Here is a 55,345-nt window from a genome sequence, read left to right as displayed (position 1 = left end):
GGTCTCGTATACCTTTCACCCAGTTACTCCCAATGTTTATATCTCACATAAATGTAGTATAACATCAAAATCAGGTAATGGATGTTGGCATAATGTGTGTGTGTAATTCTACGTAATTTTATCATGCGTAGATTTATGTAACCACCACTGCGGTCCGGGTACAGAACAGTTCTATCACCACAAAGATCTCTCTTGTGCTACTATTTTGTAATCACACCCACCTCCTTCCTCCCAATTATTCCTAACCCCTGGCACTACTAATCAGTTTTCAGTCTCTGTAATGAGAATGTTGTATAAATAGTCACAGAGTATGTGAGCTTTTGAGACTGGCGTTTTTCATTGAGCACAGCGCCTTTGAGATCCATCTAGGTTGCTACATGTTTCAATAGTCGGTTCCTTTTTGTTGTTGAGAAGTATTCCATGATGTGGATGTACCACAAATTGTTTATTCACCTACTGAGGAACATTTCGATTGTTTCCAGGTTTTGCTATCGTAATAATGTGCTATAAACCTAAATGTACAGTTTTCTGTGTGGATGTAACTTTTTAATTTCCCTGGAATAAATGCCCAGCAATGCAATTTCTGGGTCATATGGTATGTTTAAGCTAAAGTTGAATGTTAAGCTTTTAAATACACTGCCACACTGGGGCGCCTGGGTGGCCCAGTCAGTTAAGCGGCTGACTTCGGCCTAGGTCACGATCTCGCGATTCATTGAGTTCTAGCCCTGTGTCGGGCCCTGTACCGACAGCTGGGATCCTGGAGCCTGCTTCGGATTCTGTGTCTCCCTCCCTCTCAGCCCCTCCCCTGCTCATGCTCTGTCTCTCTTTGTCTCTCAAAAATAAATAAATGTTAAATAAACTGCTATGCTGTTTTCCAAAACAGATTGCCACGTCTACATTCCCACCAACAATGGGTGAATGATCCAGTTTCTGGGCATCCTTGCCAGCATTTGGTATTGTCACTGTTTTTTGTTTTGTTTTGTTTTGTTTTGTTTTTACTTTAGACACTTTCATAGGCGTGTTGTGATAGCTCACTGTGTTTTAATTTGCATTTCCCTAATGGTTCATGATGTTGAACACCTTATAACTTACTATCTGTATATCCTCTTCAGTGAAATGTATGTTCATTGTTTGATTTCTTGTTCAATTTTAGAGTTTTTAAAAAAATGTAGACATGAGTCCTTTCTCAGATGCATGGTTTGCAAATACTGTGTCTAAGACCGTTGCTTATCTTTCCATCCTCGTAACTGAGTCGCACAGCCAAAGTTTTAAATTTTGATGTAGCTCAAGTTAACGTTTTTTAACGACCATACCTTTAGTGTCGCATTTAGAACTCTTCCACTAACATGAATCTTGAAGTTTTTTTTTTTCCTGTTAAAAATATTGTATAGTTTTACGCTTTAGATTTATTCTGGTGTTCCATTTTGAGTTAATGTTCTGGTGTTCCATTTTGAGTTAATGTTTCTAATGTATGAGGTTTAGGTTGATTTTTTTTTTTTTTGCCTGTGGGTGTCTGATTCCTCTAGCACCATTTCTTAAAAAGAGAATCCTTGGGGCGCCTGGGTGGCTCAGTCGGTTAAGCGTCCGACGTCAGCTCAGGTCACGATCTTGCGGTCCGCGAGTTCGAGCCCCGCGTCGGGCTCTGGGCTGATGGCTCAGAGCCTGGAGCCAGCTTCCGATTCTGTGTCTCCCTCTCTCTCGGCCCCTCCCCCGTTCATGCTGTGTCTCTCTCTGTCTCAAAAATAAATAAACGTTAAAAAAAATTTTTTTTAAATAAAAAAAGAGAATCCTTGCTTGTTGAATTGCTTGTGCGTTTTGTTTTTGTTTTTGTTTTTTTTTTTTCACAAATCAGTTGAATATCTTGTTTTGGGTCGATTTCTAGGTTCCCTCTTCCGTTTGATTGGCGTATGTGTGCCTTCCTCTGCCAACGCCACCTGTCTTTGTTACTAAAGCTGTCTAGTAAGCTTTTATATCAGGGAGAGTGATTTCTCCCACGTTTGGATTGTGTGGCAAGATTATTTTGTTGCGGGGTGGGGGTGGGGGTTACCAAATTACTTTATTTCAAGGAGTGGTACAAATGAAAGAAGTAGATGTTTTGGTACAACTTGGAGAAAAGGTAAACGTAACCCCAACACGCACGCACTGCCCCGCTGACCTGGGAGGTCACCCTTGAGGCAATGGGAAGACAGCGTAAGGCGTAGCTCTCCTTATCACTGTTTCCCAAGGTGTGCTTGTCATAGACACTTGGCCCTGCCAGATTCCAGAGCCCCCCGTCTCGCCCAGGTTGATTATGTGGTCGCCGACTTCGGTGAATTTCACCTGCTCGTTCACGTAATGCGTCTCCGTGAAGTCCCTCGGACAGGGTCGTTTTTATGAGTGGCCAGTTCGTGCAGTTCCAGGGGTGAGTGATTCACGCTCTTCTCCAAATGTAATGCACACTCTATTCGCAGTCATATCAGGGTCTGGTTCCTTGATACCCTGAAGGAAGATTCGGGCACCTGGTTGGTTTTGCAGCTTCATCAGTTTCTCGGCGTGTTCCCTCTCCTCGTGCGATTGGCGAAGAAAACGTTTGGCAGAGTTCTTCAAGGCCACGCCTTTGCGGTCAAAGTAGTAAGGCGTGTTAGGTAGACGGGGCGGGGGGGGGGGGGTGGCGTAGAGCTCCAGGTTGCTGTGGTGGTTGAGGGTGGCCTCTGAGTCCTGGTGGTAGTTCTGGCACACCCGTGAGGGGGAGGCGGTCGTCAGGGCGGTGGCTGAGGACGGCCAAGGACAGGGTGCGTGGCTGCGTGGTGCTGGAGTGGCTTCGGGGGCTGTGGGGAGGTTCACGGGCACCGTGAGGAGATGGCAGAGGGCTGGCTCTGAGCGGAGAGCTGGGGTGGGGGACGAGCGCCGGGTTCTGCCAACATACTATTGAAACAGGAAACTGCAGGGGCTCCTGGGTGGCTCAGTCGGTTAAGCGTCCGACTTTGGCTCAGGTCATGATCTCACAGTCTGTGAGTTCGAGCCCCGCGTCGGGCTCTGTGCTGACAACTCAGAGCCTGGAGCCCGTTTCAGATTCTGTGCCTCCCTCTCTCTCTGCCCCTCCCCTGTTCATGCTCTGTCTCTCTCTGTCTCAAAAATAAATAAACGTTTAAAAAAAAAAAAAAAGAAACACAAAACTGCAGTGACTCACAGTGGAGACTCAGTATTTTGAGGCAAGATTATTTGAATTATTCTAGGGCCCATAACTTTCTATATACATTTAAAAATAACCTGTAGCTACAAAAAACTCTTGCTGGGATTTTGATAGGGATTCCATTAAACCTGTGTGTGTATTTGGAGGAATTTACATCTTCACTCTGTTGAGTTTTCCAGCCCCTGGACATGGTATGGACACGTATGTCCATTTCTTTAGATCTTTGATTTCTTTCATCAGCATTTTGTAATTGTTAGCATACAGGTCTTCTATATCAACTTATCCTTGAACAAGACACTTTGAACTGCATAGGTCTGCTTATGTGCAGTTTTTTTTTTTTTAGTAGACCCACAATATTACATTAGTTTCAGGTGTACACCATAGCGATTTGACGAGTTTATACATTATGCTGTGTTCAACTCAAGTGAAGTTACCATATTTCCTGATATGTTGCCGTCACGGTACCGTTGACTATATTCCGTACGTTGTGCCTTTTATTCCCATGACTTATTCATTCCATAACTAGAAGTCTGTATCTCCTACTCTCCTTTACCCATTTTGCCCAACCCCAAACCTCCTCCTCTCTGGCAACCATCAGTTTGTTCTCTGTATTTATAGGTCTGATGTTGCTTTCTGTCTATTCATTTTTTTTTTTTTTTAGGTTTCACTTATGAGTGAAATAATATGGTATTTGTCTTTCTCTGTCTCACTTATTTCACTTAGCATAATAGCCTCTAGGTCCATCCACGTTGTCTCAAATGGCACAATCTCATCCTTTTTTATGGTGGCATCATATTCCATCATACAGATGGCCACATCTTCCTTATCCATTTGTCTATTGAAGGACACTTAGATTGCTTCCGTATCTTGGCTATTGTAAATAACGCTTCAGTAAACATAGGGGTACATATATCCTTTCAAATTAGTGTTTTCGTCTCCTTTCGGTAAATACCCAATAGTGGAATTATTGGGTCGTATCATATTTCTGTTTTTAATTTTTTGAGGGTCCTCCACACTGTTATCCATATTGAGTCTGTCAATCTACATTCTCACCAACAGTTCCTTTTCCTTTAAATCCTTGCCAAAACTGGTTGTTTCTTGTCTTTTTGAGTTTTGGCCATTCTAAGACAGGTAAAGTGATATCTCATTTTTTTTTTTTTAAGTAGATTCTAAGTAGACTCCCAACATGACCTGACTTGAACTCATGACCCTGAGATCAAGACCTGAGCTAAGATCAAGAGTTGGATGCTTAACTGACTGAGCCACCCAGGCGCCCCTCATTGTGGTTTTTGATTTGCATTTCTCTGATGATTAGTGATGTTGAGCATCTCTCCACGTGTATGTTGGCCCTCTGTACGTCTTCCTTGAAAAAATGTCTATTCCAGTCCTCTGCCCAGTTTTTAATCAGATTTTTTTCATGTTGAGTATAAGTTCTTTATATATCATAGATATTAGCACCTTGTCAGATACATCATTTGCAATATCCTCTCCCGTTCAGTAGGTTGTCAGTAGTTTTTGTTTTCTTGATGGTTTCCTTTGATGTGCAAAAGCTTTTTATTTTGAAGTAGTCTCAGTAATTACATTTTGCTTTTGTTTTCCTTGCCTCAGGAGACGCATCTAGAAAAATGTTGCTGTGGCCAGTGTCAGAGAAATTACTGACTGTTCTCTTGTAGCATTCTTATGGTTTCAGGTCTCACATTTAAGTCTTTTTTACAAGCTTATTTATTTTTGACAGAGAAGGGAGGAAGGGGCAGAGAGAGAGGGCGAGAGAGAGAATCCCAAGTAGGCTCTGCCCTGGCAGAGCCTGACGTGGGGCCTGAACTCATGAACCAGGAAATCATGACCTGAGCCAAAATCTAGAGTCGGATACTTAACCAACTGAGCCATTTAGGTGCCTGTAGGTGTTTAATCCATTTTGAGTTTATTTTTGTGCAGGGTGTTGAAAGGTGGTCTAGTTTCGTTTACGTGTAGCTGTCCAGTTTTCCCAGCACAGTTTATTGCAGATACTGTCTTTTCTCCATTGTATATTCTTGCCTCTTCTGTTGTAGTTTTTAAAAAACTTTATTTATTTATTTTGAGAGAAAGAGAATGAGTGGGGGAGGGGTAAAGAGAGAGGAAGACAGAGGATCTGAAGTGGTGCTTGAACTCATGAACCATGAGATCAGGACCTGAGCCCAAGTCAGACGCTTAACCGACTGAGCCACCAGGCGCCCCTCCTCTGTCATCGACTAATTGACCATATAATTGTGGGTTTATTTTGAAGCTCTTTATTCTTTTCCATTGATCTGTGTCTGTTTTTTTTTTTGCCAGGACCATACTGTTTTGATTACTACAGCTTTGTAGTATATCTTGAAATCTGAGAGTGTAATACCTCCAGCCTTGTTCTTCTGTCTCCAGATTGCTTTGACTCTTTGGGATCTTTTGTGGTTCCATACAAATTTTGGTATTATTTGTTCTAGGTAGGTGAAAAATGCTATTGGTGTTTTCATAGAGATTGCATCGAATCTGCAGACTGGTTTGGGTAATATGGACATTTTAACAATTGCCAATATTCTTCCAATCCATGGTGGACTATCTTTCCATTTGTTTGCATCATCTTCAGTTTCTTTCCTCAGTGTTTTATAGTTTTCTGAGTTACAGGTCTTTCGCCTCTTTGGTTAAGTTTATTTCTAAGTATTTTCTTCTTTTTAGTGCAATTGTAAATGGTGGTGTTTTCTTAATGTCTCTTTCTGCTACTTTGTTATACGTGGATTTTTTTTATAGTACTTTAAATATATTTTCTTTTTTATGACTTGCTTATTTAAAAAAATTTTTTTTTAACGTTTATTCGTTTTTTTGATAGAGACAGAGAGTGAGTGGGGGTGGGACAGAGAGAGAGGGAGACACAGAATCTGAAGCAGGCTCCATCCAGGCTCTGACCTGACAGCACAGAGCCTGACCCTGGGCTCAAACTCACAGACTGTGAGATCATGACCTGAGCTGAAGTCGAACGCTTAACCGACTGAGCCACCCAGGCGCCCCTTTTATGATTTGCTTATTAATATTTTCTTTCCTTTAGCTTATTTTGTTGTAAGAATACAATATGTAAGATAACATACACAATATGTGTTATCCCACTGCTTATGTTGTTGGTAAGGCTTCCAGTCAACAGGTTATTGGTAGTTAAGTTTTGGGGGACTTAAAAGTTATACAAGGATTTTGATTACTACAGCATTGTAGTATATCTTGAAATCTGGGATTGTGATACCTCCAGCCTTGTTGTTCTTTCTCAAGATTGTTTTGGCTATTTAGGGTTGGCGCCCCTAAGCCCCGTGTTGTCAAGGACCAACTGTACATGTTTTGGTAGGTGTAAATCTATGTATTTCATTTTATTTAGAGTAATTTTAAATATTGCATTTTTAATATCTGGCTTTGCATATTCATTCTTAGCAAACAGGAATGCAGTTTATTTTTGCACATTAATTTTGTATCTTCTGACCTTGATGAAATCACTCCTGGTTCTAGGAGTTTATTTTTCTTTTTGTAGATTGCTTGACGTGTTCCATGATAAAATCTGCGATTTCATATTATTTGCGGAGTTATAATTTTGTTTCTTCATTTCCAGTCTGTATGCCTATGTATATATACATACATACATCTATATCTATATATCTATATATCTAGATCTAGATCTAGATCTCCTACTGTAATTGCTAGAACTCTCAGTACTGTGTTAAATCACAGTGGTGAGAAAAAATCCTTATCTTGGGGCACCTGGGTAGCTCAGTGGGTTAAGCATCCGACTCTTGGTTTTCGCTCGGGTCATCATCTCACAGTTGATGGGTTTGAGCCTCCCATTGGGCTCAGGGCTAACAGCACAGAGCCTGCTTGGGATTCTCTGTCTCCCTTTCTCTCTGCCCCTCCGTCACTCGCATGCACTCTTGTGCGTGTGCTCACTCTCTCTCAAAAATAGACAGATACTGTATATTTTCACTCTTATGTGGATCCTGAGAAACTTAACAGAAGACCATGGGGGAGGGGAAGGAGGAAAAAAAAGTTAGAGAGGGAGGGAGGCAAACCATAAGAGACTCTTCAATACTGAGAAAAAAACTGAGGGTTGATGGGGGGTGGGGGAGAGGGGAAAGTGGGTGATGGGCATTGAGGAGGGCACCTGTTGGGATGAGCGCTGGGTGCTGTATGGAAACCAATTTGACAATAAATTTCCTATTAAAAATATATAAATAAATAAAAATTAAAATAAATAAACTTTAAAAAATTAAAAAAAAATCCTTATCTTAAACCAAGAAACAGATTGTTAACTGTAGAGAACACACTGATGGCTACCAGAGGGAGGAAGGGGGGGTGGGTGAAATAGGTGATGAGGATTAAAGAGTACGCTTATCATGATGAGCACTGACTAATATGTAGAATTATTGAATCACTGTATTGTACACCTGAAACTAATAAAGCACTATGTTAACTATACTGAAATTAAAATGAAAAGGCTTTAATTAAAAAAAAATCTTTGTCTTATTCCTGATCTTAGTGGGGAAGTATTCAGTCTTTCTACAATAAGTACAATGTGAGATGTAAGCTTTTTCTAGATGTTCTTTATTGAGTTGAGGGTAATACTCCTCTTTCCTGAGCCAAGATTTTTTTTTTTTAAATCCTGAATGTGTACTGGATTTTGTCATACTTTCTGTCAGTTGATAGGATCATAACATTTTCCTTTTTTATCTTGTTGATAATGTGGATTATAGTGATTGACTATCAAATGCTGAACCAGCCTTGTATACCCAGGAAAATCCCACTTGGTCATGAGATATATCTATATATCTATATCTATATATCTATATATATAAAACATATATGTTATATACGTATATATACGTATATAAACATATATGTTATATATGTATATATATGTATATATACATATATATGTATATACATATATATATACATATATATATATATATACACATATGATAGATTTAGTTGACTATTGTTGAGGATTTTTGCATGTAATTTCATTAATGATATTGGCCTTTTCTTTTTTTGTACTTTGGTTTTGGTTTATGGTAATAATGGCCTCCTAAAATGAGTTGGGAAATGCTTCCTCATTTGTATGTTCTGGAACAGTTTATGTTCCGGCATGAATTCATTCTTTGTATGTTTGGTAGAATTCGCCAGTGAAGCAGTGTGGTTCTGGAGAATTCTTTTTGGGGAACTTTTTGATTACAAATTCAGTTTCTTTCGTGGTGGTAAGGCTATTCAGCTTGCTCATCTTGTTTGAGTTTTGCTGGTTTGTTGTTTTCAAGGAATTTGTCTATTTCTTTAACTTGTTGAATTTATGGGCATAAAGTTGTTTGTAGTATTGTGTTCCCTTATTATTTTTGACGGTCGCGGGATCGGTAGTAGCAGACTCTATTTTATTCCTGATAGTGGTGATTTGTTTCTTCTCTTTTTCTCTTCTCAGTGTTGCTACAGGTTTATCAACTTTACTGATTTTTCCAAAGAACCACCTTTTTGTTTAATTAATTTTCTTTATTGTTTTGCTGTTAATTTCATTGATCCCTGCTCTGATATTTAGTATTTCCTTCCTTCTGCTCGCTTTGTTTTCTTCTTCCTTGTGTTTTCTTCAGATAGGAAAGTAGATTGTTTACTTGAAATCTTTCATTGGAGTGTGATCATTACTGCTATAAATTTCTCTCTTGGCACTGCCTTGGCTGCATCCCCCCAAGTTGATGTGTTACATGTTTTTTTTATTCAGTTTGTTGTACTTTTGCATTTCCCTTGAGACTCCCTCTTTGACACACGGCTTACTTAAAAGGGAGCTGTTTGGTTCTCATGTGTTTAGATATTTTCCTGTTGGCTTTCTCTTACTGATGTCTAGCTTGATTCCATTATTGTCAGAGAATATGCTGTATAATTTAAAGTTTTAAAATTTGTTTTATGGCCGAGAATATGGCCTATATTTGTAGATATTCCACGGTTCTTGAAAAAACTGGGTATTCTGCTGTTGGGTGGAGTGTTCTTTGCATGTCAGTTAACTCCTGTCGGTTGAGTGTGGTGTTCATGTGATCTGTGTTGCTGATTTTTTGTCTAGCACTCCTGTCACTTGCTTGGAGGTGGGTGTTGAAGTCCTCAACTATAATTTTGGATTTGCCAACTAATCTTTTCAGCTTGATCAGTTTTAGCTTCATGTGTTTTGAGGCTCTGCCTTTTGGTGTACACATTTAGGATCTTTATGATTTCCTGGTGGATTAATCCTTTTAGCATTGAATGTCCTTCTTTACTGCCAGGTTTTCCTTTGCTCTGATGTTTCCTTTCTTTTCTTTTCTTTTTTTTAAGTAAACTCTTCTCCCAACGTGGGACTCGAACTCATGACCCTGGGATCAAGAGTCCCATGCTTTAGCAACTGAGCCACCCGGGCACCCTATATAGAATTTTTACGTGTATCTTATTGTGTCATTGTTGTAGCTGTTGCTCCGGGTTTCACAATATGCATATGTGACTTATTACAGTCTACTGGCATTGGGGTTTTAATACTTCAAATGAAGTATGAAGCCTTACCTTGATTTTGGTTCCTTCTCCTTCCCCACTTTCAAATGTCATTGCCTTGATAGTCAGATGATATTAGTTCTTTTGTTTTAAATATCAAACATGATTTGTGAAACTCATGAGGAGAGGGATAAGCCTAATGAATATGTATGTATGCTGTTTCCATTGCTTCATCTTTCTTTTTTTTTTTTTTTTTAACGTTTATTTTATTTTTGAGACAGAGAGAGACAGAGCATGAACAGGGGAGGGGCAGAGAGAGAGGGAGACACAGAATCTGAAACAGGCTCCAGGCTCTGAGCTGTCAGCACAGAGCCTGACGCGGGGCTCGAACTCACAGACCGCGAGATCATGACCTGAGCTGAAGTCGGCCGCTTAACCGACTGAGCCACCCAGGCGCCCCTCCATTGCTTCATCTTTCTATCCGTTGCTTCCCATCCAATTCTTTTATCGTTTGCTTCTCTTTTAAAAACTTCCTTTATGGTCTTCAAGCTGTACTACAAAGGCGTAATCATCAAGACGGTATGGTGCTGGTACAAGAACAGACACTCAGATCAAGGGAACAGAATAGAGAACCCAGAAATGGACCCACAAACGTATGGCCAACTCATCTTTGACAAAGCAGGAAAGAATATCCAATGGAATAAACACAGTCTCTTCAGCAAGTGGTGCTGGGAAAACTGGATAGCGACACGCAGAAGAAGGAACATGGACCACTTTCTTACACCAGACACAAAAATAAACTCAAAATGGATGAAAGACCTAAACATAAGACAGGAAGCCATCAGAATCCTCGAGGAGAAAGCAGGCAAAAACCTCTCTGACCTTGCCCACAGCAACTTCTTGCTCAACACGTCTCTGGAGACAAGGGAAAGAAAAGCAAAAATGAACTATTTGGGACCTCATAAAAATAAAGAGCTTCTGCACAGCGAGGAAACAATCAGCAAAACTAAAAGGCACCTGACAGAATGGGAGAAGATATTTGCAAACGACATATCAGATAAAAGGGTTTATGTCCAAAACCTATAAAGAACTTATCAAACTCAACACCCAAAAAACAAATAATCCAGTGAGGAAATGGGCAAAAGACATGAATAGACACTTCTCCAAAGAAGACATCCAGATGGCCAACCGACACATGAAAAAATGCTCAACAGTCTCATCATCAGGGAAATACAAATCAAAACCACAATGAGATACCACCTCACACCGGTCAGAATGGCTAACATTAACAACTCAGGCAACAACAGGTGTTGATGAGGATGTGGAGAAAGAGGATCTCTTTTGCATTGCTGGTGGGAATGCAAGCTGGTGCGGCCACTCTGGAAAACAGTATGGAGGTTCCTCAAAAAATTAAAAATAGAAATACCCTACAACCCAGCAATTGCACTACTAGGCATTTATCCAAGGGATACAGTTATGCTGTTTCGAAGGGGCACAGGCACCCCCATGTTTATAGCAGCACTATCGACAATAGCCAAAGTATGGAAAGAGCCCAAATGTCCATCGATGGATGAATGCATAAAGAAGTGGTATATATATTCAATGGAGTATTACTCGGCAATCAAAAAGAATGAAATCTTGCCGTTTGCATCTACGTGGATGGAACTGGAGGGTATTATGCTAAGCGAGATTAGTCAGAGAAAGACAAACATCATATGACTTCACTCATATGAGGACTTTAAGAGACAAAGCAGATGAACATAAGGGAAGGGAAACAAAAATAATATAAAAACAGGGAGGGGGACAAAACAGAAGAGACTCATAAATATGGAGAATAAACAGAGCATTACTGGAGGGGTGGTGGGAGGGGGGATGGGCTAAATGGGGAAGGGGCACTAAGGAATCTACTCCTGAAATCATTGTTGCACTAGATGCTAACTAACTTGGATATAAATGAAAAAAATAAATGAAAATTAAAAAAAATCAAGTTCACCTACAGAGTATGTATAAATAAGTAAATACATACATACATACATACTTGCTGTAGCCATTTTTTAAAGATAGGTCTCCTGATACTAAAGTCTTTCCATTTTCCTTTGTCTGACAATGATGTTACTACTTCTTTCCTGAAGGATAATTTCACTATATAGAATATAGACATAGATACAGAATTTGTGGTTGACATTTCTTTTCCAGGACTTGAAAAAATGTTGCGCCATTTCCTTCTGGCCTCCGCGTTTCAGAGGAGAAGTCTACTGTCATTCAGATTGCCCCCGTTCTGTAGATAATGTGCCAAAAAACCCTGGCAGCCATCAAGATTTTTTGTTCGTCTTTAGCTCTCAGAAGTTTAGTTGTGATGTATTTTGGCGTGAGTTCCTTTGGCTTTGTACTGTTTGGGGTTCATTCAACATCTTGAATCTGTAACTTTTCTTCTTTTGCCAAAATTGGGAGAATTTCAGCTATTGTATCTTTGGCCCCACTTTCTTTTTCCTCTGCATCTGGGATTCTGATGACATGAATGTTGCATCTATTTTATTGTCCTAGAGGTCTCTGAGTCTCTCTTCATTAGTCTGTATTTTCTCTCTTATCAAGTAAATTCTGTTCAGTGTTTGGTGAGTTCTACTGCATTCTCTTTGAATTTGCTGAGTCTGTCCTCTGTCATCTCCACTGTGCTGTTGAACCCATCTGGAGATGTGTTTTTTTTGTTTTTAGTTTATTGTGTTTTTCTTTAGCTTTATAATTTCCATTTTCTTCATTTTTTTATAACCTTTACTTTTTTGCTGAGGTTTTCTAATTAGAAAATTTAAAATTAAAAAATATTTTTTTTAATGTTTGTTTATTTTTTGAGAGAGAGAGAGAGAGAGAGAGAGAGAGACAGAGCATGAACAGGGAAGGGGCAGAGAGAGAGGGAGACACAGAATCTGAAGCGGGCTCCAGGCTCCGAGCTGTCAGCACAGAGCCCAATGCGGGGCTCGGACTCACTAATCGCCAGATCATGACCTGAGCCAAAGTCGGACCCTTAACCGACTGAGCCACCCAGGCGCCCCTTGATTGTTTTTTCTTATTCAAGTTGTGATTTTCCTGGTTCTTTGTGTAATGATTGGTTTTCATTTGTTTTCTGGACCTTTTATCCAGTATGTTAGTAGACTCTGGGTCCTGTTCAGTAGGCAGTCAGCTGTTAGGCCTAGCCCACATGTTCTGGTTAATTTTTCTGGGCTGTGATTCCAATGCCAATTTAACATTCAGATCCTTTGTAATATTATTTTGGTAATTAAAGTTCCAAGTCAGTTGGTGTTATAATATAGAGATTATCTGGGTGGGCCTGACTCAATCAGGTATGTCCTTTAAAAGCAGAGAGTTTTCTCTAGTTGCTAGCAAAAGGAGAAGTCATATTCAAAGTACATGACAGATTCAATGAAGTATTCGTAGCTTTGAAGATTTGTGGGGGTGCGGGTGCATGTGGAAGGACCAAAGAGTGTTCTCTAGGTAGGAGCTGGGAGCCATTTCTGGCTGAGACCCAGCAAGAAATCAGGGATTTCTGGGGCACCTGGGTGGCTTAGTTGGTTAAGCATCTGACTCTTGATTTTGGCTCAGATCATGATCTCTTGATTTGTGAGACTGAGCCCTGTGTCAGACTCCATGCTGACAGCATGGAGCCTGCTTGGGGCTCGCTCGTGCTCTCTCTCTCTCTCTCTCTCTCTCTCCACCACCCCCCCCCCCCGCCCCTCCCCTGCTCGTGCTCTGTCTCTCTCAAAATAAATAAATAAATTTGAAAAAGAAATCAAGGATTTAAGTCCTACAGCCAAATGAAATTTAATTCTGTCAACAACCTTAATGCGTCTGAAAGTGGATTATGCCCTAGAGCCTTCAGGTAGGAGCCTAGTTGGCTGACACCTTGACTTTGGCCTTGTGAGACTTGAGATTGCTTGTACTTACTTCTGTTTACTGAACTGTGATATAATAAAGGGATATTGTTTTAAGCCACTAGGTTTATGGCCGTTTGTTTTGTGACAATAGAAAACTAACACTCCATCATTAGTATTTCATTTGTGATAAACATTGCTTTTTCATGAAGTTCTTTTTGAACTATTGGTACCTCTGGGAGGGTAAACATTCCATTTTGAGAACATTAATTTGAGTTTATAAAAGCTTTATCGTTTTAGCTTTTATTTTTTAGTGTATGATATATCTTTTTAAAAAAAATTTTTTAACGTTTTTTTATTTTTGAGAGAGACAGAGACAGAATGTGAGTGGGTTAGGAGCAGAGAGAGAGGGAGACACAGAATCCGAAGCAGGCTTCAGGCTCCGAGCTGTCAGGACAGAGCCCGACGCGGGGCTCGAACTCACCAGTTGTGAGATCATGACCTGAGCTTAAGTCGGATGCTCAACCGACTGAGCTACCCAGGCGCCCCGTGATACATCTTTTTTAAAAAAAGATTTTAGGGGGCGCCTGGGTGGCGCAGTCGGTTAAGCGTCCGACTTCAGCCAGGTCACGATCTCGCGGTCCGTGAGTTCGAGCCCCGCGTCAGGCTCTGGGCCGATGGCTCGGAGCCTGGAGCCTGTTTCCGATTCTGTGTCTCCCTCTCTCTGTGCCCCTCCCCCGTTCATGCTCTGTCTCTCTCTGTCCCAAAAATAAATAAAAAACATTGAAAAAAAAAAAAGATTTTATTTTTAATCTCTACACCCAGCATGAGGCTTGAGCGCACAACCCTGAGATCAAGAATCACATGCTCTGCTGACTAATCCAGCCAGGTGCCCCTATGATATATCTTGAAAAGATTTTGTGTATGAAGTGAGGTTAATATTTCAGGTTAATTTTTTGTTCTTTACAAATAGGGATTTTGGGGGCACCTGGCTGGCTCAGATAGTTAAGCGTCCAACTTTGGCCCAGGTCATGATCTCACGGTTTGTGAGTTCAAGCCCCACGTCGGGCTCTGTGCTGACAGCTCAGAGCCTGGAGCCTGCTTCTGATTCTGTGTCTCCCTCTCTCTCTGCCCCTCCCCTGCTTGCATTCTCTCTCTCTCTCTCTCAAAAATAAACGTTAAAATTTAAAAAAAAATGTATTTTTTTTTCCAGTACTATTGATTGAGAAGACTCTCTTTTCCCCCTTCTTATTATCTTGTTACCTTTGTCAGAAATCAGTTGACTCTGTACATATGAGTTTGTTATTGAGCTGTCAATTCTGTTTGCATATATTTGAATGTATACAAATGCGTGTGTATTACATATCTCATTGTTTTTCTTAAATTTTTTAATTCAGTGCCTTCATATTAAGATTCATTTTTATTTCTATGCTCTTATCTGGTCTGATGCTTCCAACTGTTGCCTGATGTGCAAATATACTATATTTTTTCCCTAACATCTCTCCGAGGTATTGACATCTAGATGGCTCAAAACACCTTACTTCCAGATACTGCCACAACCCCTCTGGAATAATGGGATAATTTATTTGGGATATATATTCAGGAGCAGAATGTCTGGGTCTTAGGATATACATATTCCTGATCTAATTGCTGCCAGATTTTTCTTCATATTGGCTCCACCAATCTACACTCCCACCAGCAGTGCGTGTAGATTTCTATACTGCATATTGATGCCAATTCTTGGCATTATTCTCCTTTATAATTTTTGATAGTTTAATAGAGAAAGTGCTATCTTATTGTTTTAATTGGTGTTTTCCTTATTCCTGTGAATTAGAACATATCTCTTTGTGCTTTTCAGACTGTTGGGTTTCCTCTTTTCTAAATTGCCTGCTTATAATCATTGCCCACTTTTGTACTAGAATTATAAAACTGAAGGCTTTTCCGAATGTTCTAGATATTAATCCATTATCAGCTTTAGACATTGCAAATAATGTTTTCCATTCCGTCACATGTCAACTGACTTTGTGATTCTCTTATGCTTTGTTGAATTGAAGTCCTCAATTTGAATTTATTAATTTCATCAGTTTTTGTTTTATAGTCTCTGGGTTTTTTTTAAGGTTTGTTTGAGACATAGTTCCTTGCCCCCGGGTCATAAAACTATTCTTTTACATTTTTATACTAACTTTATAGCTTTGTCTTTCGCATCTAAACTTCTAATCTTTAAGTTGACAATTTGATAACAGGATTGATGAACGTATAGGGAAAGTATACTCACATATACTATTGGTAGGAATAGAGTTCTGGAGGTCATTTAGGCCTTTTCAGAAGCCTCAAAAATGCGTATTTTTGACATAGAAATTAAGGAGATAATTATAAATGTAAAAAAAAACCGGTCTCAAAGGATATATTTTGCAGTTATTGTGATAGCGAACTATTGAAAACAATCAAAATATCCAACAATGAGAATTTTGGTACCAATTAAACAATTGACTGTTGAGCTATTAACATCATGTAGTTTGCCAGAATAGCCAAAACGGTAGGGAGTTGCTGTTTAACAGGTATGAAGTTTTAGTTATGCATGATGAATAAGTCCTAGAGTTCTGCTCTATATTGTTATGCCTATAATTAAAATAAATAAATAAAAGGAACAAAGTTGGAGAACTTGTGCTTCCTTTTTTAAAAATTTACTACAAGGCTATAGTAATCAAGACAATGTAGTACTGGCATAAGGATAGACAGACTGTATTAGTTTCCTATTACTGCTGTAACAAATTGCCACAATTTCAGTGGCTCTAAAAAAAATTTATTATCTTATGCTTTTGGAGGTCACGAATTCAAAATCAGTCTCACGAGGCTAAAGTCAAAGTGTTTTTTGGGGCTGGTTGTGTCTGTAAGCTCAGGCCAATTTATTTCCTTGGCGTTTTCAGCTTCTAGAGCCTGCCTACATTACTGGCTCATAGCTCCTTCCTTGTGTTAATTTCGGTCTCTTGTTTCCATAGTCATTGCCTCCTACTGACTATGATCCTATTGTCTGTCTCTTACAGGGATCCTTGTAATTACATTATGCCCACTAGATTCCTATGAAATCTTTCCATCTCAAGATCTTAATTACATCTACAAAGTCCCTTTGGCTCTATAAGGCAACATATTCATAGTTTCTGGGGATTAGGATGTGGGCATATTTTGGGGGCCACTATTCAGCCTCCCGTACAGAACAGTGGATTAGAACTGAGAGTCCATAAATTCTCAAATTTATGGTTATTGATTTTGACAGGGGTATCAAGACAATTCAGTGGGTCAAAGAACGGTCTTTTTAACAAATGGTGCTAGGGCAATTGGATATGCACATGCAAAAGAATGAATCCCTGCCTTGTGTTATATAAAAAAAAACAACTCAAAAATGGATCATAGAACTAAATGTAAGAATGAAAATTACAAAACTCTTAGAAGAAAACTTCGGCATAAATTTTCATGAAACTGTATTAGGCAATAGTTTCTCAGGACACCTGAAGCATACGTGCACAAAAACAAAGGAAACAATTGACAAATTGAATCTCATCAAAATTTTTGCATCAGAAGGCACTAGCAGAGAATGAAGGTACAACCTACAGGGCCACCTGGGTGACTCAGTGGCTGAGCATCTGATGCTTGATTTCAGCCCAGGTCACAATCCCAGGGTAGCGGGATCAAGCCCGTGTTGGGGTCCATGCTGAGTGTGGAGCTTGCTTGAAGTTCTGTCTCCCTCCCTCCCTCCCTCCCTCTCCCTCTCCCTGTCCCTCTCTCTCTCTCTCTCTCTCTCTCTCCCTCTCTCTCTCTCTCTCCCCTCGCCCCTCCACTTCATGTTCTCTGTCTCAAAAACTACAACACACAGGAGAAAAATTTTGTAAATTATATTTGATAAGGGACTTTTTATTTTATTTATTTTTTTAAATGTTTGTTTATTCTTGAGAGAGAGAAAGAACATGAGCAGGGGAGGGGTAGAGAGAGAGGGAAACACAGAATCTGAAGCAGGTTCTAGGCTCCGAACTGTCAGCACAGAGCCTGATGCACGGCTCAAATTTACGAACCACGAGATTATGACCTGAGCTGAAGTCGGATACTTAACTGACTGAGCCACCCAGGCACCCTGATAAGGGACTTTTTAAGCAGCATATATAAATAATTTTTACAATTCAGCAATAAAAATACAACCCAATTTAAAATTGGCAAAATATCTGATCAGATATTTCTGCAAAGAAGATATTACAAGTGACCAGAAAACACGTGAAAAGATGTTCACATTAGTCATTAGGGAAATGCAAATCAAAACTGCAATTAAAAATAATTTTTTTCAAAACCACAATTAGAGACTACTTAAAACCCACTAGGATGGCTATAATCAACAAAATGGAAAATAAATTCAGGGAAGATGTGGAGAAATTGGAATCCTCATACATCGCTCTTGATGATGTAATATGGTGCAGCTGCTGTGGAAAATAATTTGTTGATTTCTGAAGAAGTTAGAGTTCTACTTGTAGGTATGTACTGGAGAGAAATTAAAACTTATGCCCACACAAAAGCATGTACGTAAATGTTAATGGCAGTGTTATTCATAATAGCAAAAAAGTGGAAACAACTCAAGTACCCATCAACATGTGAATGGATAAGCCAACTATGGTATAGCCCTGTGAGAGAATATTATTCAACCATAAATGGGAGTTAGGGACTGATCCATGCAACGACTTGGATGAATCTTGAAAACTTTGTGCCAACTGACAGAAGCCTGTCACAAAAGGCCACGTTTTGTATGATTCCATTTATATGAAATGTCCGGAATAGGTAAATCCATAGAGACAGAAAGTAGATTAGTTGGTTACTGAGGGCTTTGGAACGGGGTTGAGGGGAAACGGGATGGGTACAGAGTTTCTTTTGGTGGTGATTAAAATGTTTTAAAATTAATTTTACATGGTTCCACAACTCTGTGAATGTAATAAAAACCATTAAATTGTATACTTTCTGTAGTCATATACTTGGATTCCTTTCTCTGTTTTTCTCTGTTCTTTGCATATCTGTAACCAGTTTCTGATTTTTGTTTTCCATTAGATTTATGTATAACGTCTTATACATATATCAGTCAATATTAAGTTGATGGTTGTTTATGTCTGATTTTACTCTCATCCTTTCCCCACATTTTAGGTATATGGTGTCATACTTTATACTTTTTGTGTGTGTGAATCCCCTGACTGATTTTTATAGGTACTTATTTTAACTGCTTTTGTGCTTCCTACTTTTCTTGCTCCTATTTGCGATCTTTCCTTTCCACTCAAAGAATCCCCTTTAGCATTTCTTGTAGGGCTGCTTTAGTGGTGATGAATTCCTTGAATTTTTGTTTGCATGGGAAACTTATTATCTTTCCTATTCTGAATGATAGCCTTGCTGGATAGACTATTCTTGGTTGCAAGTTTTTTTTTTTTCTTTCAGCATTTTGTATGTATCATGCCACTCCCATCAGACCTACAGAGTTTCTGCTGAAAAATCAGCTGATAGCCTTATGGGGTTTCCCTTGTATGCACCTGTTTTCTCTTGTTACTTTTAAATTTCTCTTATCACTACCTTTTACTGTTTCAATTACTATGTCTTGGTGTGGACCTCCTTGAGTTGATTTTGTTGGGCCCTTTCCGTGCTTCCCAGATCTGGATTTTTCTTTCATTCCCCACATTCGGGAAGTTTTCAGCTATTATTTCTTCAGGTTATTGAAATTATTTCTTCAAATTCTTCAAATTATTTTTCCGCCACCTTTTCTCTCTCTTCTCCTCGATCCCTATAATGCATATTTTATTATGTTCGATGTTTTTCATTTATTCGATGTCTTTTCATTTATTATCTTTTTTTCTATTATTCAGCTTAATTGCTTTCCATGCCTCTGTCCTCCAGTTTGCCGATCCATTCTTTTGCTTCCTCTAGTCTACTGTTTTTTCTCTCTAGTGTATTTTTCATTTCAGTTTTTGAGTTCTTCATCTCTGATTGTTTTTTTTTTTTTTAATCTTTTCTGGCTCTTTTTTGAAGGTCTCACTGAAGTCTTCTACTCTTTTCTCAACTCCAGTGCGTGTCTTTAACAGCATTAGTTTAAATTCCCTACCAGGCATATGCCTTATCTCCATTTTGTTTAACTATCTTGCTGTGATTTTTGTCCCGTTCTTTCATTTGGGACCTGTTTGTTGTGCTGTCTCTTTAAGGGTGGGGACTCAGTTTCCTCTCACCCTCTTGGCTCTCCCAGAGCTAAGCCAGCTGATTTTCAAAGTTCCAGGTGTTAAGCTCTGCTGATTATAAGAACTCATGAAATTACGCCCCGCTGGTATGCAAAGCCAAATGTTACAGGGATTCATCTTCCTCGTGTGGGTTCCCCGTGCCTAGGTTGCCTTGTGTGCGGGTCTGTTTCTTTCTCCTGCGGGTCTGTCCCTCCCTCCTGTGGAGAGTCCCATGGATCCGTTTAGCCTCTGACTGCGTCTCCACCCTTGCTACCCTCTTCGATGTGGCCTCTTCTCCACATTTAGCTGCGAAGGGTCTGTTCTGCCAGTCTTCAGGTTTTGTGGGTTATTTACACTGATGTGGGTGTTATCTAAGTGTATTCTTGGGACAAGGGTGAGCTTAGGATCCTCCTACTCAACCGTCTTCTCTGGAAGTCGATTACCCCAAAGTTTTCAAACTGTATTTTGCTTGGGCTAGGTTGTAGGTTTTTATTTTTCCTTTTTCCTTATTTATAATTTAATTTTTTTTTTGTAATGGGCATGTATTTTTTTAAGAATAAAACTCCTGAAGCTTATGTCCTCAGTTACAGCGGTGCTCAGGAAGTAGAAGAGTCCATAAAATCTCAGCTTTTCCCCTCTCACCTCTGCTCTGGAGCCATTGTGAGGGGAGATAAACTTTGCATCATTGATATGACAGAATGAACCAGCTTCTTTCCTACAGCGCATTGGAAGAATTGAGGGGATAAGAGGCACGCTGTGGTGTTCCTGTTCGTTTTGAGGTAAACCCTCAGAACAGCAGGCATATCCACAATCAAATGTAAGCACCCAAAACACCTAAAGCTGGATGGAAATTAATTTTAAAACGCCTGTTATTTTCCGATGAAATTCCCCACACCTTTGTTAATTTGCATTAGTACAAGTGACATATTATTTGGCATTTGTTTGTAAGTTGTTTCATTTTGTATATTTGGTGTCTCTGAGCAGCTTGCGAGTTTTTCAAGGGCATGGGACCTTGGCTTTTATTCCTGTTCTTCTCTCCTAGAGCCCAGTAATGGTGCTTTGCACCCAGCAAGGACACAGCCCATGGAAAATGAAATGGTTATGTTGGCAGAAACCGGGAGACTTTAATCAACTATCCCTACTATCTATTTGTAGCCAGAAAGGGTTTTTGTTTTTTATTCTAAACTTTTGGGGGGGGGGTTGCAGAGGAAGAGGGAGAGAAAGAATCTTAAGCAGGCTCCACACCCAGCATGGAACCTGACTCAGGGCTCGATCTCACAACTGTGAGATCATGACCTTGGCTGAAATCAAGAGTTGGATGCTTAACTGCCCGAGCCACCCAGGCGCCCCTGTGTATTTTATTCTAAAACTAAAGTTTTTATTTTTGGCAAGGGGTCCTCACCATCTAACTGTCTTTTAATTAACAAATGAAATGCCCTTTTGGCATATGTTTTAGAGCGAGTCTATCTTGTAATATTAGAAATTTATTTTTGTGCAACAGGTTACCACAAACTTAATGGCTTAAAACAACACGCACTTATTATTTCAAAGTTTTTGTGGGTCGGAAGTCTAGGCCTACCTTAGCTGGGTCCTCTTTGTGGGGTCTTACGAGATGATTGTCAAGGTCCCAAGCGTGCCGTGTAGTCATTTGGAGACTGAACTGGAGAAGAATCTGCTTTCATGTTCACTCAGGTGATTGCGGTTCAGTCTCCTGGGGTTTTGAAGACAGAGGGCCCCCTGGCCTTAGGTTGAGTGGCAGCTGCCGTCAGGTCATAGAGGCCACCCCCGGTTCCTTCCTATGTAGGTTTCCCCAATATGGCCACTTACTTTAAGCCAGCAAGGAGTCTCTGAAGCCAGGCCACTAACAAAATGAAGTTTGTACAGCGTAACCTAATCACAGGAGTAACGTCTCATCACTTTGGCCATTTGTATTATTTAGAAACAAGTCACGTGTCCCAGCCATGGTCTGGATGAAGGTGTTAGACGAGAAGGTGGACACTAAGAGGAGGGCATCATGGAGATCCTTATGATTTATTTACCAGCCATACTTTGTGAATTATTTTAATTTTTTAAATGTTCATTTATTTTTGAGAGACTGTGTGTGTGCGTGCTCACACGTGAGTGGGGTAGGGGTGGGGGACAGAGGATCCCAAGCAGGCTGACAGCAGAGAGCCTAACGTGGGGCTCAAACTCATGAACTGTGAGATCATGACCTGAGCCAAAGTTGGACACTTAACCAACTGAGCCACCCAGATGTCCCTGTGATTTATTATATTTATATTTATATTTATATTTATATATTTATATTTATTATTTATATTTATTTATATTTTAGAGACAGAGCATGAGCAGAGGAGGGGCAGAGAGAGAGAGGGAGACACAGAATCCAAAGCAGGCTCCAGGCTTTGGGCTGTCAGCACAGAGCCCGATGTGGGGCTCGAACTTATGCACCGTGAGATCATGACCTGAGTTGACGTCGGCTGCTTAACCGACTGAGCCACCCAGGCGTCGCCCTACCCCCCGTGATTTATTTTAAAGTACATACCAGAAATGTATGCTGTGCTAGGTTAGACATTTTATGATCATTTTATGTATTTTTAAATAACTGACGTATTTGATTTCCTGTAATCACACTCGCAGCTGAAGTACACGAGTCTGTGCTTAGTTGGTAGTCCAGAAAGCTCCATTTCAGTGACTTGTCAGGACACATTTCCTAGGACTTGCCGATGCTAAAGACCAAAGCTCAGTTGTGGGAACCATATTTATGGAGAACTGCGTACAAATTATGTCATCTACCCATTCCTACGGAAAGGCTACAGCTTTTCTCTAAGCCAGACCTTTGCGGATCTGCCTCCCTGGGTTCGATCACGCTGCCTTCCTCTAGAAGTGCTTTGGCGGGACTGTGCTTTGGCCTGAAATCAGCAGCCTGTAGCGAGCGATCCAATAGGAAACAGCCCTGTGAAAGGTGTTACTACAGATGCTGTAATGTCACGTCTGGTCTTGACACCAGGAATACTTGCGCTTCTCTTGTCTGCCTTATTTCCTGGAGGCATTGTAGATCACGTAACTACTTTTCTTCCTTCACACTCGCTGATTTTGTAGCTTGCTGTTAGCAAGTCTTCCAGACTTTCAGTAGACATTTTGCGTACTAACTTTACTCCTGGCTTTGTTTTTACCTTTCTGCCTTTTTTTTTTTTTCTTAAACCTGGCCCTGATTTCTTTACCTTTTATCTTAGTTACAGTTTTTACTTTATCACGAAATAGAAAATAAAGTATATCATGTTATATATCTAGTAAGCTACCTAAACTTCTACATATAGTAAACTACCTGTTGGTAACGAGGAGTATAGACAACTCGTTTGAATGTCACAGAAGTCTCAAGGTGAACATTGTGGCTGTGCCCATAGAAGCCAAAGCATTTTTCTTTTTTAAGTTAAAAAAAAATTATTTGTTAAAATTTTTTTAAAATTTATTTTGAGAGGGAGCAAGTGAGCACGTGCCAGGGGAGGGGCAGGGAGAGCGAGAATCCCAGGCAGATTCCATGCCATCCCCAAAGAGCCTAACTTGGGGCTCAATCTCAAGAGTCGGACCTGTAACTAACTGAGCCACCCAGGTGCCCTCAAAGTATTTTTCTTAAATGGAAGGGCAGATGTCATGCTGAGCCTTTTGAACCTACACAAGCTACTGGTATGTTCAGTAGTGAGTCAGAAAGACTGTTCTTTTGTGGCAGTCACTTGCCTTGGCTAATGGGGGTGCTAGTCTAAACGGCTAGGTGCAGAAGAGTTAGCAGGCATTAAGTTGTGGTACTGGGGGCTGATCTTAAAAGAAACTAGAACTGTATAATGCAAGGAAAAGGGGTGAAAACAGAGACGTGGAGGGACCCTAACGGGAATGTTTATTCCTCAGCAATCTTACTTGCTGTAGGGCCGCCTAGGTGGCTCAGTTGGTTAAGCATTCGACTTCGGCTCAGATCATGATCCCACAGTTCGTGAGTTTGAGCCCTGCATCAGGCTCCGTGCCGACAGCTCAGAGCCTGAGCCTGCTTCAGATTCTGTGTCTTCTTCTCTCTCTCTGCCCCTCCCCTTCTTACGTTCTGCCTCTCTCTCTCTCTCTCTCAAAAATAGAACACTTAAAAAATTAAAAAAAAAAAAAAAAGAATCTTATTTGCCCTCGAGTTCAGGCTTTTTGTAGGGACGATTCTTATAGTGTTGGTCCCCCTCTCTCAGTCATCCCTGTCAGTCCAGGCCTGTACACAAGCCACGGTCAAACAGGTTTGGGAAGCTGTACACAGAGGCAGTGTATGGGCAGGATTTTCTATGGGGCCAGATTGATCGAAAAGGGTGCTATCGTGCAAGTTATCGGCCTATGCGAGAGGGAGAGAGGATAGAAACATTCGGTCAGAAGGGAAGCCAAGTTTGTACGGATGAGATCATCTGTCCATCCGAGAGGGTGATTTAAAGTTGGAATGGCCAGGGGGCCCTGGTTCAGTCAGTTAAGCATCCAACCCTTGATTTCGGGTCAGGTCGTGATCTCACTATTTGTGAGATCGAGCTCTGTATCAGGCTGTGCGCTGATCGCGGGGAGCCTGCCTGGGAATCTGTCTCGCTCTCTCTCTCGCTGCCCCTCCCTTGTGCTCTCCCTTTCTCTCTCTCAAAATAAATAACCTTAAAAAAAAAAGTTGGGGTGGTGAGGGGCCAGTGGAAAAGAAGTGAGAGTGAGGAAAAAGGTATGGATTGAGCACAGGGGGGCAGTTGAGGAAATGAGTTTGTGCACACTGGGAATGTGTCAGATTGTGGCAGGGCCAGCTTGTTAAAGCACTCTAAAGGGCTGTGCCCTGTTTCTTCCTGGGAAAAGGCCAATTAAAAACTTTCTAGGAGTCGACAGTTGTGGCACGTTACCATTAAGATGGAGTTAGCCATTAAATTAATTTCTGACTCTGCTTGCCTGCCATCTGCATGGTCTCTCTGTGGCCAAAATGGAGCCTCAAAAAATGGTTTGTTCAAATGTCACCATATGCTTTCTTCCAGTAATCCTGACCCTAGAGAAGAACTGTTGAAGCAGTTATCATTGTCAAGTGAATAAAACTGAGAAATAATACCACATTCAAATAAAAATAGCACTTTTTTCAGGACTAACATTGGAAAAAGCAAAGCTAAAAAGAAGAAATCTTTCCAATTTCTTTCCATTCCCTGACTTCTTTCAAGATGCCTGACATCATTCCTATTGCATGGAACTGTCAGTAGGATTTAAGGGGTTAGTGTATACGATTTGTTTGGTTTAGTTTTTAAATTTAAGGAGTGATAAGGTAATATAAAAATTATTTTGCCCATTCCTTATTAAAGTATAAAGCAAGAAGGAAGCCTATCACTGAACACCTATTAGGTGCCAGGATCTTTTATACACTAACCCCTTAAATCCTAGGGACAGTTCCAGGCAATAGGAATGATGTTTGTTACGGATGGGGGAAATTGACACTCTGTAGTCACACAGGTTCTGTAGCTTGTCCAAGGTCACACAGATGTGAATTGGGGGAGCCACAATTCAAATCCAGAACTTCCTCATTTCAGAACCCTGTGGCTAGCTACTATGTTGGCACCTACCTCTTAGAGTTGTCAGGATTAAATAAGACAATCAGTGTAAGGTACTCAGCAGAGTAATATACATAAATAGCTCAATAAAGGGAAACTGCCGAGTAATATACATAAATAGCTCAATAAAGGGAAACTGCCATAACCACCACCACCAGCAGCAGCACTGTTCTGCTTTCCAAGTAGTTGAGATTTGCTAGAATACGCGATGTGTGAACAACTCGCTACGGAGTCTGAATCATTAAGATGTATTTAACCATGTCAGTGATACTCCCTGAACGTGAACCATATACCAGAGGTTTTTCTCACGTTCTTATTCTCTTTTCATCCCAACGACATTGTAATGCTGGTAGTTCGGCTCTCCATACTTTACATAAGGCAGACTGGGCCTGAGAGTGATAAGGCAACTTGCTGAAAGTCACATCTAGAAAATGGTAGAATCCGAACTTGGCTCCAGGTTTGTCTAATTCCCAAGCCTAAGCTTTTTGTGCTGCACCTGCGTGCCTCTTTATAAGTCCAAATCACTGCGGTTATTTCTGTACCTCACCCTCAGTTGTACTGTACAAATTGTACCCTCCGTGTATTAGGCCATAATTTATGTGAATCCATTCACAGATCCCACTAAAGAGGGTTGGGTTGTGATCACAAATTTCCAAGGACCATAATAACTTTTGTTGCGACTGACTGATTTGTTCAGTTTTTCTGAAATGTGACATCATCAGTTGAAAGAAATCTGGGAGCGTTAAATGCTCTGATTAAGTCTTTGTGATTCACGAGTTCTGATCTCTGTGGCTTCAAAATGGGCTCAGAGGATGGTTCAGAATTTAATGCAGACCCAGCTCTCAGAGCATGCCTCGGGTTCAAAGGGATCCATCAAAGGGTGGCCCTGAGAAACGCCCCCATTACACTTTCACGGTCGAGATAACTCCGAGTTTTGAATAGTGCGGCCTGTGAAAGGGAAACCGTTACAATCGACTCATAAAGAAGAACTTTTGAGTAAAAACAGTTGGTGACTATCCTTTTCTTCACCAAAGCCTATGGAATGAGAATGATGATTAAATATGCAAAGAATACTAAAAGTAATTAACAGACTGCTCTGTATTGTAGAGGTTGAAAAAAACAATGACTGAACACAGTGTTGGAGCAACTGAGTTACTAGGTGTGAGACTTCTCCTCCCAGGTTTGTTTAAGCCATCCACAAAATAAATAACCCTCGTGCTGCAGTGTATCTGGGAAATAATTACTGCTGTCAGATGAGCTCTTGGCCAGCAAGACAAGCCAGCATGCTCAGAAGATGAGGGCCCAAAGAGCCAGCCTGCGCAGAGCTGGGCCAGAGAATCTCACGCCAAAGATGATGATCTCTAGGGGCGTTGCCGGTACAATTTTATCTTCTCCTTTTCACTTCACTCTGCGCTTTGCCTAGCTCAGGGAGAGAAAGCCTCCAGAATTATTCCTCCGTCGGTTTCCCCTGAAACACTCTCTTGCATTTCTGCAAGAGAAACGGACACAAGAAGTCATGGGGGGGATGTGTTAGGGATCCTTGTGCCGATTTTTAGAGATGAATTTGTGTTGCAGGGTATAAGGGTGGGGCAGAGAATTCTTCCGTTTCCATATATCACATTCTGCAGGGAAACCGTATTGTTTCCCTCAGTTCAATAAACTACTGAGTATTCTCGCTGCCCAGAGACAACTCTGGTTGTCAGTCTCTGCCTTCTCCATACTGGAGCCTATGGACTCAGCCCCAACCAGCCCTGAGGGAGAAGGGATGTTAAGAAGTCCCATCCTCACCGTTAGATGAGGTCTGGGCCTACTTCTGTTAGCACGTTTATATCCATTATGCCTGAGGTGAACACCTCCTCCCCCAACCAGGCCGTATGGCTGGGCTGGTGCCTCATTTTCCCCCACCTAGCCCACCGGTTCTCCACTCTCCCATAACCACCTACTGAGCTATATTCTCCGGTACCCATTCTCTCCCTGGAACCTGGAGCTGGTGGCCCTTATAATCGCAGCAGCTCATCACTTCTCAGCCTTTTGGCGAAGATCAAGTGTAAGCTTAGCTGCTCACTTTCCAATTCTGAAATACTGACCAGTGCTGCCAGCTGCCTGGGCCTATGGACACTGGCCCCTCTGGAGAGTCCTAGTTCCCCGTGAGCCTTTGGGTTATGTAGAGTGGACCGTTGACTACTTTGTTCAGAGACCGGACCTTTGCCTGTTTACAGCTTTCTTCCCCACTGGCTTACCCCTGTCTGAACTTACACTGCTTTTACATCACTGTGCATCGATGGATACTTGACCACCTCCGTGATGTGATGGAGGCATTTTAGTATCATGGAAAGGACAGGAAAAGAGCGATTAAAAAAAATTTGTTTTAATGTTTATTTTTGAGAGAGAGAGAGAGAGAGAGCGAGCATGAGCAGGGGAGGGGCAGAGAGAGAAGGAGACACAGAATCCGAAGCAGGCTCCAGGCTCCAAGCTATCAGCACAGAGCCCCATGCGGGGCTCGAACTCACGAACTGTGAGATCATGACCTGAGCCGAAGTCGGCTGCTTAACCGACTGAGCCACCCAGGCGCCCCGAGAGTGATTTTTCTAATTATGCTTAGCAACCGTCTTTAAGGACCTTTTGTGTGGGTGGAAACAGCTTCTCTTACGTATCATCTACTGAGAGGTCTCATAACTTTGGGTGCGTCTGTGAATTCAAGGCAGACTGTTGGGGCAGCAGACAGAGGTGCAAGCTGCAGCTCCGTTACTGTGTAGGACCTTGGGAAAGACGCATCACTCTACTGGATCTTAGCTTCCTCATCCATAAAAATGGTGGTGATAATGGATACATATATCTCACGATACTGGCGAGATGAACGAAAGATGGGATGTGAAAATGTTTTGGGAACTCCACTGTGTCCTGTGGAAGTGAACCTGCCACTAGAACTTCATAAACTGTCCCTCGCACGTGAAGAAACGTGTCAGGGTATCAGCACATCTAGTGACTGAAAAGTCTGACCACCAGCTGGTGCTCGTAAGTAGTACAGTTTCGTAGCTTCAGGTGTAGGTTTGTGACAGTGCTTAGAAGATCCAAGATGATGCATTTGATTGCAGTCCCAGTTTGAGGAGGCAGCATGTGGTCGCGGAAAGAGCATGGGCTTTAGAGTTAGAAAACCTGGGTTCAAATCTCCGCTTAGCTATTTAAGGACTAGGGGAACTTGGGCAATTTAAGCCATCTCTTTGAATCTCAGTTTCATCACGATAACACTACCCCCACGCTGTTGGTTTTTTTAAAAAGCCAATCGGACAGTCTTTGTCCTGTTGACTGGAACATTTAGCCCACTTAGAGTTAATGTATTTGGGATTATATTTGGGATTAAATTTTTCATTTTATTGTCTAGGGTTCTTGGGTCCTTTTCTTCTTTGTCTTTCAGTTAAGCATTTTTAACCTTTCTGTTGTTTTTCCTTTAGCAGTCAGAAAGTTGTGCACTCTTTCTATTCATTTAGATGTTACCCTATAAATTATGACATAAATAAATAACATATCAAAGTCTAAAGTGAGTCAAAGCCTTTATCCTACTCCTAGATATTAGAAGAATTTTGGAACATATTTGTATTTTGTTTTCCCCTCTGCACCTTAAGCTTAAATATTTTATTGCCTGGAATTTAAAGTCTCTGTTTCACTTCTCTTTTTAATTCCAACAGATGCTATTATTATTGCTTTTATAGTCAATATTCATTTATATTTGCCCACATTTTTAAACAAAGTGTATTTATCTATTTTGAGAGAGAGAGAGTGTGTGTGCCAGGAAGGGGCAGAGAGAAGGCAAGACAGAATCCCAAGCTTGATGTGGGGCTTGAACTCGTGAACTGTGAGATCATGACCTGAGCCGAGATCAAGAGTCTGATGCTCAGCCGACGGAGCCACCCAGGCAGCCCTGACCACATTTTTAGTACTTTCCTTATGCTTCATTTTTTTTTTTTCCCACAACTCAGATATTCCATCTGGTATATTTTCTTTTGGCTTTAAATAAATCTTTTACCCTTTATTAGAAAAAATATAGGCTAATGATGCATATTATGATTATTACCATTATTACATTGCCTATAATCGTCTCTATTTTGCATGAATTCTTGAAAAGTATGTTTGTGGAGTATAGAATTCTAGGCTAACGGTTACTTTTGTTCGGCACATTGAAATAGGAGACTGTCTTCTGGCTTCTGTCGTTGGTATTGAGAGGTCAGCTGTTTATTGGTTATTCCTTTGAAGTTAATCTTTATTTCTTGGCTACTTTTTCTTTTTTTAAGTAGGCTCTATGCCCAACATGTGACTTGAACTCACGACCCTGAGATCAAGAGTTGCGTGCTCTACCAACTGAGCCAACCAGGCACCCCTCTGGGCTACTTCTTTTTTTTTTTTTTTTTAACGTTTATTTATTATTGAGAGACAGAGAGACACAGTGCATGAGCAGGGGAGGGGCAGAGAGAGGGGGAGACACAGAATCTGAAGTAGGCTCCGGGCTCCGAGCTGTCAGCACAGAGCCCGACGTAGGGCTCCAACTCACAAACTGCGAGATCATGACCTGAGCTGAAGTCGGTCACCCAACCAACTGAGCCACCCAGGCGCCCCCACTCTGGGCTACTTTTAAGGTTGATTGAGTCTCTCTTTCATACACACATAACCTCTTCTGTTCCCCTCACTCAACTCTGTCTCAGCTCGGTTTCATTATGACGTATCTAGGCATGGATTTCTTTTCCTTTATCCTGCTTGGAATTCACTGGACCTTTTGAATCAGAATTTGTGTCATTCTTTTGCCTGTGGCGACTGTATAATTTATTCGCCCAAGCAGGACTCTGCTGAGAGTGGAAGGAGGTGACATTAAGTATTAAGCTGGGGTTAACAAGCCTACGTTAGGGCTGTCACAAGGAAACAGGTATATCTGGTCACCATACCTCTGTCCCTCTAGTCATTTTATGCTTACTGTTGAGAGGGCATGTCTTTTCCTTGTCATTTACTTTTGACCTTTCAGTGTGCTCATAGTTTGTCTCCTGTTGGCAGCATATGGTTCAATTTTGCTTTTTTATCCATTCTAACAATCTGTTCCTTAAAAAAATTTTTTTAATGTTTATTTTTGAGAGAGAGAGAGAGAGAGGGAGGGAGGGAGGAAGGGAGAGAGAGAGAGAGAGAGAGAGAGAGAGAAAGAGAGAAAGAGAGAAAGAGAGAAAGAGAACAAGCAGGGGAGGGGCAGAGAGAGCGGGAGACACAGAATCTGAAGCAGGCTCCAGGCTCTGAGCTGTCGCCACAGAGCCCAGCACGGGGCTTGAACTCACAAACCGTGAAATCATGACCTGAGCTGAAGTCAGATACTTAACTGACTGAGCCACCAGGTGCCCCAATATAATCTGTTCCTTTTAATTCAAGTACTTATACTATTACTGTTTAATGTAATTCTTGATATGGTTGGATTTAAGTTTACCATTTTATTGTTTTCTGCTTGTCTCTTCTGTTTTGTTGTTGTTGTTCCTGTCCTGTTTTCTCCCTCATTTTGATTATTTGAATATATTTTTGTATTCTCTTTAATCTATTGGCTTTTAAAAATAAAGTTTATTTATTTTGAGAGAGAGCACACACATGTGTACATGCATGAGCAAGGGAGTGGCAGAGAGAAAGGAGAGAGAGAATCCCAAGCAGACTCCGCACAGTGGAGAGCCAGATGCAGGGCTTGAACCCACGAACTGCGAGGTCATGACCTGAGCTAAATTCAAGAGTTGCGCGCTTAGCCGACTGAGCCACCCAGGTGCCCCAATCTGTTGGCTTTTTAGCTGTAATAGTTTGTATTAGTTTTACTGGTTGCACCAGCAATTAAAATATACATTTCAAAACTTCACTAGTCTATTTAGAATTAATTTTGTGCCATTTCATGTAAAATGTAGAAAGTTTTTAACTATATGGTTTCCCTTTAATTCCCACTCTCGTCCTTTATAATTGTCCTACGTGTTAAATCCACCTATGTTGAAAATCAAACAAGAGGGTGCCTGGGTGGCGCAGTCGGTTAAGCGTCCGACTTCAGCCAGGTCACGATCTCGCGGTCCGTGAGTTCGAGCCCCGCGTCAGGCTCTGGGCTGATGGCTCGGAGCCTGGAGCCTGTTTCCGATTCTGTGTTTCCCTCTCTCTCTGCCCCTCCCCTGTTCATGCTCTGTCTCTCTCTGTCCCAAAAATAAATTAAAAACGTGGAAAAAAAAATTAAAAAAAAAAAAAGAAAAACAAGAAAATGTGACTCTTTTTCTTCAAATAGGCATATGCACCTTAAAGAACTTGAGAAGCACATCATTTCTAATGCTTTTCATTTGTTGTTGAGGATTCGTTCAAGCCTCTCTCTAGTACTGTTCCCCTGCAGTCTAAAAAACCCCGCAATGTATTTCCTTAGTTTTCCTTTTGCTGAAAATGTACGTCTTTCCCCTTTATTCCCGGTGGATGTTTTCACTGGACACAGAATTCTGGGTGGCTTTTTTTTTCTTTCTTCATTTTCAATATGCTATTCCACTATCTTCTCTTCTTCATATTTTCTGATGACTAAATCTATAGTCATCCCATATTTACTGTCATCAGATAAATGCAAGTTAAAATCACTGTATAGGACCTGTAGCTTCTTTTTTAAACGGCTTTTTTTTTCTTTTTAGTTTATTTATTTTTTGAGATAGGGAGAGTGAGCAGGAGAGGGTCAGAGACAGAGGGAGAAGGAGAATCCCAAGCAGGCTTTGCACTGTCAGTGCAGGGCCCGACGTGCAGCTTGAACTCACAAACCGTGAGATCATGACCTGAGCTGAAATCGAAGGCCAGCTGCTTAACTGACTGAGCCACCCAGGTGCCCCTCTTTTTTTTTTTTTTTTTTTTTAATATTTATTTATTATTTTTGAGAGAGAGGGCACCTGATCATGGGCAGGAGAGGGGCAGAGAGAGACAGGGGCAGAGGGTCTGAAGTGGGCTCTGTGCTGACAGCAGAGAGCCCAACACGGGGCTCCAGCTCACAAACTGGGAGATCATGACCTGAGCTGAAGTCAGGTAGTTAGCCGATTGAGCCACCCAAGGAGCCCCAGGACCTGTAGCTTCTGATGTGGTGGTATAATCCCTCAACAGACCAGTCTCCCCCTGGTAGCTCCATTTGACAAAATACGCAAATAACCACCTGAGGATTCTGATGAAAAAAGGAAGGCACACAAACTGGAGGAGAGCTGAAACTCGGGAAGCGTTGGGGACGGGTGTGAGTTTTGTGGTTTTTGTGACCTTGCCTCAAGGGCAGGCATCGGTGAGGGCGGGCAGCGAATGCAGCTTCAACTCAGAAATGGTGCTTTCTGGTTAGTAGGACCAGGGAAAGAGAGCCAGGCCACCGGGACTACAGAGTCCCGTTGGGGAGGGCGTTGGGGAGAGGGCCCTCCTAATCCTGTATATAAATACCATCAAAGTCTCAGGCAGACCCCTGAGCCACACAGGTACAGAATACACTCAGAGGAGCAGAGCAAAAGCAGAAAGACTTGATCTAATGTTTCAACCACAGTCACCCACGGATCATGACTCTTTTATTTGTATTGTATAATTTCCATTCAGTTAAAGGTTTTGAATTTCTCTTTCTGTTATTTCTATTCTAATTCTGTTCTGGTTAGAAAACCTATTCTGGATGGTTTCATTATTTTAAAATATGTTGAGGCTTTCTTCAAGGCTCAGCATATAGTAGATTTTAATAACTGTTCCATGTGCCCTTGAAAAAATGTGAATTCTGGCTTTTTTGGATGCAGAGCTCCATAAATGAGTATTACATCAAGTTTCTTAATTGTGCTCTTTAGAACTTTTTTATGTATACTGCTTTTTTTTTTTGTCTGTCCTCAGCCATGAAGATAGATGGGTTAGTATTCTTTTATGATCGTGGGGTAGCGTATTTCTCTTGTTTTCTCAGCTTTTTCACTTTGTGTCATATACTTAGAAGCCATGTTATTATGCGTATGCAGTTTTAGGATAGTGATAATCTTCTTATTGATGATTTTGGCCTCTTTGCCATCATAAAGATATTAAAGAGCTATTGACTTGTTTATCACTACAAAATGTAGCTCTGTCTCCAGTTAATGCTTATTGCCTTAATATTTACTTTGCCTGATATTAGTGTAGTTATGCCAACCGTCTTTTGGTTACTGTTTGAATGATGTATTTTTTTGATCCTTTTACTTTAGACCTTTCTGTGTCCTCGTATTTTTTAGAAAGTGGTTTTTGTAAGCATGTTACAGTTACTTAAAAAAAAACAAAACTATAACAGCTTTACTGAGATATAATTTACATACTATAATGTTCATGATTATAACTGTGCAGTTCAATGGTTTTTAGCACATCCAGAGTTGTCAAACCATCACCACTAATTTTAGAGCATTTTCATCACCCCAAAAAGAAACTCTGCAGCCATTACTCTCTTGTAATTCTCTCTTCACCCCAAGACCCGAGAAAATATTAATCCTCTTTCTGTCCCTAGGGATTTGCCTAAGGAGAATATTTCAATAAATGGAACCATACGAAGTGTGGTCTTTTGTGTTTGGCTTCTTTCAGTTAGCATGAGGTTTATAAGGTTCGTTCGTATTGTACCATTTATTTATATGCTTTTTAATGTTTGTTTTTGAGAGAGAGAGAGACAGAGCCTGAGCAGGGGAGGCACAAAGAGAGGGAGACACAGAATCCGAAGCAGGCTCTGGGCTCTGAGCTGTCAGCACAGAGCCCGATGCAGGGCTCCAACCCGTGAACTGTGAGATCATGACCGGAGCCGAAGTTGGACACTTAACTGACTGAGCCACCCAAGCATCCCACATATCGTACCATTTATTAATTTTTCATTCCTTTTTATGGTTGAAAAATAACCCATTGTATGTATATACCAAATTTTTTATCTGCTTGTTAGTTGATCGACATTTCAGTTGTTTCCACTCTTTGGCTATCATAAATGATGCTGCTATGAACATTCACATAAAGGTTTTGTGTGGACATATGTTTTCAGTTTTTTGGGGCATATACTTAGGAGTGGGATTGATGGGTTGTATGGTAACTTTAAATTTCATATGAAGAACTGTCAAACTGTTGGGCTCCCAGTTCTGTTCCACTGATTTATGTCTATTTTTATGTCAGTATCACAATGTCTTAATTGCCATAGCTTTGTAGTAAAATTTGAAATGAAGAAGAATGAGTCCTCCAACTTTGTTCTTTTTTATAATTCGTGTGGTTATTCTAGATCCCTTGCATTCTCATTGACAGGATTGTCAGTTTCTATACAAAAGCCAGCTGCGATTTTGATAGGAATTGCGTTGAATTTGTCGATACATTTGGAAAGTATTGCCATCGCGACAATATTAATTGTTCCGCTCTATGAACTTGGGATGTCTTTGCATTTATTCAGGTCTTCTTTAATTTCTTTCAACAATGCTCTGTAGTTTTCAGTGTGCAAGTCTTGCACTCCTTTTGAAAAATTTATTCCTCAACATTTTATTCTTTTTGATACTATTATAAGTGGAATTGTTCTCTTAATTTCAGAATGTGCATTGGTAGTGTATAGAAGCACAATTGATTTTTTTAAATTTTAATGTTCTTTTTTAAATTTACATCCAAGTTAGTTAGCATCTAGTGCAACAATGATTTCAGGAGTAGATTCCTTAATGCCCCTGACCCATTTAGCCCATCTCCCCTCCCACAACCCCTCCAGTAACCTGGTAACCCTCTGTTTGTTCTCCATATTTATGAGTCTCTTATGTTTTGTCTCCCTCCCTGTCTTTATATTATTTTTGTTTCCCTTCCCTTATGTTCATCTGTTTTGTCTCTTAAAGTCTTCATATGGGGGCGCCTGGGTGGCTCAGTCGGTTAAGCGTCCGACTTCAGCTCAGGTCACGATCTCACGGTCCGTGAGTTCGAGCCCCGCGTCAGGCTCTGGGCTGATGGCTCAGAGCCTGGAGCCTGCTTCAGATTCTGTGTCTCCCTCTCTCTCTGCCCCTCCCCCGTTCATGCTCTGTCTCTCTCTGTCTCAAAAATAAATAAATGTTAAAAAAAAATAAAGTCCTCATATGAGTGAAGTCATATGATATTTGTCTTTCTCTAAGTTTGCTTAGCATAATACCCTCCAGTTCCATCCACATAGTTGCAAATGGCAAGATTTCATTCTTTTTGATTGCCAAGTAATACTCCATTGTGTATATATGCCACATCTTCTTTATCCATTCAGCCATTGATGGACATTTGGGCTCTTTCCATACTTTGGCTATTGTCAATAGTGCTGCTATAAACATGGGGGTGCATGTGTCCCTTCGAAACAGCACACCTGTATCCCATGGATAAATGCCTAGTAGGGCAATTTCTGGGTCATAGGGTAGTTCTATTTTTAGTTTTTTGAGGAACCTCCATCCTGTTTTCCAGAGTGGCCGCACCAGCTTGCATTCCCACCAGCAATGCAAAAGAGATCCTCTTTCTCCGCATCCTTGCCAACATCTGTTGTTGCCTGAGTTGTTAATATTAGCCATTCTGACCGGTGTGAGGTGGTATCTCATTGTGGTTTTGATTTGTATTTCCTTGATGATGAGACTGTTGAGCATTTTTTCATGTGTCCGTTGGCCATCTGGATGTCTTCTTTGGAGAAGTGTCTATTCATGTCTTTTGCCCATTTCTTCACTGGATTATTTGTTTTTTGGGTGTTGAGTTTGATAAGTTCTTTATAGGTTTTAGACACCCTTTTATCTGAAATGTCGTTTGCAGATATCTTCTCCCACTCTGTCAGTTGCCTTTTAGTTTTGCTGATTGTTTCCTTCGCTGTGCAGAAGCTTTTTATTTTGATGAGGTCCCAATAGTTAATTTTTGCTTTTCTTTCCCTTGTCTCCAGAGATGTGTTGAGTAAGAAGTTGCTGCGGCCAAGGTCAAAGAGGTTTTTGCCTGCTTTCTCCTCGAGGATTCTGATGGCTTCCTGTCTTATGTTTAGGTCTTTCATCCATTTTGAGTTTATTTTTGTGTCTGGTGTAAGAAAGTGGTCCATGTTCCTTCTTCTACGTGCCACTATCCAGTTTTCCCAGCACCACTTGCTGAAGAGACTGTGTTTATTCCATTGGATATTCTTTCCTGCTTTGTCAAAGATGAGTTGGCCATACGTTTGTGGGTCCATTTCTGGGTTCTCTATTCTGTTCCATTGATCTGAGTGTCTTTTTTTGTGTCATTGATTTTTGTATATTAATCTTGAACCTGCAACTTTGCTGAACTCACTTATTCTAATAGTCTTTGGGGGGGGGTGGCAGGGTTCTTTAGGAATTTAAGATAGTGTCATCATCTGCAAATAGAGATAGTTTTATTTCTTCTTTTCTAACTTGGCACATTTTATTTCATTTTCTCGCCTAATTACATCTTTGTCTTGTTCCTGATGTTAGGAGGGGAAATGTATGATGTTAGCTGTAGGTTTTTCATAGATGTCCTTTTTTAGGTTGAGAAAGTTCTTTTCTGTTTCTAATGTGTTGAGTGTTTTCATCAGGAAAGGGTGTCAGATACTTTTTTTTTTGCATCTATTGAGATGATCATGTAACTTTTGTCCTTTATTATATTAATCAATTAATATGGTTTATTACATTGATTTTCATGTTTTTTATTAAGCATTTGTCTTAATTCCAGTTAACATATGGTATTCTATTAGTTTCAGGTGTACAATACAGTGATTCAACACGTCCATACATCACATTGTGTAATTTTCATAGGTTAAATCACCTAGAATTCCAAAGATAAATCCCTTATGGTCATGGTTTATAGTCCTTTTTATGTCACTGAACTTACTCTGCTAGTATGTCATTGAGAATCTTGGCATCTATATTCATAAGACATACCAGTTTGTAGCCTTATTTTATTGTGATGTCTTCAATTTTAGTAGCAGTGTATATAGTTGTGTTTTGGTTTTGGTTTTGGTTTGTTTATCTTGTCTGGTTTTCTAGCCTTAGTCTTTTACTTGGAACAGTTAACCCCTTTACATTTATTGTAATTACTGACATGACTGAGTTTGTATATATCATGTTAATATTCATTTCCTTCTTGACCCATCCATTTTGTTACTTTTGTCATCCTTTCTTTCTTTTGGATTAATATAAAAATGTATTGTGCTGTTTTTTTCTTAAAATTTGTTGTACATTTTTTGGCTATTCTGATAGTGGTTATTCTAAAGATTATAACATGCATTTATGAATTATTTCATTGGAATACAAATTATTTGGCGTAATCCACATAACCTTAGGGCTTTGGAGCCTATAAATTCTGTTTACTGCTCTGTTACTGTTATTATTTTGTTATTAATATTCTTTTTTTAATTTTTGATTTTTAATTTTTTTAATGTCAGAGAGTGCAAGTGGGGAAGAGGGGTAGAGGGAGAGAGAGAATCTTTAGCAGTTTCCACACTTAGGGCAGAGCCTCAAGTGGGGCTCGATCCCATGACCCTGGGATCATGACTGAGCCAAAATCAAGAATCAGACATTCAACCGCCTGAGCTACCCAGATGCCTCTTGTTATTAATATTCTTGTCAATAACAAGATATTCAATGTGAATTCTACAAGGCAGTATTATTACTTTGTGAAGTCAATGCTTATTTATATTTGCCCACATATTAGTCCATTCTTTTTTTTAAAAGTTTGTTTAAGAGAGAGAGAGATAGAATGTGAGCAGGGTGGTGGTGGGGGGGGGCAGATAGAGAGGGGGAGAGAGAATCCCAAGAAGGCTCTGTGCTATCAGTGCAGAGCCTGACGTAGGACTTGATCCCATGAACTGTGAGATCATGACCTGAGCCAAAATCAGGAGTCAGATGCTTAACCACCTGAGCCACCCAGGCACCCCCATATTAGTCCATTCTTGTGTTCTTTATTCCTTCTTGCATTTCCCCATTCTTTCTGGCATGCTTTTTCTCTGTCTCAAGAACTCCCCTTGTTTATTTAGTGTAGGGCTTGAAATGGTTGTATACATTTTAGATGTGCTTTTAGGGTCATTTAGTCAGTTGTTACTGAAGCTCTCTCAGGCATTTTTTTTTAATTTAATTTTTTTAATCTTTATTTATTTTGAGAGAGAGACAGAGTGTGAGCAGGGGAGGAGCTGAGGGGAGGGAAACACAGAATCCGAAGCAGGCTCCAGGCCCTGAGCTGTCAGCACAGAGCCTGACACAGGGTTCGAACTCACGAACCGTGAGATCATGACCTGAGCCGAAGTCGGATGCCCAACCGACCGAGCCACCCAGGTGCCCCCTCAGGCATTTAAAATATGAGTTTTGTAATGTATCCACATTTAATTATCACAGCAAGAGTATTTATTTACTGTAATATATCGTATTCTACCTGGAAGCAGAAGTTGTGAGATTATTTTTCAACATCTGTTTCTTTCTTTCTTTTTTTCCTTTTTTCTTTTTTTAAAATAGGCTCCAATATCACCGTGGGGCTTGAACTCATGACCCCAAGGTCAAGAGTCACATGCTCTACTGACTAAGTCAGCAGGCACCCCTAAATAGCTGTTTCTTAAACTTGATTAAAATCTACCTGGAGGTAGGAATGCTGTCTGGTGTGCTTAGTTTGGGTTGTCTGCCATTTATAAGTTATTGGTGAATAAATTAATGAATGAGTGAGATAATGTCTATAAACTGCTGCTCAGATAGTAGATATTTGATAAACTAAGTGCTACTTCTCTCTCCTAACTCCTTGATTCCTGTCCACTATATATCATACTAGGGTGGGACCGAAAATTTGCACCTATTATCAGTTATTTTTGCCTACCTTTGAACAGAGAGCAAAGAGAATGGAATAGAATATTTATAGATAGATATTAATAATAGAATATTCTATTTGAATAGAGCAAGTACAAGCATCAGGGAAGACTACGGAGCGGGGATGTTGAGGTACAACTGACTGACCTTAACTTCTATAGGTTTGGGGCGATTTGGGTGGCTCAGTCGGTTAAGTGTTTGACTTCAGCTCAGGTCATGATCTCGCGGTTCGTGAGTTCAAGCCCCACGTCGGACCCTGTGCTAACATCTCAGAGCCTGGAGCCTGCTTCGGATTCTGTATCTCCATCTCTCTCTGACCCTTTCCTGCTCGTGCTCTGTCTCTCTCTCTCTCTCTCTCAAACATAAACAAACATTAAAAAAAATGAAGAAAGAAACTTCTACAGGTTTGTTGGCACTCAGTAACTGAGAGCGTGAGGATTTGACCTTTTTCATTTTACAGTGTTGAGATTTGGGCTGTGCTAGTGGATGATTTGTGAAGTAACCCCTCTCGTATTTCAGCTGCAGAAACGCGTTAAGTTATACTTAGTCTGTTTATGAATTCAAACTGGAGGATGCAACGATAAGCACTTCGCATCCTCTCTGGGTAAAAATCTGCAAATGAGCAAAATAGCCTGGGGAAAATGAGGTGCATAATGTGACTACATGGAGAAAAGGAGCAGAATGGACCCCATTCTATCTAAGTTACATAATAAGGTTTTTGACATACAAGAAAATGGTGCTGTGAGGGTAGCTGGCTTTCAGCGTGTATCTCAGGTTCTTGTAAAAGTAGTTGCTGCCTCCCTGCATTCTGGAATCAAGAGCCATATTGGTCGGAGAGAGCCAATTATAAGTCAGCTAGCCACTCTGGTTATCGATTGTTATGACACAAATTGAGGGGAAAGGATTTATACTTGGTCATTTTTCAAAAAGGATTCTCTAAGAGACATTCATTGTCTTGTCTGAACTGCTTAAATTATTAGCCTCAAAGTTGTGACATTTTTAGAAGAGAAGCATCCTATTGCTTCCAAGGAGAATACATCACGGCCAGTGAAAGGTAAAAGGAATTTTTGAGTGACTCAACACAATAATATTCTTTTGCTTTTTTTTTTTTATGTTTACTTTTTGAGAGAGACAGAAAGAGCGTGAGTTGGGAAGGGGTGGAGAGAGGGGGAGACACAGCATCTGAAACAGGCTCCAGGCTCTGAGCTGTCAGCACAGAGCCTGATGCAGGGTTCGAACTCGGGAACGGCAAGATCATGCCCTAGGCTGAAGTCAGACGCTTAACCGCTTAACCCACTGAGCCACCTAGGTGTCCCTCTTTTGCTTGCTAAAGTACTTTATTTTTGGGAGGAGCCAAAGGGTTCTACATTTTAACAATTCTATGTGGTCTTCCATGTTGAGAATAAGTTAAAGTAACTTCCTCCTAGTTGTCCCAGTAGTTTGGCTTATACATGGCTGGCATTTTTTAATTGGCAGAGCTCACTCCCATTCATTTTAATTTGGGTCTCATGGTAATCCTTTGAGGTGGGCAGGGAAAAGAGTAACTATCTGTCTTACGGGTATGGAAACCAAGACTCTGAGTCCTGGCCAGTGTTCTTGCCTTTATCCCACTCTGCCATCCAAGAAGCTGGGTGTATGTGGACTGGCTTTGTTATTATTTGTTCAGCCATTTAAAACCCCCCCCCCCCACGTTTCACTTTTTAATATATTAGATAGGAAATGAATAAATGAATTTTTAAATTCTTGCTGGATCAAAAGACCTTTTTCCCTCCAATATTTAATCAGATTTGTATGTGGTACCCTACCACAAACTCTGCTTTCATCTGAGAGGTCCTGTCATGGTAAAATACATCCGGGAGGAAAAATATCGAAAAGTAAAAGAAAAAAAAAAAATTCAGGTTGAGATGAAGTGTTTGAGTTAAAGAAAAATTCTTGCAACAATAGCTTTCCCACTCCAATGACAGAAACGAGTGGTGAGAAAGGCAGGACTATAGTAGAAAGGACAAACATGATTATTAATTCATTAGTAAACCTCACTTCCCTCCTGTAGCATTGATCATTTTCCTTCTATTGGGCCTAGTCTGTTTCTCTGTTTGATGATGAGCTATCAGATGAAAAAATAATCAGACTTGGTAACTGTTTATAACTGATTATATCCATTTGATATAGCAAAATGAAGAGCTTTCAGCCAGGGGTTGGATGAATCTGCTTTTTTGTATGGTTAATTGAATTGTCAGTAGTGCTTCATCATAAGCTTTGCAAGATTTTTGTAGAGCATTAGGCCTACAAAATTGGCCTTCACCCTAGTGGTGACCCAAGGGACTGGAAACGCCTCTGTTCAGCCACGTCATACCCCTTCTTGTCTGTATTCCTTCATTGCTGACTGGTGTAGGCGCTCTGTGCGTGTGTGTGTGTGTGTGTGTGTGTGTGTGTGTGTGTGTGTAAAGAACTGGCTGAGTGCACCTTTAAAAATCTTTTTTAATGTTTATTTTTGACAGAGACAGAGCATGAGTGGGGGAGGGGCAGAGAGAGAGGGAGACACAGAATCCGAAGGAGGTTCCAGGCTCTGAGCTGTCAGCACAGAGCCTGACGCGGGGCTCGAACTCACGGACCTCGAGATTGTGACCCGAGCCGAAGTCGGACACTCAACCGGCTGAGCCACCTGGGCTCCCCTGAGTGCACCTTTTCTTCAGTGTATACCTACTTTAATAGCCTTATTTTTACTCTGAGTTTACTGTTGCCTTGAGATTAAGTTCATATATTCATATAGTATTTGTTGAGCACTCACTATGTGTTAGGTACTGTTCTAGGCCCTAGAGATAAAGCAAAAAGTAAGGCAGGAATATATCCCTGACCTTATAAAATAGACATTCAAGTGACAGGGGAGACAGAATCAAACAGTAAATAACAAGTACGGTATGTTGGCGATAAGTGCCATGGCGTAAAATAAAGGAACATAGACAGGGAGTGTACTTGTGGTATATGGGAGATGGTACCATTTGGGATTGGGTGGCAAGGGAAGACCTCGCTGATAAGGTGCCATTTGAGTGAAGACATAGAGTATTTGAGGGAGTGATACATGCAGACACCAGGGAGAAAGAACATTCCAGGCAGAGGGAGAGTAGTGTCTGTATAGCCAGTTATGTGAAATGTCAGATGACTAGAGCTGAGTAAAGGAGGTGGACCGTGATGGCAGACAAAATCACAAATCACATGGAGGTCCAGATCACGGAGGGTCTTGTAGTCTAGTGCCAGGATTTGAACCCAGATTCTGGAAGAAGTTGGGAGCCAGTGCCAGCGTCTGCACAGAGAAGGGATATGATCTGACACGTGTTACCCAGATCACTCCACCCGCTGTGTTGAAAACAGAGGTAAAGAAGCATGGGCCGAAACAGCTCACTCAGGAAGCTATTGCAGCAATCTGGGGCAGAAATGATGGCAGCCGGACCAGGGCGGTAACCATGGAGGGAGTGAGAAATGCTGGGGTTCTAGATGTATTCTGAAGGTATTGCCAGTAGGATCTTCTCACAGATGGAGTATGCGTGTGAGAGAATGAGAGGAGTCAGAATGACTAAGGATTTGGCCTGAACAGTAGGAAGGATGTGATTGTTAACTTGGATGGGGAAGACTGAGGAGGGGCAGGTTGTAGGGGAAAGTCTGGGTTTTGGTTTCAGACATGTTAAATTTGAGGTGCCTGTTCGACACTCAGGTGGAACTCGTGAGGAGGCAGCTGGATACACACATCTGGGCTTCAGAAAAAAAACAGGCTCACATTTGTGAGTTTTCTGCATAGAGGTGGAGTTGAAAGACACGGGACGGATGAGACCACCAAGAGAGTAAGTGTAGAGAAGGGGCGACGGTCAAAGACTGGCCCCCGGAGCCCTCTGACATTTAAAGGTCAGGGAGACGGGGAGGAGCTGGCAAAGGTGACCAAAACAGAGATGGCAGCGAGATGATCTGAGCGACCCCAAGTGTGTGCCTGACAGAGTAGATGCATTCCACCCTCATGACGGGTTACTTTAGTACTTTGCCAGTCTTTCTCTTTTCTTCTTCTTCTTCTTCTTCTTCTTCTTCTTCTTCTTCTTCTTCTCCTTTCAATTTGGGGACAGGACGGGCAGGATAGGGATGTAAAGGTCAGCATGAAGCAAGGGAGACTATCTGAACGTTTGACATGGTTGGTTCTGACGTTCAACAACAGGTGACACAAAAGAGGACCCAAGAGCTGTTTTTCCCGTCTGCCACCGTCAAATGTCATGTCACCAGTGACAGCTTGGAAGCTGATTCCATATCTCTGTTTGTTTGAAGAGCTATCCTTGGTATACACATGTCTTCTGAAGCAGAAGGTCAAGGCCGTATGTATTGTGAATTGAACCCTCAGCCCAACTTTTGGTTCTTTGCTCTTTGAATCTTACCTTCCCTGAAGTTGCCTGCCAGTATCTGTCATTTGTAATCAATTTAGAAAATCAGTGAGCAGGTGCAAATTCTGAGAATACCTTCAAGTCCCAGGTGAGCCTTCGCAAAGCACAGTGGTGGTGCAGCATCCTTGATGTACCTAGGAATAGTACTAATTAATTTTCAGTGCCTTTCCCCATCTGAGAATTTTGGTCAGAAAGACTCATTTCTAAAAGATGGCCTGGAGCAGATTTAAGCACAGAGCCCTTTAACTGGCGTGAGCAAGCACCAGTTGGACTTTCTGAATTGAGTTCTTTTGTGGTTAACCAGAGCGCATAGAGACAGCGCTAATTGCCTCTTAGCTCCCAGAAGGAGAGGAGGAAAGGGGGTTGCGGGGGGAAAGCAAAGTAGTGAATGGTTTGACTGAATTAGTCCATGGGCATTGTTGCTTGGCTTTGTTTCCTCACGTGCAGCCTCCTTTGAAAATAAAACCTCTGAGTTATAAACAGGTAGTGTAGCAGGTGGACTGTGTAATGATTTTTATAATTTGATACAAAACTTTAAAAATCGACTTCTGTGAATCATAGCTTGAAGTGACCGGGCTTAGTATTTGAGCCTGTCAGGTTTTCTGAAACCTTCATTTTCTTTTTGGGATAGGCTTATGGAGTTGAGGCTCTTTTTGATTCAAATACCGGAACATTCTCTGGGTTATTACACCTGCACGCACACACCTACAAACAAAGGGTGCTGGTTTATGAGAGCTTTTCATTTCAAAAGAGAACCATCGAGTTAGGAAGAGAATAAAGACTATAGAGTATGTGCTCAATTATAAGATGTCACATTTTATGTGGAATGACTCATGCCCTTAGGCAGGTAAGCTAAAAATAAACTCTTGCCATAAATAGAGCCTACACGTATGAATCCAAGAGAACTTTTGACGGGAGAGAGAAGTGGCTTCTGCATTGTGTTGTATTCTTTTTTTTTTTTTTTTTAAAAAAAAACATTTATTCATTTATGAGAGACAGCACAAGCAGGGTAGAGGCAGAGAGAGAGAGGGAGACACAGAATTGAAGCAGGCTCCAGGCTGCGAGCTGTCAGCACACAGCCCAACGCGGGGCTCGAACTCACAAGCTGTGAGATCATGACCTGAGCTGAAGTCAGACGCCCAACCGACTGAGCCACCCAGGCGCCCCTTTTGTGTTGTATTCTCCAGGCCACTGTTGTTCACGGTTGAAAGAGAAGCGGGGCACCTAGGGGGGTTTTGGGTCCCAGTCTGTAGCCTTGCACCAACTTGCTAAAGAGATCCTGGGAACGCATTTCGTGTTTTTCTAACGGGCTTTCTCAATTCGCCAAAATGAATACGGCGCGGTGTGGCAGGAGTCCTGCTTGACCGAGTTCCAGGTTAGCAGCGCCGGGGCCCGCTCCACACGGCACTGCCCGGATCTCTGGAGCCGTGGGGGCCGCTCTGTCACCACCACGTCCAGAACATCCATTTTCACAGAGGCCCATCGCGTGCCGATCTGCGGGACTTGCACCTTATCCAGTAGCTGCGGATTTCGACAACTAGGTTGAAATAGTGACGTTCTTCTTCATGATGTGATAAGGGGTTCCGGTCCCACGCTTAACTGCTGCTCACCCTAGCTGGAAATGAGGGTGAGGGGGCCGTGTGCTCGTTTTCTCCGCAGATGTAGGACCCCTCTTTGCCATGTGTCTTGACACAGAGGTGTTCGCCTCGTTGACATCCTTGTTCAGTGCTTTCTCCCTATCTGTCCACGCAGGCCTTTGCCTCGTTTTAACCTCAGCCATGCAGGGCAGCGTATGAATTTCAGGGGTTTTTTAAAGTGTTTATTTATTTTGAGAAGGAGGGAGCGCGCAGGGGAGGGGCAGAGAGAGAGGAAGAGACCGAATCCCAAGTAGGCTCTGCGCTGTCGGCCCACAGCCCCACGTGGGGCTCCAGCTCACCAACTGCGAGGACCGTGACCTGAGCCGGAATCAAGGGTCCGACGCTTCACTGCCTGAGCCACCCGGGCGCCCCTGAAGTTCAGAGTTAAGTAGAAGCAAGACCGGATTATTTTGTCTCTTTCTCTTTATATTCACCGCTTGACTTATTCACTCATTCAGGCATTTTTCTCGAAATAACTATGGGAATCATCCTGTGATACTTTGCATCAGGTGGTAAATAGCACCTGAGAATTAGCGGCAAAGAACACTGTCAGTGATGGTATAAAGCCATAACTGCAAATTGCTGAAGAAATAGGAGGCAGGCTTCTGGAGAGTCTGGGAATAAGAGGTGGGCGTAGGTGATGAAGATGTCTTCAGAAATGCACAGAACTATCAGTTGTTGGAATCTTCTCTCCCCTTCTCCTTTGTTTCAGAAGCGACCTTATTTAGAAATAGCCTTTTTGGAGGTAATCAACGTAAGAGGACATCTTTAAGGTGGGCCCTAATCCAGTATGATTGGTGTCCACATAAACAGGGGAGATTTGGACACAACAGACATGTACAGAGAGGGGAGACCATCTACAGGCCAAGAAACACCGGAGGCTACTAGACACCGGAGGCTACTAGAAGCTTGGAGAGGGGCAAGGAACAGAGCCTCCCTCACAGTCCTCAAAAGGAACCATCCCTGCCAACACCTTGATCGTGGACTTGGAGCCTCCAGACCGGTGAGAAAACGAGTTTCCGTTGTTTAAGCGACCCAGTTGTGGTGGCTTGTTGTGGCGGCCCTAACACACGACCATGGTGGGCACAAGGAGGATTTCCTAATCATTAAATCTAGAGGCCTTTTCTTACTGTGGTCCACCATTCTGTACCTTTTAACCCTAGTAGCCGCCTTCACTTTTGAAATTTGAGAGTCAGTGTGGCGAGGTGGCATAAACCGGAGCTCTGGAATTAGGCCAGGCTCGGCTCAAATTCTTGGGCAATTTAATTCATCTTCTCTGTGCCCATTAAATGGCATTTGTATCTACCTCGTATGGTTGTCGTGAGGATTACATGAGATAACGTATGAAAAATAGATGTTATCCAACGAGCACAATATAAATAAAAACCGAACGTTCGCTCTTGTAGCCAAGCTGGGAAGGACCCGGACACTGGGCAGTTCGCTGAGATGGTAAGTCGTCCTGGTGTCGGGTTTTCCTCTGTGCTCCTGCCATTCTCACTGTGCTTAGCACGCTGGATACTTTGATTTGTGCATTTCCTCTCCTGTTAGATTTTGAGGTCCGTGGGAGTGCGCGTAGTAGATGCTTGATGAACGGGGAAGGAACTGAATGGGACAAACCTAACAGCATATTCGGCCAATCCAAGGGCTAAGTGCTCGTGCTGTTGCATCCAGACTCACTGTGGAAAGCAGAGAGCGGTAGGAGGCTGCGAGATAACAGAAGCTACTGTGAATGAGTCGATCGTTTGCATTAAAATGTGTTTTTCTGAAGTTCTCAGCAACCCCCTTAGCTAGGACTGGATTTCAAAAAAAAAAAAAAAAATTAGTTTTGGGGCGCCTCGGTGGCTCAGTCGGTTAAGCGTCTGATTTCGGCTCAGGTCATGAACTTGTGGTTTGTGAGTTCGAGCCCCGCGTCGGGCTCTGTGCTGACAGCTTGGAGCCTGCTTTGGATTCTGTGTCTCCCTCTCTCTGTGCCCCTTCCCTGCTCATGCTCTGTCTCTCTGTCTCTCAAAAATAAATAAATGTTAAAAAAAAAATTAAAAAGATAGACCTTTTACTTTTGTTTTTTTCTAAGCAGTTTCTTCCTTTAAAAATGCAGAATGCCAAAACCAGAAAGAGCACTCGAGGTATGGGCCAAAATTCTATAAATATGAGTAGATCGGAACTTCCTAGTTCCTGTAGCACTCGAAAAAAGCCAGCTGACTGCATGCAAGAATGGACTTCTTCAGCAAATACTAATTTTCTTTAATGAACAGTCTGGAGGCTCTTTGTATTCCTGATTATATGAGACGCCGAGATGGGTTTACATTGATTTTGTTGTAATTCAAACATAAGGGTGCCTTTTACATCAATCTGAGGGTTATCTTTTCTAGTCGTTCAGGAGCCTGAATGGCTTTGCAAATAACTATTTACTCATTTTACGCATGGCCCCTCTCCTACCCTCCAATTTTTCTAGTCTAGGTACAGCTATTTCTCGGCTCAAGCCTAGAAAGAAAAAAAATCATGGTGGACTTTTCTAGTGCTATTCATTTCAGGCTTTATTATGGAGCTTAAAAAGCTCTATTTCTGCTTCCCTGAGTAAGAAGGTTTCCTTGGCTAGATAAGATGGTAAGCATTAATAAAATATTATTACGGTTTAAATGCAGGCAACAGTTGTGTTACCCACCCCCACCATCCTCGAAAATAAAAAGCATAAAGTAGGGAGTGGCAGGAGATAAAACTGAACAACGAAGCATTTTTTGAGAAAGAGGAGTATAGTGCTTCCCAGCTCCAGGCCAAATCCGTGGCCTGACTCTGACCCGATTCAGCGCAGCCCCATGTACATTTCACCCTAAAACTCAGTGTAGGGTAAACATAATCAGCATCCTTTTGTATCCTACAACCCAGGTTGTCTTTTGTTTTTAATTTCTTTTTATTGTTTGTTTATTTTTGAGAGAGAGAGAGAAGAGAATGCAAGCGGGGGAGGGGCAGAGAGAGAGAGGGGGAGACACAGAATTCAAAGCAAGCTCCAGGCTCCGAGCTTGTCAGCACAGAGCTCGACGCAGGGCTTGAACTCGCGAACAGTGAGATCATGACCTGAGCCGAAGTCGGATGCTTGACCGACTGAGCCACCCAGGCGCCCCACAACCCAGGTCTTCTTATAAACACCTTGGCATGCATCTTCTCATCTCAGTGTTACGTCTCACACTGAAAAATTAGGAACAGCCCAAATGGCAAATAGTACTGAACTGGTTAAACTAGGATATAGCCATGTGATGGCATGTTATGCAGGTGATAAAAATTTTTGTTGTAAAAGGACGTTTAATGGGGGCGCCTGGGTGGCTCAGTCGGTCGAGCGTCCGACTTAGCTCAGGTCATGCTCTCACAGCTTGTGAGTTCGAGCCCCGTGTCGGGCTCTGTGCCGGCAGCTCGGAGTCTAGAATATAATTTCTCAATTGTTAACAGTGGTTATCTCTGGGTTATTGCATTAAAGGTTGATTTTATTTTTGTGCCTTTTTTGTATTTTCTATACTCTTGGTAATGAACAGGTATATACAAGTCAGAAGAGAAAGAGGTTACCACTTTGTCTTGTAAACACTGTGGGTTGAATGGAGGACCCCCAGAGTACATGTCCGTGCCCTAACTCCTAAAACCTGTGAATGTGATCTTATTTGGACAGAAGTCTTTACAGATATAATTAAGTTAAGGATCTTGAGATCGTTCTGGATGATCTGGGTGGGCCTTAAATCCAATGACAACTGTGTTTATAAGAGACGGAAGAGGAGAAGGCATAAACACAGCAGAGAAAGCTAAGGCAGAGTTTATGATGTGGCTATAAAGTAAAGGAGCCAGAGCTGGCAAGGAAGTGTTCACCCCTGGAGCCTCTGGAGGGAGCATAGCCCTGCCGATTGGCACCTTGGCTTTGAAATTCTGGCCTCCTCCCTGTCCCTCTGCTCTTTACTCTTACTTGTGAGGCCTTCCTTCCGATCACTCCGGACGGCACCTGCTGTTTGGTCCAGGCTGAGAGCCTGCCCTTCTGTTTTCTTTGGCAGGCAGACATCTGTTACTACATATTCTCAAAAGGATTTTAATGGCTGCCCGGGGCCTCTGTATTCTCAAAGGAGACCCATCGACTTTCCCCCCCCTTTAAGATAGCTGCTTAAAGAGGGGCGCCTGGGTGGCTCAGTCGGTTAAGCGTCTGACTCTTGATTTTGGCTCAGGTGATGATCTCACAGTCATGAGATCGAGCCCTGTGTTGGGCTGCGTGCTGGGTGTGGAGCCTGCTTGAGATCCTCTCTTCCACCCCTGTCGTGCTTGTGCTCTCTAAAATAAAAATATATATATATAAACATAAAAATACTTTATTAAAAAGTATCTGCTTAGAGGGGATGGCAGCCTGGGTGGCTCAGTCGGTTAAGCGTCCGACTTTGGCTCAGGCCATGATCTCACAGTTCATGGGTTTGAGCCCCACGTCGGGCTCTGTGCTGACAGCTCCAAGCCTGGAGCCTGCTTTGGATTCTGTGTCTCCTTCTCTCTCTGCCCCTCCCCCACTTGTACTCTGTCTCTCAAAAATAAATGTAAAAAATATATATATATGTGTGTGTGTGTGTGTGTGTGTGTATATATACATACATATATATATATATGTATGTATGTGTATATATACATACATATATATATAAATCTGCTTAGAGAGACTCTCAAATGATATTGGCCCCCAGGGTATTTGACATATGCTATTCTGTTGGCGGAGAAAGGGAAATTCTTTATAGCAACACAGGGTAAAAATCTTTCCCAGTGTCCCTGAAGAAGTTTCCCAAACAGCAGAGGTGGGTAATTTGCAGATATTTTGTTGTTCCTATTTGCCAAGGAAGTAAAGATAGCTCATCAGTGACTCGCCGCAGTCTACCCTGCCAGCGTTGTCTCCCGTCTCCTGCTGATAGTCCGCAGTCTCTAGGTGCTGAGTCCCTCACCCCCATGCCATTGCTCCCACTGTGCTCTGCCTGAAGCGAGGCCCTCCTCCACCATGATCTTCTTAGCCCAACTCACTCCCCTCTCTTTACCCTAATGGTTCAGATGGGGCTCAAGTATCACCTCTAAGACGTCGTTCGTGACCTCGGCTTCTCCATCTGGGCCGGATGCCAGGCCTGGCCCTTTGTGCTTCTTCTGTGGCGTCACCTCACCTCCCGCTGCTCTAAAGCACAGTGTGTGGAAGTGATCTCTTTGTGGAGGTGGGACATTTTCAAGTTCACGGTGCCTGATGCTATGGTTTCCCCAAGACAAAGGAGAGGGAGAATTAAGCAAACTTTCCTTCGGATGGAATATCGTCTGTGGCTGAAAGAACTCTGCAAAGAAAAGGCTATAATAAGCCACTGCCATAAAAATCTCTTCTCTTCTGCCCACTGGGTCTATATGCAAGATTCCCTAAGCAAAACTTTCATTTTCTCTCGCAAGAAAAAAAAGAAGGTGGAAGCTGATGGAAAAAAGTGGAGCCGGGGCTTCCCAAATGTGAGAAAATGCTTGCTTTGAATGCTCATAATAAAAAAGGCTGTGTCTGGCTCTTCTCTACTGTACTGTGAGCTACTCGAGGGAGGCGACCTTTGTACTTAAATATTTGTGGACTAGGAGACACCTGGGTGGCTTGGTCAGTTGAGCATCCGACTCTTGATTACGGCTCGGGTCATGATCTCCTGGTTCCTGAGATCGAGGCCCATGTGGGGCTCTGTGCTGACAGTCCGGAGCCTGGTTGGGATTCTCTCTCCTTGTCTCTCTATCCTTCCCGCCCCCCCCCCCCCCCTCGTGCACTCTTTCCCTCTCTCTCCCGAATAAAGAAACGTAAAGAAAAGATATTTGTGGAATAAAAGAGAAAATATCTTCCTCATGGCCCTGTGCTTTCCGTTCTGGAACTGTGAAGAGAGAAACAGAGCAAACAGTTTGATGCCAAATCTGCCATTTGTCCGGATTAGTATCCTGAAGCCCTTCAGACAAGACCTGCCTGTCACCCGTCTGAGGAGCACGAAAGCCTGACGGGACTTTTAGCAGGTGAGAATGGGTAACAGCCGATTACGTTCTCTCTTTTCAGTCTAGAAAAAGTACCAACGAGGAGCTTTATGCCCCAGGAACTTGATCAGGACACTGCAGACAGCGGGGAATCAAGGCAGAGTTCCTCTCTGGTCAGTAAACGTGGAGATTTTGCTGAGAGACTAATCAACTCCGGTCCTGACATCCCTCCACAATAGGACCCAGGATTTCCGGGAATGATAGATGGAAGGTGACGCACCCAGGCCTTTGCAAGCTGTCCTACTCGTGCTAAAATGGGAGGCGTTTTTCAGTTATTGCTGTCAGACCCAAGCACAAAATTTGTAAGCGGCTCCACAGTTATATGACCTCCCCTGGGCTGGGATAGAACTACGACTCCTAGTTAAGAGGTCTGGGGGCCAAGCCAAATGGTGTCTTGGAAGTGAGTCTCAGGAAGTTCTGCGTCTGGAGGACGAAGGCAGTTTATAGCTGGGAAGGAATCAAGAGCAGGAGAATCAGGAGCCACAAGATTGACCACACAGGGCACCACACTGGAAGGGCGGTGTTAGCTAGAAGCCAGATAAGCGTAAGGGAGCAAGCAGGGAGGAGAGCAAAATGTGGGGGGCTGAAACAGGTGCCCAAAGTCATTTCATGAACACAGCCTTCCTCTACATGGCCTGGTACGCTTTCCCGGCAAGGGGCATGCTTCTAAAGCTCTAGAATCGTTCTTTCCTTTTTTCCTGGCCCAACAACCATGAAAAATTGTATGTTTTGACGTCGAGTGGAATTGGGAGACCACTGCCAAAGGCGGCACTCATGTTGAAGGGTTAATTTGAGGATTAATGATATATTCTTCGTGAAACATAGAACATCACACACTTCAAAACATAGTCACTGAGCTGTATTTATTGAGGGGAAGACACTCTAGAGTAAGGAAGGCATACGTAGCAATAGAAATGGGTATTACATTGCCTGTTCTCAGTAAATTTATGTCTCAAATACTAAAAGCAGGGAAAGAGATTAGAAAACGTTGCTCGTATTCCATGTAAAGTAGGGGTGTGACAGGGAATGAGGCTGGAAAGATAGGTCGGGGTAAACTCCATTGCTAGCCAGATTAGCTCCTTAGAATGCTAATTGGACAGTACTGTATAGAATATCTTGGAAGCGTGGAAGGCAGGCGGCCACTTAGACAGAAGTCTAAGTAGAGATGAAGTGAGGCTGACCTAACCTGGTGACAGTAGGAATAGAACAGGGGAGGCAGGACTGACGGACGTATTGGAGAGCTAAATTGGCTTTGACTTGTGATGGGCTGACTGTTGGAAATAAGGCAGAGAAGCAACGAAGATGACAGCAAGTTTGCAGGCCTGGGTGACTAGATGAATAGGGGCATTCCTAGAAATAGAGAAATCGGCTGCAGTCATTGATGCGAAAAAGGAGATCTGCCTGGTTTTGAACATGTTGGGTCTGCGGTGCTGGTTGAATGTCTAAACAGCGATACCCCCAAAGCTGTCAGAAATGTGCCACAAGACTAGGATAGATCCCCCTGCCGGAGGGTCCTAGAGATCTCTCCATTATTCTGCCTACCTCTACCCTCACCACCTTTCCTTGCAGCTCTTTGTGTAATGAGTTTCTATTAGCTTCGTGTAGAGAAAGACTTTGCTTGTTCAGTGTGTAACTGAGAAATCATAGGTTCACAGTACTGTTTTTTGTTTGAAATCGGTACACTGGTGATCAGGAGAGAGGTCGAGGCCAAGATTGATGGGTCACAGGCACAGAAGTGATCATTCAAACCACTGAGTAGGCAAAATCACTGTGGAAGTAATTTTTTATTTTTATTTTTTGTTTATTTATTTTTGAGACAGAGAGAGACAGAGCATGAACGGGGGAGGGTCAGAGAGAGAGGGAGGGAGACACAGAATCTGAAACAGGCTCCAGGCTCCGAGCTGTCAGCACAGAGCCCGATGCAGGGCTCGAACTCACGGACTGCGAGATCATGACCTGAGCCGAAGTCGGACGCCCAACCGACTGAGCCACCCAGGCGCCCCAGTAATTTTTTATTTTTTAAACATTTTATTTAAATCCAAGTTAGTTAATGATAAGGAGTCTGAGCAGTAAGCCCGCCGACCCAATCAGAGGAGAGACGCAGAGACTCGGAGCACAGTGAAGCGAGGCTTTAATCAGTGTTCTCGCAAGAGCGGGTGCCCGATGGACAGGCACACTGGGGCAGTTACAGCAGACCATTTATCTCCTAGCGTGTAAGTCCCTCCCCTGGTTCCCCATTGGCTGAGGACTACAGAGGTTACAGCCTTACCCAGAAGTCGCCTATGGCCACGTAAGGGAAAAAGTAGTCTGATTGGAACAAATGTACATTCCTTGAGGTGACGGAGAGACTTCAGTTCTTTGGCGCATGCTCCTTGTGAAGCCTGCAAAATAAGACCACAAAACAGAGAGGGGAAGAACCAGGATGTGAGATGTCTAAGGGTTTGGGATTCCATTGGGGCGGGGTGGGGGTGGGGGTAGGGGTGGGGGCGGCCGGGCGGGTAGTTCATACATATTTCCAATAGACTGTAAACCTATTGTTGACTAGACAGCACAGCTTTTATTTGGTATTTCTGAAAATGAATCATCTCCCTTCTCACAAGGAACATAAGGCAAGCTGACACCCCGCACCGCCCCCCCCCCCCAAGGGGGATATGTGTGACATTCCTCAGGCACTCCAGGCTGCCCTAGAGCAAAGGAAAGGACAGAAAACAAATGGTTAAACTGATAGTCTGCATCAGTTTACAAATATCTTTGTAAATTACAAGGAAAGGGCAATCTTATCAATAGCCTAATCTCCAGGAACTTCCTACTGTCTTAATGCTAATGATTTGCTGGAGGGAAAAACCACCTTAGCTTGACAAGAGCTAGGCCTCCAGTAATCTGTGAGTCTTCTTTAGCATACGTGAATCCCTTTAAGAAACTTCCACTTGACTTTATCTCCCCCAACTGCACACCATATAACCAGTCACTGTTCGCAACCCCAGTGCAACTCTTTCTGCCCATGGGGTCCTGTCTCCATGCCTTACTAAATCCACCTTTTTGCACCAAAGATGTCTTTAAGATTTCTTTCTGGGCCGTCAGCTTGGAACCCCACCGTCACCCCCAAGACCTTATCAGTTAACACGCAGTGTAATAATGGTTTCAGAAGTAGAATTTAGTGATTCATCACTTACTTATCATGTCATCACTTACAAATCACTGGGTGATTTCCCAGTGCTCATCCCCACAAGTGCCCTTTTTAATGCCCGTCACCCATTTAGCCCATCCCCCACCCACCTCCCCTCCAGCAACTCTCAGCTGTCTGTATTTAAGAGTCTCTTAATGTTTGCCTCCCTCTCTGTCTTTATCTTTTTTTTCCTTCCCTTTCTCTATGTTCATCTGTTTTGTAAATTCACCGTGGAAGTATTACTGGTGGAATTGTCTTCCCAAAATTCATATGTTGAAGCCCTAACTTCTAATGCCTCAGAATGTGACCTTATTTGCCGGTAGGGTCTTTACAGAGGTAATCAAGTTAAAATGAGGTCATTAGGGTGGATCCTAATCCAGTATGACTGGTGTCCTTATAAAAAGGGAAAACTGGGTCAAAGAGACAGACTTGTATATGTATTCATCAGGATTAGCTGGATAATATTGCCCTAAGCCACCCTTAAATTTCAGTGTTTTTGAACCCATTTCGCAGTGAGAAATGCTGATTTCTCACCCCTACTGTATGACCATCAAAAGCCAGTGGAGAGGTCTCTATTTGACACAGGCTGACAGAGGCTTCAGTCATCTTGCTCTGTCTTATGGAACACGGCATCTCTTTCGTTGCCTCTTCAAAGAAAAAGTGCATGGACATTTCACACTGCCCTCCTAAGTTTATGTCCCCAAATGACATGTTACTTCCACTCACAATTCATTGGCCACAAACTAGCCCCAGGAGCTTACCTAACTGTAAGGCAGGGGGAAGTGCGGGCTTCATTCACCCGGGAGAAGAGGAGAAGTGGATATTGGTGAGGACGAGTCAGATTTGCCTGGAAGGTGCAGAGAAGCAGAAGAGGGGTTTAACCAGGGAGAGAACTGAGCATGTGCGAGGGCCAAGAGAAGGGTGCCAGAGGAGGAGGAATTTGAAAGGGGAAAGGAGGAGGGTGAGAAAAAGCAAGAATTAATAGGGTA

The 55,345-nt window shown here is 42.1% G+C and overlaps 1 pseudogene; it reads right to left on the bottom strand.

Annotated features, from left to right (window-relative positions):
• Positions 1-2,056: 2,056 nt before the first annotated feature.
• Positions 2,057-34,685, bottom strand: LOC131502154 (ferritin heavy chain-like; annotated as a pseudogene).
• Positions 34,686-55,345: the final 20,660 nt, after the last annotated feature.

The sequence above is a fragment of the Neofelis nebulosa genome, chromosome X (assembly GCF_028018385.1).
Source record: "Neofelis nebulosa isolate mNeoNeb1 chromosome X, mNeoNeb1.pri, whole genome shotgun sequence".
Lineage (NCBI taxonomy): Eukaryota > Metazoa > Chordata > Mammalia > Carnivora > Felidae > Neofelis > Neofelis nebulosa.
Note: the sequence above shows the minus strand (reverse complement) of the source record. Positions and strands in the feature narration are given on the sequence as shown.